General features: G+C 56.0%; 1 protein-coding gene across 1 annotated transcript; it reads right to left on the bottom strand.

The window, feature by feature from the left end:
• Window positions 1–28641: 28641 nt before the first annotated feature.
• TMEM132E (transmembrane protein 132E) lies at window positions 28642–59552 on the bottom strand. The gene is made up of 9 exons (XM_054394271.1): window positions 59480–59552; window positions 45187–46096; window positions 43748–43888; window positions 39529–39721; window positions 38305–38448; window positions 32489–32694; window positions 31223–31502; window positions 30939–31130; window positions 28642–29670 (listed from the first exon to the last, which is right to left on the bottom strand). Exons 1-9 carry the CDS (start codon window positions 59550–59552, stop codon window positions 28642–28644), a joined length of 3168 nt encoding a protein of 1055 aa, XP_054250246.1.
• Between the last annotated feature and the right edge of the window lie 10167 nt (window positions 59553–69719).

Here is a 69719-nt window from a genome sequence, read left to right as displayed (position 1 = left end):
CCAGCACCAAAGTGTCAACACTAAACCATGTCCCTGACTGTCAGGTCCATGCTGCTTGAACACCTCCAGGGATGGGGACTCCACCACTGTCCTGGGCAGCCTGTTCCAATGTTTGAGAACCCTTTCAGTGCAGAAATATTTCCTAACATCCAGCCTGAACACAGCTTGGAACCATTTCCTCTGGTCCTGTCACTTGCCCCCCAAGGAGAAGAGGCTGCCCCCTCCTCACTCCAACCTACCTGTAGAGAGCAAATGAGGTCTCCCCTAATCCTCCTCTTCTCCAGACTGCACACCCCCAGCTCCCACAAACTGCACCCTCATGCTGTCTGCAGGAAAAAAAGAGCAAACAGATAGATAAAGGAAGAAATCAACCTCAAACCAAAGAAAATTTGCTTGGGGAGGTTAACCCCAGGGGACCAACATCCATCCTTTGACACCCTCCTGCCTCTGTCTGTGAGTGCCAGGGAGGGTAGGAGCTGCCAGCTGGAGCTGCAGGAAGGATGCATCTCGACTCTGCAACAACCAAGAATAAAAGATTAAATGTTTTCTCTCCCTTTTAGTGTTCTTTATGCCTTATTCATGACTCTTGGTGAAGGCAGGGAGCGAGTGCAGGGATGTGGGCAGAATAATGCACTGGCTAAAGGTGGGGGAGAGGAGTTAGGGGTGAGAGTAGCTTCCTTGCAGTGAAGCCAGAGCTCTGCTGGGGTAGAGCAGTGCAAGGCAGGGAGCCATCCTGGCTGGATCCATCCCAGCTCATGGCTCAGGAGGTTTTTTTTGATGAGAAAACAAGGATCCAGTGATGGATGAAGGTTGTGAGGAGGGTGCAGGCTGAGAGCAGGGCAGCAGGGCAGGGCTCTGGGGGCACGAAGTGGCCTTGGCAAGGCTGTGCCTGGGGATGGAAGCATGACTTGGATGTCCTGCCTGGTACTGGGGCACCCAATGAGAAGGTGAAGGATGAGGCCCAATGTGTGCTTACATGGGCAGGAGGACACCTGGTATGGGCTGCTTGGCCCCTACAGAGAGGCTGATAAAGCATCTGGAAGGGAAAATCTCTCCCTGAGCACTTGGGGCTTTGTTTTTCTCAGCCCATCCTCCCTGTCTGGGTTGCAGGGCTGAAGCTGAGCAAACAGAGAAGGGAGATGGTTGGGATGAAGGCACTGAGCTGCTCTTCCCTGCCTGAGGAACCAGCCCTGACCCCAGGGTGCAGCTCCTCTAAGAGCTAGAAGCCATTTCAGAGGGAAAACAAAACAAAAGAAACCAAACCCAAACAAACAAGAACCAAAACCGAAACAAAACAGAAAAAGCCTCAGAACAGAACACTCAAAAGTCTCTCCTCCTTTTGGAGCCCTTCACAGCTTGCAGAAGTTTTGTGCTGCTTCTCCCAACACTGGAAGGCAGGCATGCAAACATGAGCCTCCTCTTTCTAGGGTGTAACCTCCCTCTTGCAGGGAAGGAGAGCAGGGAAATCAAATCACCATCCTCCACAAAACACCAGGATGCCAAACCCAGGCGAGATCCAGCTCAAAAATAGATCTCCAGGGCGTTGGGTGGTTTGCTAGCAGAGTGTCTGTGTGAGGGGGAAGGTGTGGCATGGAAGCTTCGTGTGCAGGAGGCTTTGGATGTGCCCTTGGGAAGGAAGAGTAAACTGCAGCAGGACAGGCAGGGAGGGGATCTGTGGAGAGTAGCCCCAAGGAGAAGGAGCTGGGAGTGCTGGTGGGTAACAAGTTCTGCATGGGACAGCAATGTGCCCTGGGGGCCAAGAAGGCCAATGGGGTCCTGGGGGGCATTCAGAGGAGTGTGGCCAGCAGAGCCAGGGAGGTTCTCCTCCTCCTCTACTCTGTCCTGCTGAGACCTCACCTGGAATATTGCATCTAGTTCTGGGCTCCCCAGTTCAAGAGGCACAGGGATCTGCTGGAGAGAATCCAAGGGAGGATACAAGGATGCTGAAAGGCCTGGGGAGGAGAGGCTGAGAGCCCTGGGGCTGTGCAGTCTGGAGAGGAGAAGACTGAGAGGGGATTTAATAAATGTTTCTAAATACCTGAAGGCTGGGGGTCAAGAGGGAGGGGACAGGCTCTGCTCAGTCACACCCTGGGATAGGACAAGGGACAGTGGATAGAAACTGCAGCACAGGAGGTTTCACCTCCACATGAGGAGGAACTTCTTCAGTGTGAGGCTCACAGAGCACTGGAACAGGCTGCCCAGAGAGGTTGTGGAGTCTCCTTCTCTGGAGCCTTTCCAGCCCCATCTGGATGTGTTCCTGTGTGACCTGTGCTGGATTCTCTGGTCCTGCTCTGGCAGGGGGTTGGACTGGATGATCTTTGGAGGTCCCTTCCAACCCCTGACATCCTGTGAGCCTGGGATCCTGTGACTGTCAGTGAGTGTTGGGCACATAACAAACCCACAGCAGGGAGCACTCCTCACTTGAACATGCCAAGAGGCTGGAAATTGAGAAATGCTGGGAAGTGGGTTCCCAAGGTGCTGTTCCTGCAGCTGCTGTGTGCAGAAGATTTGCAAGTTAAGCTCTCTGCCTCCAAGCAGATGTGGCTCATTCCTCTACACCTACACTCACCTGCTTCACAGATGTCCCTGCTTAATGAACAGCTACTTAGTGCTTCATCCCTGTGTGCTCTGGGTCATCCCAGGTCTGAAGCATTCAAAAATATCCATGGACTATGTAGCCCAGCACAATTCAAAGGTTTGGGTTTTTTTTGCTGTGCCATGTGGCACTGGGAAGCTCTGCTGCGAGGCAATTTCAGGGAGAATTTTAAAGGCCCTTTTATGCCTGGGATGAAGCAGCAGGGCTGATGCATTGGATATCCATCACCCTTCCTCCAGCAAACTCCATCTCTGGGCTTTGGATGCTGCAGCCACAAGGTTAGTGCTGGAATACATCCAGAGAAGGGCCATGAGGATGAGCAGAGGGCTGGAGCTGCTCTGCTGGGAGGACAGACTGAGAGAGTTGGGGTTGTGCAGTCTGCAGAACAGAAGGCTCCAAGGAGACCTTCTTGTGGCCTTCCAGGATCCAAGAAAGCTGGGGAGGGACTTTTTAGGGTGTGAGATAGTGATAGGACTGGGGGGGATGGATCCAGGTTTGAGGAGGGGACATTCAGATTAGACATCAGGAAGAAATTCTTCCCCAGGAGGGTGGTGAGAGGCTGGCACAGGTTGCCCAGGGAGGTGGTGGAAGCCTCATCCCTGGAGGTGTTTGCAGCCAGGCTGGATGTGGCTGTGAGCAACCTGCTGTGGTGTGAGGTGTCCCTGCCCATGGCAGGGGGGTTGGAACTGGCTGAGCCTTGAGGTCCCTTCCAACCCTGACAATTCTCTGGTTCTATGAACAGGCTGCCCAGAGAGATTGTGGAGTCTCCTTCTTTGGAGACTTTCAACCCTAACAATTCTGTGATTCTGTGAAACGATTCACCCACAGTGGTGGAGGATCCATGCAGGAGGTGTTCTGAGAGCCCCCAGACTCCTTGCAGGCAGGTTGCTCCAGTGCCAGCAGCTGGGCTGTTGCAGATGAGGGCCTGGGGGAGGGGACAGGCACCCTCCCCCTGACATCTCCACTGAGCTGTGTGATTGGGTTTGGTGACTGAATAGAAACCTGTTTGGAGGTGACAATGCTGTAAAAATAAGGAGGTAGCAGAGCCAGCGTCGTGCAAACAAGGCAGGAGGACAGAGCTCAGGCAGGATACATAATCCATGGGGAAAGGAGTGTGTGAAGGATGAATGTGCACTGGGGGGGAAAAAAAAAAGTAAAATGCATTGTTGTGGTGAAGATAAGTCTATTAAAGTCTGGCTGCAGAGCCTGTGCTGGGCTGGCTGATGGATTCCTGAGTTCTCTGCCTCCAGGAGCAGCTCTGTCATGTGCTCAGCCCCTGGCCAAGAATCCATCCAGCACAGGCTTGCCTGACACCCCTGACTCTCCTGGGACCTTCTTGGCCCCTTTTCCTGCTTCCCATGAGTGCCCTGAGTGGCTTTTAGCTGAGTTTAGGGAATCACCTCCCAGGACAGGAGCTGGGTGAGCTGGGAGCACTAGACCTCAGTCCTAGACCATTAGACCTCAGTCCTAGACCATTAGACCTCAGCCCCAGAGCATTAGACCTCAGTCCTAGACCATTAGACCTCAGTCCTAGACCATTAGACCTCAGCCCCAGAGCATTAGACCTCAGTCCTAGACCATTAGACCTCAGCCCCAGACCATTAGACCTCAGTCCTAGACCATTAGACCTCAGCCCCAGAGCATTAGACCTCAGTCCTAGACCATTAGACCTCAGTCCTAGACCATTAGACCTCAGCCCCAGAGCATTAGACCTCAGCCCCAGACCATTAGACCTCAGTCCTAGACCATTAGACCTCAGCCCCAGACCATTAGACCTCAGTCCTAGACCATTAGACCTCAGCCCCAGAGCATTAGACCTCAGCCCCAGAGCATTAGACCTCAGCCCCAGAGCATTAGACCTCAGTCCTAGACCATTAGACCTCAGCCCCAGAGCATTAGACCTCAGCCCTAGACCATTAGACCTCAGCCCCAGGGCATGAGACCTCAGCCCTAGACCATTAGACCTCAGCCCCAGAGCGTTAGACCTCAGCCCTAGACCATGAGACCTCAGCCCCAGGGCATTAGGCCTCAGCCCCCTCCAGTGCAGCAGGGCTCAGTCCCTGAGTGTTGGTGGCTTTACCCCCACCCCTGCTCAGCCTCCTGCCGTGAGCACACTGCTGTGCCAGGTTTCCTTTCTGCTTGCCCAGTCCAGCTGTGGGAAGCAATGGGATAACATCCCCATGAGCTCTTTTTTCCTCCCTTCACACCTTTTGCACATTTGCTCTGAGATGCCCTCAGGCCAGTGAGAGGAGGTGATGAGACCTGGGGCAGGGGGGTGTTGATGCCTTCATCACCTTCCTCCACATCTGGGCAGGGAGTCCCCAGGGTAGGCACTTGTGTGCTGTGGGATGCCCACATCTGGCTCATGCACTGCCCCACCTGGAGCCCCTCTTGCAGACAGCCCCTGGTGTTTTCATGCCCCTGTGTGTGCTGGCAAGAGAGAGGGACAGGGCTGTCCCTCCTGCTCAGGCAGAGCCCTGCTGTCACTGCTGCTCTGGAGGATAAATGCTACCCCTCCACCTCCCTCCACCCCCTCTCTGGGCTCTCCTCGAACTCCAAAACCACCCAAGCTGAGCAGCTGAGGTGACCTGGGTAGCAAATGCCATTTCTCCTCTCCACCAAACCCAAGCACCAAGGCCAGAGTGTGCCAGGACCCCCTGGAGGGCACATGTGGGCAGGGTGGGATTCCCACACCAGGGCAGGCTGGCAGCCTGCAGTGACCTGAGCTCAGCTTTGCAGCCCAGCTGGGCTACCTTAATTAACACTGCCCTAATTAACTGATGTGGAGCTTAGCTGGGAGGGGGGAGGGGGTCAGGGCTCTCCCTGTGTGTTTGTCCTCTCCAAGCCTTTCTTCTCAGCACTCAACTCATTCCCTGCAAGAAATCTGTGCAAGAGTTTTCCCAGTGCTCCTTGCTCCTGCCAGGAACAGGTGTGAGCCCTCCCAGCATGACCTCACCTTAGCTCCACTCTGCAGGAGAGCCAAGGCAGATGCCAGAGGACAAAGTGCTGCTTGATGATGCCAGGGCAGATGCAAGAGGGCAGACTGCTGCATGATGATTGCCCATTAGCCAAGCTCCTGCCTTGTGCTAGATCAAGAGGAGTGGCTTCCAGGTCTCTTTCCCCACAGGTCAGTCTGGAGCCATGACAGCTCAGGCTGCAGCTGCACATCTGTCCCTGCAAACAGGGCAGGAGTCAGGAGGTTTTGTGCCCTCAGCTGAGGATCAGTCCTGGCTGTGAAGGGGAGGGTGGGAGGACCACAGTGCTGATGCTCCAGCAAGGAGCCACAGGGCTGTGCTAGGCAGGGTTGCTGCAGTGGAGGGTGCATGCAGATGTGCATGGGGAGCTGCTGCAGAGGTGTCTGCTTTGATGGTGCCAGGTAGGAGCAGAGAAACCTGCCCCATGGCAGGAGAGGGAAATCTTTCCAGCTGGGCTGTGTAGCTAGCTGAAAGTTACATCCCCATACATCCTTCCTGGCCTCCTCCAGACACACATCCATCTGCCTGTCCATCCAGCCACTCCCATGGCAGTGGGGCTGGGGTGACACTGAGCAGAGGTGTGATCTCTGCCTGATTCTGGCACTGGCACTCTCCTGCAGCACTGTGTAGGGGGAACCTGCACCAACACCATTAGCAATCTGCTGAAACAAAGAGAGGTCTGCTTTGGGATGCTCATGGAACCTTCAGCAAAGGGCCAGATAGACCTTGCTGGGCAAGTGAGCCCTGCTGAGCATCATCTCCTCACTCAGCTCTGCATCAAAGGAGCCCAGAGATGTTGTTTGAGAGCTCTCTGGAGCATCACACCCAAGCACAGCACTCGGTGCTGGTGCTGTGCCCAGAGGGGAGCCCAGGTCTGCTCTACCCCAGGGTGATGCTCACAGTCTTGATGGCAGAGCTGCAGCTCTTCCCTCTCCTCCATGAGCTGCCATTTCTAGGGGAGGCACTTGGAAGGTTTCTGCAGCAGAGAGGAAGCAGCAGCCCCGGGTTGGAGGTTGAAGAATGAGTTTGATGCACATTGTGTGATTTGGGGAATTGCAGGAGGGAGGCAGGGGGGAGGGTGGTGGAGGAAGTAGCAGCTGGGAATATTTGGGGTAAAATAACATCAATAAGGAAAAGAGAGCAAGAAGGAAATCAGCCATGGCTGCCTGTCAGCTTGCTGATTTAAGATTCACTTTGAAAGCCTCTTCCCTTCCAGGGGAAGCATGTTCCTGCCCCACTGGCAGCCAGCCCCTGCAGGCTGCTCCCAGAGCAGCAGCACTTGGGCAGGGCAGGAGGTGAGTTCTGGAGCTGCTGATGTCTTTTCAACCAGACAGGGTTGGGTTTGTAGTGCCAAATTGCTCGGGGAGAAGAGCTGGGCTGCTGATTCCCACTCCCCACCACACCTCAACAAATGCAGTGCAGGGCTGTGGCTGCTCAGGGTCCTGTGCTGGGTGCTGGGAGGGTGCCCAGGGCCTGGGCTCAGGGTGGTCACAGGGCAAGGTGCTGCAGCAGGTCCTGGGGAAAGGATCAGCCTTGGCGTGGGCATCCAGGCAAATCCTCCTGGACAGAGCTTCAAAGGCTCTCCCTCCTTAAATACCTCTCGTCCTTATAGCCTCTGCTTTACATTTTCATTTGTGAAACACCTCCTAATCACACTAATTAATACATTCTGGGAGCCTTCTTCCCAGCTGCCAGCAAATTTCAATCAGCATTTATTAGCATATTGCCATGTCTGTGGCTGTTTGCTGGAGTCCAGCAGAACCTTGTGCTTCATTACAAAGCCAGGAACCATTTCCAAAACGAGCTGCAGCACCAGAGAGCAGAGAGCTGCCACCAGGACTCCTGCCTTGCTTTTCCCCCCAAGACCATCACAGCCCTTCTGGGTACCACAGCAGCCTCTTGCTGGCACCATGGCCACCAGGAAGTTCAGCTGCAGTTAGACAATTCATGGCCCATATTTCCCCCCCCCCCAGGCACCTAGGCAAAGCTGAAATCACAGTGGTGAGGCCAGCAGAGCCTCCTCCATCTGGTTAACCCCCATCAGTGCTCCCTGGGGCTGCTTCATGTTGTCTCCCTAAGCACAAGTGGCTCACAGTCTTATCCCACCCAGCTCCAGGCTCCCCCACCCCAGCCACTTCCTTCTCCTTGGAAGCTGACACCATGATGTAAGCAGAAACTGTTTTAAATCCCTCCTTGATGCCAACAGAGGTCATTTTGCCCTCTGCCCTGCCTGCCCTTGCTCTCTTCTTGCCTTCCCTTCCCTTCTGCCAGCAGGAGGGATGGTGCAAGCTGGGGATGGGACAGGAGGGGACAGGATGAGAAGGAGCTTGGTGGCTTTCACTCCCCAAGCCTCTCTGTCAGAGCCAGGCACAAAGCAGCTCCAACACCATCTGTCCTTTGAAGGCTTGGGGAAATGGAGGGTCTTGAGGAGTCAAGATTGTGTCAAGCTCTGCCTGGGGAAAGGGCTTGGAGTGTGAGTCCCTTGAACATGGGATGTGAAGCTGCATCCTGCTCCTGCCATCTGCCACCCCTTGGAAGGGGAAAGTGGATGTTTAAGGCCTTTGACAGCCAGATTCCAGTGGCCGGGGGGTGGGGGGTGTGTGAGAAGGTTTGGGGGGCTGTACTGACACAAATCAATCAAGATTTTGGCGTCGAAGTTGGCAGTCAAAAGCCTCCACCCCTGCCCCATCTCCTCCCTCCCCCCCTTTGGCAAGCCCGGAGAAGGTGCAACGCAGTTAACTGAAGAGGTTTAAGGATCTTTTCGGCACATCTCCTCGGTTCCCCCGGGGGAAAATTCCTCCCCGCAGAGCAAAGCTATCCCTCCCTCTGCTCCCTGCGCTCTCTCTTTCCTGCTGCTGGCCACGGGCAGTGCCGCAGCCGCCGTGATGGATCCTCGGTGTCAGCGCCGAGCTCCGCACGCCGGCGCAGGTCAGGCACCCGCGGCCCCAAGCGCCGGTCGGGGCCCGCAGTCGCAGTCAGCCAGATAACCCTCAGGGCCATTCATCATAATTAGAGGTGCCAGGGAGGGTCGGAGCAAACGCAGCCGATCTCATCTTGGCTGTCAAGCCGAGGTCCTGCGGGGCTGAGACCCTCCGCGCTCCGGGGCGGGATGCGACGCCACAGGCTGGGGCTTGGGGGGGGGTCCGATGTAGCCTCCAGGGAAGGGGCAGAGAGAAGGCAGGAGGAGGTGTGTGGGGAGAGAGGGGCGATGGGGAGGGGGTGTGCAGAAGTCTTTTTTTGTTTAAAGATAATACATACACTGGAGCCGTGCCCTTGGTGGGGTAGTCGCTCTCTCCCTCTCCCTTTCCCTCTCCCTCTCCCTTTCCCTCTCCCTCTCCCTCTCCCCCTCCTTCTCCCTCTCCTTTTCCCTCTCTTTCTCCCTCTCCCCCTCCCTCTTTCTCCCTCTTCCCCTCCCTCTGCCTTCCTCTCCCTCTCTCTCTCCCTTTCCCTCTCCCTTCCTCTCCCTCTCTCTCTCCCTCTCCCTCTCCCCCTCCCCCTCCCCTCCTCCTCTCTCTTCCCCTCTCTCTCCCTCTCCCTTTCCCTCTCCCATTCCCTCTTCCTTCCTGTCCCAACAGCAGCAGCTCCAGGACCACCACTGCTTCTCACAACCTGATGCAGAATCCTCTCGACATGACCAGAAGACAGCAGAGCCTGCACCTCTACCACACCAAGATTAACACTACCCCTATTATTTTTTTTTTCCAGGATGGCAAGATCTCAGAGACTTCTGCCTCTGGCTATTGTGTTCCTCCCCATCACTGCCCCTTCTCTTCCTGAAAACCCTTCCAAAATATTTGTGGGGCTTTTTTTTTCTTTTTCTTTCTTTCCCCAGCTGTCTGTCCAGTTAGGAGGGCAAGAAGTGATCAAACTCCTCTGCTTGCTCAGTGCAGGAGTGGTCTGCTGCAGCTTTAGCTGTATCAGCTCAGAAAATGCATCCATCAATCAGTTTAAGCCCCTAGGCTTGATGTAATTTCACTGCTGCCTGCTCTCTGAGGTACTTTTAGAGCTGCTATCTCCAAGTATTTACAGATGGGGAGAGCAGCAAAGTGAGATGAGGCTGCTGCTCACTTTGTCCCCAACACAGGCAGCAGCCTGAGGGTTGGCAGAGGGGGCTGTTCCCCTCCTGATTCAGAGGTACCCACTGTGGGATCCATCCTGCTCACTGTGCTTGCCTCAACCCCAGCAAAACACAACAGCTTTGCTAGGAACTGTGGCATCTTCTGGTCCTTATGTCTTCTCATCCCAGATCTTCTTCTGGGGTGGGAACTGAGTTTGCTGGGGGTGCAGCTCCTCACAAGGATGCTGTCTAATCTCCACTACCCCTTCTGTCCCTCCTGTCTCCTCTTTAAGGTCCCTCAAGAGGAAAACCATCCTGGAGATGAGGGAAACTGCAAACTGAGTTGTGATACTTGTCCCAGTTGAAGAGGGACAGGGATCTGCTGGAGAGAGTCCACCAGAGAGCTACCAGGATGCTGAAGGGACTGGAGCACTGCCTGGTGAGGAGAGGCTGAGAGCCCTGGGGCTGTGCAGTCTGGAGAAGACTGAGAGGGATCTGATCAATGTCTATCAATATCTAAGGGCTGGGTGTCCAGAGGAAGGGGACAGGATCTGCTCAGTTGCACCCTGGGATAGGACAAGGGGCAATGGATGGAAACTGCAGCACAGGAGGTTCCACCTCAACATGAGGAGGAACTTCTTCACTGTGAGGCTCACAGAGCACTGGAACAGGCTGCCCAGAGAGGTTGTGGAGTCTCCTTCTCTGGAGACTTTCAAGATGTGTTCCTGTGTGAGCTGTGCTGGATTCTCTGGTCCTGCTCTGGCAAGGGGATTGGACTGGATGATCTTCAGAGGTCCCTTCCAACCCCTGACATCCTATGATCCTATGACACTGCAGGAGGTGGCACATGCAATGCCCACACTGAGACCTTCATGTGCTGCCACCTCAGGAAAACCACACAGCTGATGGTTTTCTAAGGCCAGTTTATAATTGAGTTAGATTTTTGCCTCTGAGTCTGTCCATAAGAATTATTCCTGGCCAGGTCTTTGAGGCTCAAGCTGTCAGAAAGGCTACCTTACATTTTTAGGTAAATCAGTCAATAAATCAAGAGCAGAATAAGCAGCAGAGTGAGGTGGATGCTTAATGTGGAGTCAGTGAGGCAAAAAGACCTGCTTGAAGTTAAGCATGTGCTTAACTCCTCTCTTCAGGGTGGGCCAAGATTGCTGAATCCAGCCCTGCAGAGAGCTTCTCAAACACAGCTAATTACACATTGCCTCTAAAAAGAATCAACAATTAATGATTAAGAATGTGGTGCTCAGTGGTGGTGCTGCTCCAGCTGTATTTGAAGGCTGGTGGCAGTTTGCTTGCTGTCTGTAATGAATGGTTTGTTACAACAGGGGCTGTGCTTCAGACACTTCCTTTGAGTGGGGCTGTGCCATCTCCCACTGGGGTTGTGCTGGAGTGGGACCCACATGGCAGCCAGAATTCCATGGGGAGCAAAGGAGGGAGGGGAGAAGTGGTAGAAACCCTCTCCATGAGCATTGCTGGCCTGCAGCTCTCCTCCTTTATCCTGCACCCTGCAAAAGAAGGGGAGTCAGGGTGGGGTTCTGCACCATTTCTGCTTGCCTGCTGCTTCTCCCAGTTCGTGGGCAGGGGCAGTCCTGATGTCCTTGCTCTGCACACACTCTGAGAGAATCATAGAATGAGACCTCCAAAGGTCATCCAGTCCAACCCTCCTGCAGACAGCAGGGACATCCCCAAGTGGATCAAGCTGCCCAGAGCCCTGTCAAGCCTCACTTTGAATATCTCCAGGGATGGGGCACCAAACAACTCCCTGGGCAACCTGTAGATAGAATAGAATAGAATAGAATAGAATAGAATAGAATAGAATAGAATAGAATAGAATAGAATAGAATAGAATAGAATAGAATAGAATAGAATAGAATAGAATAGAATAGAATAGAATAGAATAGAATAGAATAGAATAGAATAGAATAGGAGTAGAATCGAATCGAATCGAATCGAATAGAATAGAATAGAATCGAATCACCCAGGTTGGAAGAGACCTCCAAGATCCTCCAGTCCAACCTATCCCCAGCCCTATCCAATCAACCAGACCATGGCACTAAGTGCCTCATCCAGGCTTCTCTTGAACATCTCCAGGGACAGTGACTCCACCACCTCCCTGGGCAGCACATCCCAATGGCAAATCTCTCTCTGTGAAGAACTTCCTCCTAACATCCAGCCTAGACCTCCCCTGGCACAGCTTGAGACTGTGTCCCCTCCTTCTGCTGCTGGGTGCCTGGGAGAAGAGCCCAACCCCCACCTGGCTACAGCCTCCCTTCAGGTAGTTGTAGACAGCAATGAGGTCTGCCCTGAGCCTCCTCTTCTCCAGGCTGAACACCCCCAGCTCCCTCAGCCTCTCCTCACAGGGTTTGTGCTCCAGACCCCTCCCCAGATTTGTTGCCCTTCTCTGGACACCTTCCAGCACCTCAACATCTCTCTTGAATTGAGGAGCCCAGAACTGGACACAGGACTCAAGGTGTGGCCTGAGCAGTGCTGAGCACAGGGCAGAATAACCTCCCTTGTCCTGCTGGCTACACTGTTCCTGATCCAGGCCAGGATGCCAGCAGCAGAAGCATCATCATCATCATCTCTCTCCTCCATCACTTCTCATGGTCTCCTGGGCTGCTCAGCAATGACCTGTGTCCAAGGGCAGTCCTGCAGTGTGGTCTGGAGGTGCTCAAGCACCTGGGGGCTGCAGTTACAGCTCAGCCTTGGGTCCTGGGTGCCTTCATCTCCACTCTTTTTCAACCTGAAACCCACAGGACAGCTCTCCCCAGAGCCAAGGTTCTTCAACTCCATCCAGCTTCTCTTTCCTTGAATGAAATCCATCCCAACTCCACTCCATGCCCGTGCAAGACTCTCTAAATGCCTTTTTCAACCCACTTCTTATCCCATCCCACAGCTAATGGGATTGAATTTACCCACATGGTCTCAGAACTACCACAACCATCTCCAGAGCCTGCTCTTGGGTTCTGGCATTGCCTCACCCAACTCTCCCTCTCCCAGACATTTCACAGCAGCTTTGGATGGACTGCAATGCTCCAGATTTGGGTTGCAAAGATAGGAAATCACTGCAAAGAGCAGCAGAAAACTTGTCCTGTGATGCTGGAGGACTCTTTTCAGCCCATCCCTGAAAGGCATGTGGGATTCCCATCAAACTGATTTGTATCCTGCCAGGCAGAAGATTGTGAGCAGCACCCTGCCAACTAAAAGCCCATCTCTACTACCCTCTCTCCCATCCCTCCATCCATTGCATCTCTATCCACTTGGCCTGCAGTGATGCAGGGACCATTTCCTTGCCTTGACTGTTGTTAATGCAGGAAATGAATTTCATTAATCAAGGAGGAGGGGAAAAACCTGAAGGGAAGAGGATTCATTCATCCTCTTAGTGACATGTCTGGGGGTGCTTTTGTTTGTCTGCATCTTCATTTTGTCTTGCCTTGCAGACACACACACACAGAGACACACACACACAGAGAGATATTTCAGGCCTGAGCCAAGTTGGAAACCCCAGCAGAAGACAAAAATCCTCTCCCTTCACCACCTCCCTTCTCAGCCTCCAGTCTGGGGAGGTTGCTAAGTGACAGCATTTCTGCTCACTGGGAGAACCTGAGCACTCCAAAGCAGCAAACAAAAAAAAAAAAAAATTGGCTATTTAAGGACCTGCTAACTCATGTACCTCAGTAGAGACCACCAAGCTGCTTGCTCTGGGAGCACCTGGGGGGAGGATTTTCACCCAGAAATGAAGTTTGGAAGGGATGAGGAATGGCTTGGGTAGGAACTTGACCTTGTCTGCACCTTCTCTGCAGACACAATGTGGGACATGAATCATGCACAGGGACCCTCATGGATATGTGGGGAGATTTTAGTTCCATTTATGGCCACAGAGCTCAATGGGGTAAGAAGTTCTGCATGGGACAGAGCAATGTGCCCTGGGGGCCAAGAAGGCCAAGGGGGTCCTGGGGTGTATTAGGAGGAGTGTGGCCAGCAGAGCCAGGGAGGTTCTCCTCCCCCTCTGCTCTGCCCTGGTGAGACCTCACCTGGAATATTGCAGCCAGTTTTGGGCTTTCTAGGTCAGGAGGGACAGGGATCTGCTGGGGAGAGGGTCCAGCTGGAGGCTGCAAGGATGCTGAAGGGCCTGGAGCACTGCCTGGTGAGGAGAGGCTGAGAGCCCTGGGGCTGTGCAGGCTGCAGAGGAGAAGACTGAGAGGGGATTTAATAAATGATTCTAAATATCTGAGGTCTGGGGGTCAAGGGGAGGGGACAGGCTCTGCTCACTTGCACCCTGTGATAGGCCAAGGGACAATGGAGAGAAACTCCAGCACAGGAGGTTCCAGCTCAACATGAGGAGGAACTTCTTCACTGTGAGGCTCACAGAGCACTGGAACAGGCTGCCCAGAGAGGTTGTGGAGTCTCCTTCTCTGGAGCCTTTCCAGCCCCATCTGGATGTGTTCCTGTGTGACCTGTGCTGGATTCTATGGTCCTGCTCTGGCAGGGAGCTGGACTCAAAGATCTGCAGAGGTCCCTTCCAAAGCCTGACATCCTGTGAGCCTGTGATCCTGTGGGCAGAGCTTGGGAAGCACATGCCCTTGTGCCTCAGTTTCCCTGCCCTGTACAAGAAAGCTCAGGACCTTGCTGTAGGACCTTCCATGAGCCACAAGTGGAAGTTCAACATTGTGGATCCTGTCCCAGGCACGGTGCTGAAGAGCTGCTCCAAATTTTACTTGAGGCACCCAAGACAAAGGAGCAAGAGGAGCTCACTCAGACCCCTGCAAGCTCACCCCTCCCTTGGCTCCACCCAGGAAGGTTTCCAGGTGGGTCAGACAGATCCTGGCTCCCATATGCCATGCTGGCAACTCCAGTGCCCACACTGGCAGCAGAGACTGAACCATAGAACTGTTAGGGTTGGAAGGGACCTCAAGGCTCAGCCAGTTCCAACCCCTCTGCCACGGGTAGGGACACCTCACACTACAGCAGGTTGCTCACAGCCACATCCAGCACCCAGCCTGGCTGCATTGCCTCCCTCTGCTGCCAGCCCACTCCATTTATTGCTTCTGTTCTACTCTTGCTGGGATTGCTGCTCTGTGATCCCATTTAGAACCATTGATTTACCACAGAGCCCTCAATAAGCAATTTGAAGGAGCTGAAGCTGTTACCTTGCTGTAGCTCACATGGTGCTGGGGGTCAGGGGGGAAAGGGGTAGGAAAGAAAGAAAATAAGAAAGGAAAACAGCTGGAGCTCCCCACAGCCAGTCTGGATCTGTTCCACGCTGCATCAAACATCTCTCAGAGGGCAGAGGTGGTTTGTGTGCTAGGGGCCAGCAAGAGGAAGAGCATCTTTGCTCCCTCTGTTGGGATTTAACCCAACTGGCCCAGCAGGAAGACCCTGAGCTCAGGCTGGGCCCCAGGGGTTTTGCAAGGTGGGCAGGCATGGCATCTGAAGAACCTGCAAGGCAAAAGAGACCCCAGCTGGGTCCTGAGGGCCAGAAATGAGGAAGGGGTTGGATTTCTCCACCCCTGATGGACAATCACAGACATGGGCACTTTTGGAAAGTCTCTCACAGCCCCCAGGCACCAGCAATGGTATTTCTCTAGCCCTTTGTGTTCAGAAGTTTCTCTCTGCTCTGGGGGAAGGTTTGTAGCCTGGGATAGAATCATAGAATCATAGAATCATAGAATCATAGAATCAGTCAGGGTTGGAAGGGACCACAAGGCTCAGCCAGTTCCAACCCCCCTGCCATGCCCAGGGACACCTCACACTACAGCAGGCTGGCCACAGCCTCATCCAGCCTGGCTGCAAACACCTCCAGGGATGGAGCCTCAACCACCTCCCTGCACAAGCCATTCCAGGCTCTCACCACTCTCATGGGGAAGAACTTCTTCCTCACATCCAGCCTGAATCTCCCCACTTCCAGCTTTATTCCATTCCCCCCAGTCCTGTCACTCCCTGAGAGCCTCAAAAGTCCCTCCCCAGCTTTCTTGTAGCCCCCTTCAGATCCTGGAAGGCCACAAGAAGGTCACCTCAGAGCCTTCTCTTCTCCAGACTGAACAGCCCCAACTCTCTCAGTCTGTTCTCACAGCAGAGCAGCTCCAGCCCTCTGCTCATCCTCCTGGCCCTTCTCTGGACACCTTCCCCCATGTCCAGATCCCTCTTGTAACAGAGGCTCCAGAACTGGATGCAGTACTCCAGGTGTGGTCTCAGCAGAGAGGAGCAGAGGGGGAGAATCCCCTCCCTGGCCCTGCTGGCCACACTTCTCCTGCTGCAGCCCAGGCTCTGCTTGGCTCTCTGGGCTGCAAGTGCTCACTGCTGGCTCCTGTTGAGCTTCTCATCCCCCAGCACCCCCAAGTCCCTCTCCTCAGGGCTGCTCTCCAGCCTGTCTGCTGCACCACACAGCTTGGTGACCTTCTTGTGGCCTTCCAGTATCTGAAGGGGGCTCCAAGAAAGCTGGGGAGGGACTTTTGAGGCTATCAGGGAGTGACAGGACTGGGGGGAATGGAACCAAGCTGGAAGTGGGGAGATTCAGACTGGATGTGAGGAAGAAGTTCTTCCCCATGAGAGTGGTGAGAGCCTGGAATGGGTTGTGCAGGGAGGTGGTTGAGGCTCCATCCCTGGAGGTTTTTAAGGCCATGCTGGATGAGGCTGTGTCCAGCCTGCTGTAGTGTGAGGTGTCCCTGCCCATGGCAGGGGGGTTGGAACTGGCTGAGCCTTGAGGTCCCTTCCAACCCTGACTGATTCTATGATACTATGGTAAGATCTCCTTCTCAGCTGTGCCAGCAACAGGTGTGCTTGGGGGGTTGTTTCTTTCCAGTTTTGGAGTGGTTCAGGGAGAAAAAAATAAAATGAAATAAAATAAAAATCCCTTTCCAGAGACATCATCTGTGCTCTTGCTGTGTTCCAGTCAAACCAAAAGGGTTTGGGTTGATTTCCAGCTTTTTAAGGCAAGAAAGAAATAAATGGAATCAAAGGACATGTCACGGGAGGGGGAAGAAACTTCAGATGAAAAGATGGAAGCAGGCTTATTGCAAGCCAAGTAAACATGTCAAAAGGAAGTATTTTGAGGGCTGAATGTGGTGTTTGGGGTTTTTTTTCCCTGACCTTTTTCTCCTGAATTGTTTGGTGTTTCCTCCATGAGCAGTCAGATGAAGCAGGGACAAATCCAAGAGCCTGAGAGCAAACTCCTGGGATGAGATGCTCCTGGAGCAGCCAGAGGGATGCCATCCCCAGCCCCCAGCTGTGTCTCTGCCCCCAGCCAGCCATGCCTATGGGTCTGACCACCAGGTGTGTCCTGTGGGGCTGGAATCACCCAGCAGGCTGGGCACAGACTGATTTGGGCAGGGCATGCTCAGCCTCCAGCCCCTGCAGTCAGCCTGGGACACTCAGGGTGACACCACCATGGTCCTCGAAGCCCCTCACCCCTTTTCCCCTCTGGGGAGTCCTCATTTGGGCAGCTTTCAGCTCCTCACATCTCCAGACTTTGGCCACCAGGGCACATTGCAGCCTCATAGGGAATTTCTTGTCCCCCAGCACTCCCAGCTCCTTCTCCTTGGAGCTGCTTCCTCCTCCCCTGTCCTGCTGCAGGAGGTTGTTCCTCCCCAGGGGCAGGACCCTGCACTTGCCCTTGGTGAACTCCATGAGGTTCCCTCTGCCCAGCTCTGCAGCCTGGCCAGGTCACAGCAGAAGGCAGCCCAGCCTGAGGGGGTGTCAGCCAGCCCTCCCAGACTGGTGCTATGATCAAACTGGCTGAGGGGAGACCCCATCCCTTCATCCAGCTCGTTGAAGAATATGCTGAAGAAGAGGAACAGCCCTGAGCAGCCACTAAGAGAGTCACAGTGGCACTCAGACCTTGCCCACAGACCTTGCAGAGGCAAGGATGAGTGCACTCACTGGGTGCTTGTCTGTGTTTCCCAGCTCAGATCCCCTCTCTTGAGCTCCCCAGAGGGCTCCACAAGCTGGTGGCTGGATCACCCTGATCTGGGAGCAGCATTTTCCCCCCTCCTCTGCAGCCAGAGCTCAGAGCATCCCCCTCACTCCAAACCAAACTCCTCCTCCAGGTGTCCCTGCCCATGGCAGGGGGGTTGGAACTGGATGATCCTTGTGGTCCCTTCCAACCCTGACTGATTCTATGACTCCTATGGTTTAACTTCTGTGCACCAGGGTGGTGTCTCCCCATGCCCCCCACCCAACCCCCAAGCTGCAGTGATGTTTCTTGATCTGCTCACCAAGCTCCTGCCAGGAGAAAAGCATTTTTGCTGCTGAAACAGAAAGCAAGGGGCTCCCTTGGCATGGCATTGATCAGGACAGAGCTTTTGCTGGCTCAGCACTTTGAACCCTTGGCTTTCATCAGTGGAGTGCTTAACCCTTGGCTAATTGGATTTGGTGCTGTGATCTATGCTGCCTCCAATTACTCCTTGTGTGCCCCCCAGCTGGGCTCCCACCACTTTCAACTGGGACAGGGACCCCTGCAAGGTCAGGGCAGGCAAATGTGACAGGTTGGAAGGGACACCAAGGATCACCTGGTCCAACCTTCCTAGGATAATAGAAGAGCTGAAATGAGACCCTGTCCTGGTGTGTTGGGATATCAGGTGCCTGGTAAAGAGTGCTGACAAAACTGGAGCTGGAGCTGGGAGGCACATTTGGGCTGAGGAAGGATTTTAGTGTAGCTCTAAGTGTCCTGCACAGCATCTGGGGAAGGAATTAGAGCCTTTAAATCCAGGCAGGAGGACAGAGAGGGTGGGAAATTGACTGTGATTAATTACTCAGCAGTGAATTATTGCTTCATTAGTTAGGCTGCATCTGAGATCCCAGCCCTGCATAGTCCCAGGCTGCCCAGGAGGGGGAGGACAGAGCAGGTAAAGTGAGGCACAGAGAGGTGAAGCCATTTCACAGGGCCACTCAGGGAGGCTTTGAGGGACAGGAGTTCTGCAGCCTGTCCCCACCGTGCAGAATCATGCCAGAGATGCTGTTTCCATCCCTAGTTTGGCATTCCCAGCTGCATCCCAGTTTAAGGCATTTTTCCCTCCTGGCTGAGGTGGTCTCTCCCACCATGGAGGTTCACATCCCAGGGAGCACTTCCTCCTTTGGATTCCCAGTGAAGAAGCAGAGTGGCACCAAAAGAAAGCCATGAAACAACTGACCTGCAAGGAGCCAGGATCTGTGCTTTGCTTTTCTGCATGGCCAAAAGGCTTCATTTCCCCTGGGGCTGCACCAAAACCCACACAGTGTCTTGGCCCCAGAAGCTAAATGTCTGGGAGGACTTTTGTCCCATGGCAGGCAGCTTCCTGGGGTGGGGGGAAAACCAAGGGACCAGCCACACCAGGTCCTCACAGCCTGGTTTTCAATCATGCTCCAGAGAGACTCTTTTAATCAGCCCTGATGCAGAGCCTCAGCAGAGGGGTGGTTGGGTGCCAGTGGCTGAGCTGTGTCACAGGAGGGCAGACAAGATGCTCTTGGGTGACCTTTAAATCCAGGAACTGATAAAATTGGGGCCTTTCTCTGGCCACCCTGCTGGAAGCAGCAGCAGCAGCATCTGCTGCGTGGGCAGGAGGAGCTGCACTTAGCAAAGGACCAGGCTGCACCCCTCTGCAGGCAGCCACCCCCTCCAGGGCTGCAGGCAAGGGCTCCTGACCTGCCCCAGCCCCAGGTCAGCCCCCTCACTGTCACTGGGAAAACTCAACCTGAGCCAGCAAGGGTCCCTGGCAGCCCAGCAGGCAGCTGTGGGCTGGGCTGCATCAGAAGAAGTGTGACCAGAAGATGAGGGAGGGGATTCTGCCCCTCTGCTCTGTCCTGGTGAGACCCCCACCTGCAGCACTGCAACCAGTTCTGGGGCCCCAGCACAAGAAAGAAATGGAACTGTTGGAGCAGGTCCAGAGGAGGCCATGGAGATGATCAGAGGCTGGAGAACCCAGGGGGGACAGGCTGGGAGAGTTGAGGCTGTTCAGCCTGGAGAAGAGAAGGCTGCAGGGAGACCTTAGAGCAACCTTCCAGTACCTGAAGGGGCTCCAGGAGAGCTGGGGAGGGACTTTGGACAAGGGCTGGGAGTGACAGGATGAGGGACAATGGCTTTGAGCTGGGAGAGGGGAGACTGAGACTGGAGAGGAGGAAGAAATTCTTTGCAGTGATGGTGGGGAGAGACTGGCACAGGTTGCCCAGGGAGGCTGTGGCTGTCCCCTCCCTGGAGGTGTTCAAGGCCAGGCTGGATGAGGCCTTGAGCAACCTGGGCTGGTGTGAGGTGTCCCTGCCCATGGCAGGGGGTTGGAACTGGATGATCTTTAAGGTTCCTTCCAGCCCAAACCATTCTCTGATTCCCTGTGGCATCACTGGGCACAGTGGTCCCACTCAGCTCTGCCAGTGGTGCCTGTGGCATTGGCTGGAGGCAGAGCACCACGAGAACACATGGAACACCCTAGCAGTGCTGCCCTGTGCCAGGCATGAGCTCACTGGCAGGGCAGGAGTGAAGTGTGGGAGATTATCCCCCCAGTGCCAAGCTGGTGACATGGAAATGAGCATTGTGCCTGGTGGGAAGCAGAGAAGCTGGAATATTGTGTCCAGTTCTGGGGCCCTCTGTTCAAGAAGGACCTCAGGGAACTGCTTGACAGAGTCCAGCACAGAGCCACAAAGATGATGAAGGCAGTGGAAGATCTTCCTCATGAGGAGAGCCTGAAGGAGCTGAGGGCTCTGGAGCTTGGAGAGGAGGAGCCTGAGGGTGACCTCATTGCTGGTGATAAAGATGTGCAGGATGAGTGCCCAGAGGCTGGAGCCAGGCTCTGCTGGGTGATGCCCAATGCCAGCACAAGGGGCAGTGGTGGAAGCTGAGGCATAGGAAGTTCCATGGAAACAGGAGGAGGAATTTTTTCCCTGTGAGGGTGACAGAACCCTGGAACAGGCTGCCCAGGGGGGTTGTGGAGTCTCCCTCTCTGGAGATATTCCAACCCCACCTGGCTGTGTTCCTGTGTGACCTGCTCTGGGTGACCCTGCTCTGGCAGGGGGGTTGGACTGGATGAGTTCTTGAGGTCCCTTCCAGCCCCTCACCTTCTGTGATTCCATGAAGCTTATTTCAAGTGCAGTGGTGGTTCAAAGGGATCTGCCTCTCCTAATGCCCCACCTGAATGAGGGCTCACAGCAGGTTCTGCTCCAGCCACAGGAGCTGGCAGCATGGCTCTCTCTGCAAAATGTGGGGCCTGGTGCCCCACAACCTGGGGCCACGCTGGAGCATCCCACTGCTGCCATGGGCTCCATCTTCCCATCACCCAGGGATGTTTGATTGCATCTTCAAGGAATTTCTGGACATGCAGTGATTGTAGGATGCCAGCTGAGGCAAAGCATCCCAGAGCTGCTCACTGGCACCCTTCAAGAGGTGGTCCATGCCTTTTGACCTCAGACAGCTGGGGAAACTGAGTCACACCTGGAGAATCAAACCTTCTTTCTCTCTTTCTTGTGGCCTGGGTGCTGCATGTTTCAAATAGCTACTGATTCACTAAAGCTGTTATCCCAGGTGTGCAGCCAAGGGCTTATAAATCCCCTCTGGATCTGGGAACCTATGAGAAGCTAATGGAAATTCCTGGAAAAGGCAGAGAAACCCTGGAAAGGCCCTGGAGTTTTGCAGAGCAGCAAAAAAAAGAAATCCCAGCAAGTCCTGAAAACCTCCAAGATGGGCTCCAGTCCCACCATTCTTGGAAAGTGCTGGGGAATTCCTAGAAATCAGGGTGAGATTCATAGCAGGCTCCAAAAAACCTTAGGGAGAGTCCCCAGTGCTCCAAATTGATTCAGGAACCAGCAGCCTGCTCCTCTCCAGAGCAGGATCCAGCTCAAGCTCCTCTCCCTGCACAGGCAGCCCTTGCCCAGGGCAGTATTTTGGCATCACAGGAGCCACAGATGGCAGGAGGGGAACAGCTTCCCAGCACACAGGAGGAGCCCCAGAGCCTTGGGACAGGATGGGCTTTCCTATTCCTGCTCCCTGAGGCCACCCAGGAAGCACATCCTCAGCTCTCCTGGAGAAGACAGGGCCCCTCCTCTTTTCACAGGATGATCTCTTTGCTGAGTCAAGCAAAAAAAAAAAAAAAGCTGCCAAGAGCCCCCAGAAGTGAGGGTGCAATTACCAAAGTCCTTATCCTGGCTGCTGTGCAGGTCCTGCCCAGTTCATGCCAACAGTGAGGGGGACAGTGCTGGCCCTGCCTCAGCCAAACCTTCCCTGGCAGGTCAGAGGAGGTGGCTGCAGAGAGACTCTCATTCTATTCCCAGCAAATAGACCTCTCCTGCTGTTGGGAATATCCTTCCACCCACGTGGTGTGGGGCAGCTCCACGCTCAGGACCCTGGTGGTGGAGGCTGTGGCTTGGGGCCAGAGCAGGGCTGGGAAAGGGATCAGATCCTTCAGGGCCCCCTGGGGATTGTGCTCCCTGCCCCTCTCTGAGAAGCCCCAGCACAGGGACAGAGCTGCCTGTGGAGGGGACGTGGCTGGAGGCATCTTAAGGGCATCATAAGAGGCATGTGGCATGAGGCATTTCACTCTGAAATGGGTCAAGAACTGGCTGGGGGGCCAGGCACAGAGAGTGGTGGTGCATGGTGCCACATCCAGTTGGTGGCCAGGCACTGGTGGTATCCCCCAGGGATCAGTGCTGGGCCCCATCCTGTTCAATATCTTTATTGATGATCTGGATGAGGGGATTGAGTCCATCATCAGTAAATTTGCAGATGACACCAAGTGAGGAGCAGGAGTTGATCTGTTGGAGGGCAGGAGGGCCCTGCAGAGGGACCTTGCCAGGCTGGCTGGGTGGGCAGAGGCCAATGGGATGAGATTGAACAAGGCTAAGGGCAGGGTTCTACACTTTGGCCGCAACAACCCCAAGCAGTGCTACAGGCTGGGGACAGAGTGGCTGAGAGCAGCCAGGCAGAGAGGGACCTGGGGGTGCTGGGTGATAGGAGGCTGAACAGGAGCCAGCAGTGTGCCCAGGTGCCCAGGAGAGCCAATGGCATCCTGGCATGGATCAGGAACAGTGTGGCCAGCAGGACAAGGGAGGTTATTCTGCCCTGTGCTCAGCACTGCTCAGGCCACACCTTGAGTCCTGTGTCCAGTTCTGGGCTCCTCAATTCAAGAGAGATGTTGAGGTGCTGGAAGGTGTCCAGAGAAGGGCAACAAAGCTGGGGAGGGGTCTGGAACACAAACCCTCTGAGGAGAGGCTGAGGGAGCTGGGGGTGTTCAGCCTGGAGAAGAGGAGGCTCAGGGCAGACCTCATTGCTGTCTACAACTACCTGAGGGGAGGTTGTAGCCAGGTGGGGGTTGGGCTCTTCTCCCAGGTGGAGCAAGGCTTGGTTGATTCACCACAGTGTCCAGAGACCTCCTGGCACTGTGCATGTACCAACTAAGAAGGAATATTTGGTATGAAAGAAAATGAGTAGGATGAAGGTAGGAGCAGGGCAAATATCTTCCCAAATCCTTCCTTCTATGTGGCACCTGTGGGAGAGCCAGGACTTCACTCAGGAGATGCTAATCCCTGACCTCAGAGGATATTCCTTCTAAAATCTTCCTATTCTGACTTCCCTGAAGTTGTTCCTCCTCCCAGGCACCCAGCAGCAGAAGGAGGGGACACAGCCTCAAGCTGTGCCAGGGGAGGTCTAGGCTGGATGGTAGGAGGAAGTTCTTCACAGAGAGAGATTTGCCATTGGGATGTGCTGCCCAGGGAGGTGGTGGAGTCACCATCCCTGGAGATGTTCAGGAGAAGCCTGGATGAGGCACTTGGTGCCATGGTCTGGTTGATTGGATAGGGCTGGGGATAGGTTGGACTGGAGGATCTTGGAGGTCTCTTCCAACCTGGGTGATTCTATGACTCTATGATTCTATGGAGGTGTGGCACCAGGGAAAAGGAGCCCTTAGAGCTGTTGGCCAGTGGAGAGGAATCCAAAGGCCCAGGGAAATGATGGAGGAGATGTTAGTGGGGGGTGGATGAAGGAGAAGGGGATGGAGAGGCTGACCTCAGTGGAGGAAAATTCCTGGGTTTCACCTTCCTTTGCTCCCTGCTCTCTCCCTGCCATAGGAATGAGTTGGATGCTTTAGAGGTCAGTTGGTTTGTGGATCACTGTTTTGAGGCAGGATCAGGGGGGATAAGGCATCCCTCTGGGAGGTGAGAGGCACTGGGATGGAGGGGCTGTCCATCCCTACCTCTGCCTCCTCCTCACAGCTGGTTTTGTGCAGCCTCCCAAAACACATTAAGATGCAAATTGGTCCCTGTCTGCCAGGAGCAGATAGGAGAACCAACCTCAAAGGGAGAAAGGCAGTGGGGAGTAAAGAGAGGGCAGCAGGAGAGGCTTCTTGTAATTATTTTGTCTTGTTGGGGTTTATTCTCCTTCTGGGTGATTTGGTGTTTGAGGGGCTGGGGGGTCCTGTGTGATGGGCTCTGAAGCACCAAGGTGGGGAAGGTGCTGGTTTGGGACTAGGTGGATGCCAGGTCACAGGTGGCTTGTCCCAGCTCCCAGCACAAGGGTGGGCTGCAGCTCCAGCTGCACCATCAGACTGAGAGCCCTGGGGCTGTTTAGTCTGGAGAAGAGAAGGCTGAGAGGGATCTGATCAATGTCTATCAATAGCTGAGGGCTGGGTGTCAAGGGGAGGGGGCCAGGCTCTTTTGGGTGGGACACAGTGATAAGCCAAGGAACAATGAGTTCAAACTGGAACACAGAAGATTTCAGCTCAACATGAGGAGAAACTTCTTTACAGTGAGGGTGACAGAGCCCTGGAGCAGGCTGCCCAGGGGGGTTGTGGTGTCTCCTTCTCTGGTGGCTTTCCAAACCCACCTGGATGCATTCCTGTGCAGACTCCCCTGGGTGATGCTGCTCTGGCAGGGGGGTTGGACCTGATGACCTCTGGAGGTCCCTTCCAACCTCTCATGTACACTGTGAGACTGTGAGACTGTGATCTTCATCTGCTCTCTAGGGTCTCTTTTTTTTTTTCATTTCCATGTCCCAGCAGATCCTTCCTGATGAGGACAAATCAAATCAAGTGGCAGGAGTGCAGAGGCCCAGCTGGGGAAGGGACCAGGCACTGCTAGCCTCCCACCAGAGCCTTGCAGTGTCCTCAGCATTTTGCCCACTGCCTTCTGCTGACTTTGCTGCCAGGCTTCAAGAGCATCATGAGCCCCAAAAAATGCTTGGCTGAGCTGCTTCCCTTCTGCTCCTCCTCCTTCCCTTCCTCTGTAGATTCTTTTTCAAGATCAAGTGCCAAGTGCTGCACTTGGGCCACAAGAACCCCATGCAGTGTTACAGGCTTGGGGAAGAGTAGCTGTAGAGCTGCTTGGTGGAGAAGGAGCTGGCGTTGTTGACTGATGGTTGGCTGAACATGAGCCAGCAGTGTGCTCAGGTGGCCAAGAAGGCCAATGGCATCTTGGCCTGGAGCAGGAATAGTGTGGCCAGCAGGTCTGGGGATGTGCTTGTCCCCCTGCACTGGGCACTGGTGAGGCCACACCTCCAATCACTCACTCCAGGAAGGACATTGAGAGGCTGGAGAAGGTCCAGAGAAAAGCAACAAAGCTGGAGAAAGGTCTGGAGAACAGGGCTGGGGAGGAGCAGCTGAGGGAACTGGGGGTGTTCAGCCTGGAGGAGAGGAGGCTGAGGGGAAACCTCATCACCCTCAACATGCAAGAAGTGAAAGGAAAAGAGGAAACAGCCAAGGGAGGTTCAGGTTGGATATTAGGAAAAACTTCTTCCCAGAAAGGGTTCTGAGGCACTGGCCCAGGCTGCCCAGGGAGGTGGTAGAGTCCCCATCCCTGGAGGGGTTTAGAAGACTCATGGCCATGGTGCTGAGAGCAGCAGTGGTTGGATTGTGAACTGCAGCTGAGCAGTTGGATCTCAAAGGTTTCTCCCAACCCCAACAATTCTGTGATTCTACAACTCTAACACCCAGGACCTTCTGAGGGCTTGGATGGTGGTTGATGCTCAGGGGCCAGCATTTGTGGGTGTCTGTGCATGCACACAACCTGAGCAAAGCCCTTGGCATCCAGCCATGCAGGGATCACACACACGCAGCCTGTATAGATCTGGATAAAAGAAAAATAAATGTCTCTGTGCACTCCCAGCTCACATCTGCACACATCCATGTGTGGAACCTACCCAGATACACAAATGCCTGAACTACAAACATGTATCAACAGAGAGAGAGAGCTACACAGCTACAGAGATGGGCTTGAGCTCTTCAAACCCATCTATGGGTTTGAGCTGTCCAAGCAAATCCAACCCAGAGCAGGTCTCTTGCCCTCCCTGCTTCATCCCTCTCCAGTGCTGGACCATTCACAGCACCTGTGGGCAGGCAGCAGAGCTGGCAGGGGTAAAGCACCTGGATGGGGGAACTGGGTAGCAAGAGCCACTGGTAGGACAGGAGCTGTGGGGAGTGTGGGCTTGAGAGCATCATCAGCCCCACAAACAGCTCAGGCTTCCCTGGTCCAGGGCTGCTGCCTTCTCAAGGGCTCTTGGAGACCTGATCCAGATCCACCAGCCAGAACTGGGAGTGATGGGCTGGAAAACTGCTGCTGGTGCTGGGGGTCAGACCCTGTGCCAGAATACAGCCACCCAGTGCCGGGAGGAGGTGGTGGGCAAGCAGCCAGCACTGCTCAGGGGGCTGGCAGACAGCAGCCAGGAGGAGGAGAGCAAAACCTGGGAGAGTCTCAGCCGTGGGGACACATCACACTGAGCCTGACCAAGCTCCCTGACTCCCACAGCTCTGTGTCCCTTCCACCCTGGCAGCCCTTGGGACATGCTCAGGGACCAGGAGTCAGCTGCTGCTGAGTCTTATCACAATTAGACAATTTTATTAGACACTTCTCTTACCTTTCCTCCTCCTTATTTTCCCCCCCCTTTTTCTCAACAAATATTCATGTATGCTAATTCCCCACACAGCTTTGGCAGTTCCAAGCAGGGAAGCCATCTGTATCAATTTTCCTGCTCCCAGCCTGCTCAGTGGCTCCTTCAGCCAGACCTGAGCCCTCCAGATAACAGGGCACAATAAAACCTAACCACCCTCCCCACTCCCTTTCCCCATCCTCTGCCTGGCCTCTGAGCACATCTCAGTTCCCCCCACCCCCCCCTCCCAACCCCTCCAGCTATAGATATATGTTTGTATAAAACCAGCATGGAGCTCTCAGGTAAGTTTTAAGGCCACTCAGGGGAGAAATGTTCATAGCCACAAACTGAACAACTCTTTCAAGAGGCTTTTGAACACCACCACAGGCTGCTGCCACTAGGGAAAAGCAGGTAGGGGGAGGCCAGTGAGGGGAGGGGGCTGGCATTGCTCCACCCCTGCCCACCAGCCCTTGAGCAGGCTGCTCAAGAAGGGAGGATTTTGCAGGGGGAAGCCCCAAATCCACAGCTTTGAGCCCAAAGTGCTCAGAGCTTAGGTGGGGCCCAAAGCTGAGCTGTGCCTCCAGGACCCCGGGGGGGCAGTGTGTGTAGCCCCCAGCAGACCCCATGGCTCACCAGGACTGACCCCCAAACCCCTGGGAGCACCCACCCTCGGCACCAAAGCATCTCACAGCCTTTTGGCTTCAGCTTTTTGTCTCCTTTTATCTCTTCTGGTCTTTTATTTAAGAAAAAGAAAAAAAAAAAAAACAACAAAAAAAAGAAAATTAAAGAAAAAAAGAAGAAAAAAAAAAAAGAGAGACACAGTGGTGGGTAACTTCTGATCCAGAAATTATCTGTTGCCAGCCTCCACCTCCCCCCTTCACTGGCTGGTGCCAGGGGGATCCATCCCCACACGCTCAGTGCCCATGGGTATGATGGCACAGCCCAGGACCCCCCAGCCCTCCAGCCCTGGCACTCCATCCTCTGCCCTGGGCTGGGAGAGGGGGTGGCCCCAGGGCAGGAGATCTCTCAGGCAGGTTAGAGTGTCCAGGAGCTGCTGCCAGCATGAGGTGACCAGGGAAGCATTGGGTTATGGCAGGCAGAAGGCACCACGGAGGCTGAGCCTGGCTCCGGGCATCCGCTGGGCTGGCACTGGGAGCCTGGAGCCAGGGTGGGTGCTGGGGGGGGGGGGGGGGGGTCCCCACCCAGGCTTAGCTCCAAAGCTGTGGGAAGCCCCTGCCCCAACCCCAGTCCTAGAGCCACATCCCAGCACAGAGGGCTCAGAAACCAGAGGCCTGCCCTGGGCAGGGGGGGCTCAGCCCAACACTGGCCCCACAGCTGGGAGCAGAGGGGCAGGCAAGGGCAAGGCTTACAGGCTGCTGGCCACCCCTCAGCCTGGGGGGCAGAGGCAGCCCCAGGGGATGCTCCTGTGGCAAACATTGGTGTCACCACCCCACAGTGCCCACCCCAGGGGGAGCAGAGCAGTCCCAATGCTGGGGGCTGGGACACAGCAGGTCATGAGGACATTGGTGCCCCAGACTGATGGCCACGGGGGTCCAGCTCCCCAGCAGCCTCCTGCCCCACCCAGCGTGACCTCCAGTGTGGGGGCAGTGGGCTCTGGGTGGGGGAGCCCCAAAGCCCCCATGGGGTGGCAAATCCCTGAACCAGCAACCAGCACCCACCTCCAAAATTGTGCAACCGAGTGTAGCAAAGGCTAGGGGGGGTGAGCACCTTTGGGAAATCCCCACCCACCTCCTCCCCCCTGGGCTCCTGGAGGGGTTGGGACATCTCCCTTCTTCCATCCCCTGCACGGCAGGACCTGCAGCACCCTCCTGCCCCCTTCACCACCGGACAGGCAGTGCACACACCAAGCTCTTGACCCCATCCATCTCTGCCCCCCAACTCCTGCCAGGGAGCTGGGGGCAGGGCTGGGGGAGGAGGTGGGGATGGGCACAGGTGTGCTGATGCCTCCCCTGGGAACACCTGGCAGCGAAGGGCAAGGAAAGGCCCCCAGGGGGGTGCCTTCTGACGGGGTGCAGACGTGAGGTGTGCAGAAGAGGGGATGTGCAAGATAAGAGCCAAACATGGGTCTCCAGCCCCAGGGAAGCAGCCCTGGCGTGGCGTGGCGTGGTGTGGCATGGCGTGGCATGGCGTGGCACGGCCTGGCAGCCCCCTCCCTCCCGCCCCGGCGCTAAGCGATCTCCTTGATCCTGCAGATGTAGTTGTGAAGCTCCTCGGGGTCCTGCAGCCCCATGTCCTGGCAGACCCACTCCAGGTCCTCCTCGTCGGCGATGGGGATGGAGTTGTAGGCCAGCTCGTCGGAGGGCAGGGTGGCGAAGGTGGTGAACTTCACCCGCTTCCGTTTGGAGGTGGGCGAGTTGAGGGGGTCCTCGCTCTGGTCCCGCGTGGAGCCCCCCGAGGAGCCGTCCCCGCGGCCATGCACCTGGCTCTGCACGCTGGTCTGCGAGCTCCCGCTGCTGTGGTGGTCCCCGTGGCAGCAGGTCTGGACGTTCTCCAGGGGGTTCCCGGGGCTCTCGGGCTGGGGGGAGAGGTCATTGTGAGCCCGCAAGGGCTGCCCGTTGCCCAGGAAGACCCAGTGGTGGGAATGGTCCATGTTGGTCTGACCCTCGGGCGGGATGCGCTTGTGCCGGTACTTCAGCACAAAGACGATGCAGTTGATGAGGAAGACCAAGATGGCCAGGCAGAAGACGCCCAGCAGGGCGTACATCCCGATCTCCAGGTCCGTCAGCCCCCTGGTCACCTGCACAAAGCCGGTGGGGATGGTGGGGAAGTCCTGGGTGGGGTGGGAGGCGCCGGGAATCCCACCCCCCTCGCTCGGCTCCGCTTTCCTCTCCACCTCTGCCCGCAGGGTGGTGCTCGCCCCGGCCTCCGCCAGCCCTGGCTTGCTGGGCACGTGGTCATAGTCATAGGTGGGGTCCTCCTCGGAGCCAAAGTGGACCCTGACGCTGGCCAAGGCCGTGAAGAGCACACTCTTGCGCTTGGTCTTCTGGCAGCTCTCACAGATGATCAGCTCCGCCCGCAGCAGCTCCCCCACGCCCTCGCTCTCCGCCACCACCAAGGGGAAGGCCCGGTCCTGGGTCACCGACACCACCTTCTCGTCCAGGCTGCTCACCACCAGGTTGTAGTCCTTGGGGTCGTAGAGGGAGAGGGGAGCGGTGGTGCCATCGCTGTAGGAAATCCACAGGCTCAGGATCGCTTCCTGCAGGACCAACACAGGCACCCAGTTGCCCAGCATGATGCCAGTCTCACCTGCACCCATCTGTCCGTCCCTCCATCCATCCCTCCCTTCATCCCTCCCTCCCTCCCTCCATCCCTCCTTCCCTTTCTCCCTCCATCCATCCCTCCCTCCCTTTCTCCCTCCATCCATCCTTCCATCCCTCCCTCCTTCCATCCCTCCCTCCCTCCTCCTCTCCATCCAGTTCACCCTTTATCCCTCCATGATCCATCCCCGGTTCAAGAGGGACAGGGATCTACTTGAGAGAATCCAACAGAGGGCTACCAGGATGCTGAAGGGACTGCCCTGTGAGGAGAGGCTGAGAGCCCTGGGGCTGTGCAGGCTGGAGAAGAGAAGACTGAGAGGGGATCTGATCAATGTCTATCAATAGCTGAGGGGTGGGGATCAGGAGGGAGAGGAGAGGCTCTGCTCAGCTGCACCCTGGGATAGGACAAGGAGCAATGGATAGAAACTGCAGCACAGGAGGTTCCACCTCAACATGAGGAGGAACTTCTTCACTGTGAGGCTCACAGAGCACTGGAACAGACTGCCCAGAGAGGTTGTGGAGTCTCCTTCTCTGGAGACTTTCCAGCCCCATCTGGATGTGTTCCTGTGTGACCTGTGCTGGATTCTATGGTCCTGCTCTGGCAGGGGGATTGGACTCAATGATCTCCAGAGATGAGATGATCTCCCTTTCAACCCCTAACATTCTGGGATCCTATGATCCTATGACACTGCAGGAGGTGGCACATGCAATGCCCACACGGAGACCTTCATGTGCTGCCACCTCAGGAAAACCACACAGCTAATGGCTTTCTAAGGCCAGTTTATAATTGAGTTAGATTTTTGCCTCTGAATCTGTCTTGTGAGCCTGGGATCTTGCTCTTTCCAGCCACCACTTAGCTTTTCCCTTTCTGCTGTTCTTCCCTCAGTATTCCCCATGCTCGCCCAGGCTCCAGAGGTGCCAGATGTGGCTGCCAGAACTGGCAACTGAGAGAATTTCTTCCAGAACCCTTTGTCCCTGTGGTCATGGTCCTGTCCCCAGGCTGGGCAGGGCTGGTTCATAGGTCTGTGTGTATGTTTCTGGGGTGCTTTGGCATCACCAGGGTGTCTGAAGGGCAGCAGGTGCCATGGTGGGCTGGAGTGACTGGGGGCAGGATTTGGGAGGGGAGCACTGCAGACAGAGCCCTCCCCCTCTCCCTACGTTCCCCACTGGTCCCCCCAAAAGCCTGAATGCAGCCCCCTGGCCTCACCTGCTTGAAGAAGCTGAGGGTCTGCTGCACAGATGTCCGGGCAATGATGGTGTGGCTATTGCCAGGGCTGGGGTGGAGGGACAGGGAGAGGCTGGAGACCACCTGAGCCTTCAGGTCTGTGATGCTGACCTTCTCCTCTGCCACTGTCACCAGCGTCTCCCCCAGCACCGCCTCCACGAGGGGGGACACGACCTGCAGGGCACAAGGGCTTCCGTCACCGCCTGCCACCGCCTGCCACCCCCAGCCAAGCGGGCAGAGAGGGCAAAAAGGCAAGCAGGGGGTACCTTGAAGAGGGTGGTGCCCGGCTCCCTCCCTGCCAGCGTGAAGCTGTCCACCAGGTGTGCCACCCGCGGGTCGTCCACGCGCATGAAGTCGCTGACCAGGTCAGTGACCTCCACCAGCCAGTCAGGCCCCAGCATGGTGACCACCTGCCCTGTGCCCTCTGCTGCCGTGGTGTGGAACTGGGTGAAGACCTGCAGGGTGGCATGCTGGTACTGCAGGGCACAGCCCCGGTTCTGCTTCCGCTCCTCTTCGTCCTCCTCATGCTCACTGTCCCGCACCGACCTGTGGGATGGGGCAGTGGGTGGACAGTGCTAACAACTGCCCTCCCCCTCCCATCCTGTGCCATGGCTCTTCAGACCCCACAGGAAAGGAGAGGGGTGACTGGGCAGGGAGAAACTCAAGGTCACCCCAAAACAGTGGCTCCTTGCCAAGAGGTTGACCACAAGGTCTCTGGGGGGCTTTAGCAGCATGTGGTAATAGGGTCACCTCTGCCCCCTAACTGGGTAGGACAAAGTACCTCTGGTTGCAGGAGGCACCTGGAGATCTCCAGACCTCAAAGCAAGGCCACCTTGCTTGCTTACTTGCAGCTTGGCTGCCCCTGGCCTCATCCAGGGAAGTTTTGACCACTGCAAAGAGTGGATGTTTCCCACCAGCTCCAGCATTTGACTAACCCCCTTATGAAACCCCCTACAGTCTGAAGAAGAGAAGGCTTCGAGGTGACCTTCTTGTGGCCTTCCAGGATCTGAAGGGGGCTCCAAGAAAGCTGGGGAGGGACTTTTTAGGCTATCAGGTAGTGATAGGACTGGGGGAATGGAACAAAGCTGGAAGTGGGGAGATTCAGACTGGATGTGAGGAAGAAGTTCTTCCCCATGAGAGTGGTGAGAGCCTGGAATGGGTTGTGCAGGGAGGTGGTTGAGGCTCCATCCCTGGAGGTGTTTGCAGCCAGGCTGGATGAGGCTGTGGCCAGCCTGCTGTAGTGTGAGGTGTCCCTGCCCATGGCAGGGGGGTTGGAACTGGCTGAGCCTTGTGGTCCCTTCCAACCCTGACTGATTCTACAATTCTATGAAATCTCCCTCATTCCATACCCAAACATGCAACCTGTGCCCAAGATCCCTCTCACCTTTTCACCGAGGACCCCTGAGGCTGCACCATCCCTAAAACTCCCTCATTAAATATCTGCAGAAGGCCAATTGGACCACAACCACCACCTCCACCCTGCCTTCTCCAGGCTGGACAGACCTCAGGTGCAGTGGCTCCAAGGCACTCACCTCCTGTCCGGCAGGATGGGCACCCTCCAGCCCTTCACTTGGCTCAAGCGGGCATCTGAGAGCTCGATGTGCAGTGGCAGCTTGGGCACCCAGACTGTCATCTCCAGGGGGGCAGAGAGGTGCTCGTAGGTGAAGGTGACTCTGGCACTCATGGAGCCCTGCGACTCCTTCCCACTGACGAAGACATAGTCACAGCTGCTGGAGACCTGGGGGAGGATGGAGGGATTGCAGCACTCCCACAGACACACTCACAGACCCTGGCAGGAGGCTGTCCAGAGGATGGGAAAGGCCAGGGAAGCAGCTGTTGGTCTAAATGTGGTTCAGGAGCTGGGATGTTCTCCCCTCCCCGAGGTGTCTGCTCAGAGGTGTGGACCCCACCATGGCCATACCAGGTATCTCCCTGGGATCCAGCTCCTCTGCCAGCCCTTTGTTTGGTGCTTCCTTGGGCCCTGCAAGGACTCACACCTTGCTGCACCTTGTTACTGCACTTGAGAGGCACCCATGGGTACTTCAGAGAGGCTGCAAATTGCTCCTCCTGGACAGCTGCCCCCAAAATATCTATTCACGGCCAGAGGGCACAAGCACCAAGCACAGACCAGCCTGGTGCCTTGTGTCCATCCCTCCTGCTAACCCCAGGAACAGCTTCCCAGAGCCCACCTGAACCCTCCCATTCACCTTCTGGCTCTCCTTTCATTCCCATTTACACAAATGCCACTCATTAAATTCACAGAATCACAGAAACATTCAGCTTGGAAAAAACCCTCAGGATCACCAAGTCCGACCCAGAACCCTACTCTACAAGGCTCACCCCTAAACCATATCCCCAAGCACCACATCCAAACCACCTTTAAACACACCCAGGGCTGGTGACTCAACCACCTCCCCCGGGCAGCACATTCCAATGCCTGACCACTCTGAATTCTCTGTAAAACAAACACACATCCTGAGGGGTCACTCATCCCCAACCCATGGGATGCAGCACAGCCCCTGTTTCCCCTTGGGCTGTGAGAGTCAGCAGCACCTTCTCCTTCCCAGCAAGAGTGGGAAGAGACAACCAGGCTGGGGAGGCTTTAATCTCTTGCTGATTTCTAGCAAGCTGCTCTCCCATGTGGATTCTCTTCTGGCTGATAAGGAGTCAAGTCCATGCTGCACAGTAGCTGACAGTGGAGGTGAGAGCATCACTGTCTCTCTCCCCATCTTATCTTTGACCACCTGTGGTCATTCAGCTCCAGAAACTTTGTATTTCTGAACCCAGGAGCAGGACCTGAGAAGGCTGAGGGAGCTGGAGGTGTTCAGCCTGGAAAAGAAAAGGCTCCAGGGAGACCCAATGGAGACCTGCCAGTACTGAAGGGGGCTACAAGGATGGAAAGAGACTGTTTGCAAGGACCTGCAGTGACAGGACGAGGGGCAAAGGCTTCAAACTAGAGAAGAGCAGATTTAGATTGGATGTTAGGCACAAGGTCTGCACCATGAAAGTGGTGGAACACTGGAACAGGTTGCCCAGGGAGGTAGCTGAGGCCCCATCCCTGGAGATACTCAAAGTGAGGCTCAACAGGGCTCTGGGCAGCCTGATCTAGTTGAGGATGTCCCTGCTGACTGCAGAAGGGTCTGGACTGGATGACCTTTGGAGGACCCTTCCAACCCAGACCATTCTCTAATTCTACATGAGTGCTGTATTTCAGCTGCAGGAAACCACCACGAGGCATTTGTGGTCCCTGGGGCCAGTGGAGGAGGCAGAGCCCAAGACCTGAGCTCCTTGGGAAGTCTCTGATCCCCAGGCACGGGAGGGAAGTGTAACACAGGCGGGTTTGTTCCTTGTCTTCCTATCAGAGATACCAGCTCAGCAAGTCTGAAAGGACAATATCTCATCTCTGGCAGGGTGGTGTCTGAATAAAGATGAGCTGCTGGGTGAGTCCTCCAGCTCAGGAGTGCTGTGGATATTGTGCCATTTATCACAATAAATATGATGGGCTGCTGCTTGCATTACCATCACTCCCCCTTGGCATCTTCTTCTGGGGACCTCTTGCTTTGCAGCTGGGGGAGGGGAGGGGGTTGAAACTACCACCACAACAACAACAAAAAAAAAAAATCCCAGCACATCAGGCCTGCCCTGATGATGGAGTGACTGCAGATCAGCTTTTAAAATGAAGTGCATCCTTGTCTGGAGAGCCTTCCTGCATTTCAGCAAGGTGGCAGGAAGCGAGAGGCTGAGGTCTGCCTGGGCTCCCAGCCAAGCTCCACCAGCTCCATTCCTGCAGCCAGGAGCTCCCCACTTGGCACAGCCTCAAGCATGGGCTCAAAGGGACACATCTTTTCCAAGGCCCCAGGGAGAGGCAAGAGTCACCATTGCCAGTGGCACCCCATGACAGCCAGCCAGAGCTTGTGAAGGTGGCTGTGGGTGACCAAAGTCTCTGAGGCTCAGTCATGGTGAACTGAGACTTGCCCCTGGAGGGTCCTCAGGGAGGTGTGGATGGTAGGCTCATAAGAAAGGTTCACACAGCAGGTGAGGTTGAGCATCTCCCCTATTACACATTGCCCCTATTACAAGAGGGATCTGGACATGCTGGAAGGTGTCCAGAGAAGGGCCACCAGGATGAGCAGAGGGCTGGAGCTGCTCTGCTATGGGGACAGACTGAGAGAGTTGGGGCTGTTCAGTCTGGAGAAGAGAAGGCTCTGAGGTGACCTTCTTGTGGCCTTTCAGTATCTGAAGGGGCTACAAGAAAGCTGGGGAGGGACTTTTGAGGCTCTCAGGGAGTGACAGGACTGGGGGGAATGGAATAAAGCTGGAAGTGGGGAGATTCAGACTGGATGTGAGGAAGAAGTTCTTCCATGAGAGTGGTGAGAGCCTGGAATGGGTTGTCCAGGGAGGTGGTTGAGGCTCCATCCCTGGAGGTGTTTAAGGCCAGGCTGGATGAGGCTGTGGCCAGCCTGATGTAGTGTGAGGTGTCCCTACCCATGGCAGGTTGCTCATGTCCTTGATCATCTCCAGGGAGGGCACATCCACAACTTCCCTGGGCAACCTGCTCCAGTGTCTCCTCACCCTTCAGAAGCAGCTCAGCAGCCTCCTCCCTTCCAGCACCACACTCCCAGCACCACAGCACACCCCGCTTGTGAGCTCTGATTTATGGCACAGGTTTATAGCCCTCACACCACAACCAGCCTCTCCCCAACCTCAGCAGGTAACCAAGAGCTCCCTCAGAAGCAGAGCTCCAGCACAAACACAAAATAACTCAGCAAGAGGCTGCAGGGGCTCCGAGGGGTGAGCAGGAGGCAGCTGGGGCTGGAGGGCTGCTCCATGCATTATTCATCCCTGCTCATGTGCCTGTGCCTGCTCCATCCCCCCCCCAGGTCTGGGGACAGCCTGTAAATAGATTTATGAGTAGAAAGGCAGCACATTAAACAGTTTAAGTGTCTTGGAGTCCATCCTGAAGTGTATTATTGCTCCAGTGTTTTATCACACTGTGGAGGACTGGTGTCCATAAATAAGAGCTGGTGCTGTGAATTGCACCCATCCCACTTCTAGTCAAGAACTTGGGCAGATGGTTTGTGACACTGGCTGTCACCCACCCACACACCCAGGGGCTGCCAGGCAGAGCCAGTCCCAGCTGGGCCAGGCCTCTGTCCACCATCCCTGGGTGGCTGGGAGAGCAGTCAGTGGTGGCTAGCAAAGAAGGGCAGAAGGGAGATGTCCCAGCCTGGGGGACATGGGAGAGCCCAGACCCCTGGCATGGCTCTTGGCCTCTGCTTGGTGAGTGGAGGCATGGATGGGGTGGATTGGATGAGGGCATGAAGAGAGAGGGGCAGGAGGTGCTTGGGAGAAGGCAACGATGTCCAGGGATGGATGGATGGAACAGGTGATAGAATAAAATGGGCAGGGGGACAGATGGGGAGGTAGCAGTGATGGGGAAAAGGGTTTGGATGAGTGGGGCTGAGGATGGCAACAGCAGGGCTGGATGTGAGCAGGGACCACTGCCTCAGCAGCTGGGGTGGATCCAGGGGGAGTGGCTGCTGCTGCTGCTGCTGCTGCCTCAGACCTCCTTTCCTTCCCATTGTCCCCAGCTGCCCAGCTCATCTCCCCACGCTTTGGGACCCGACCCCAGCCCAGACAGGGCACAAACATCAGCCAGAGGCACACACACAGAGCTGCTGATGGGAAGGTGCAGCTCACCCTGCACAGGGACAAGGCTTTACCTCACCAGCACCAAGTTACTGCTGCTGCCTGGTGCCAGCCTGCACCGCCCTGCAGCATCCTGTGGCTCAGCTGGGAGAGCACTCAGTGGTGGCTAGCAAAGAAGGGCAGAAGGGGGAGGTCCCAGCCTGGGGAAAATGGGAGAGCCCAGACCCCTGGCATGGCTCTTGGCCTCTGTCTGGTGAGTGGAGGCATGGATGGGGGGGTGCCAGCCTGCACCACCCTGCAGCATCCTGTGGCCTCTCCAGAGACTGTGGCAAAGAGGACTCCAGAGACTCCTCCTGACAGATCCCAGGGAGAGGCACATGTGAGCTGAAGCCACTGAGGGGATGGTGCTTGGGATGAGCAGGGTAGATTTAGATTGGTGTGGCAAGTTTTAGGCTGTGCCTTTAAAATTTTTTTCACAGCTCTGGAAGAGAAAGAGGTAGAATGTAAATAAATCACTCCTGGGTGTAAAAAAGGAAAATAATGATAAGTTCTAAACCACCCATTGGAGAGACAATGGACTTAAACTAGTGGCACAAAAACATTCTCTCCTTGCTTTCTCAGGCTGGGAGATACTCACTCACTTCTGCCTGACCTTGGCTGCACTGCTTTGTTGTGCCTGGTATTAACAAAACAATTTCTCAGCTCTTTTTCTCTTGTCCCTTTGTGTACAGGGCTGGGTAAGGAGGGGGCAGGGAAGGAGAAGCTATTAGCTTCCCTGATTTTTTGGTCGGGGGCGGGGGGGGGGGGGTGGTTCTTGTGCTGTTTATCGATTGCAAATACTGTGCATTTTGTACATATTCACAGAATCACACAATCAGCCAGGTTGGAAAAGACCTCAGAGATCATCAAGTCCAACCTATTACCTAATCTCTAACACATCCTGACAACTAAACCATGGCTCCAAGTGCCACATCCAAGTTTGTTTTTTTTTTTAACAGCTCCAGGGAGAGTGACTCCACCACCTCCCTGGGCAGCACATTCTTTCTGTGAAGAAGAGTAATATGCTGCCCAGGGAGGTGGTGGAGTCACCATCCCTGGAAGTGTCTGAAAAAAGGCTGGATGAGGCACTCAGTGCCATGGGTTGGTTGATTAGATGGTGTTGGGTGATAGGTTGGACTGGATGATCTTGAAGGTCGTTTCCAAGCTGGTTCATTCTGTGATCCTGTGGGAGAGTGGCATCTCATTGTGGATTGTAGTTTTGCTTGTAAATACAGCTCCATTTGCTTCCAGCTGAGCTGCTCTGGCAAAGTGAATGTTGGGAGGAATCTTCAACCCACCACAACTGGGACATTAGGAAGAAATCCTTTACCACGGGGGTGGTGAGATGCTGGAACAGGTTGCCCAGAGAAGTTGTGGACACCTCATCCCTGGAAGCACTCAGGACCAGGCTGGATGAGGCTTTGAGCAACCTGATCTAGGGGGAGGTGTCCTTGCCCATGGCAGGGGAGTGGAACTAGATGATCTTTAAGGTCCCTTCCAACTCAAGCCTCTATGATGGGGTGGAACCTGTGTGGCACATCAGCTCAACCAGCAGCCCCCAGCCCATGCAGCTCCACCCTACACCACTGCTGGGAGCCAGCTGCCCTGGGGGAAGCTCAGCCCTGCACTAGGGCCACAGGACCTCCCTCCCTTCACTTACCTTGATGATGTCTTCATTGTTGGACTTGCACTCAACCATAGTTGAGACATCCACCACGCCGCCGCTCAGCTCAATGGCGATGACCTTCACGGGAATGGCCACCGTCCGCCCTGTCAGGATGGCTGTGTTGATGATTTCTGTGTCCTGGGAACAAGGTGCAAAGGGGACCAACACCTTAGAGGGCAGCCTGTCCCCATGGGGTCAGATTCAGGCTGGCCCCTCTCGGGCTGCAGCCCTGGGGAAAAGCAGGACCTGCGTGTCGGAGGTGGGTGGGATGCATGGATCTAGAGGAGCTGTGGGGCAGATCACAGGATCCCAGGATGTCAGGGGTTGGAAAGGGACCTCTGAAGGTCATCCAGTCCAACCCTCCTGCCAGAGCAGGACCAGAAAATCCAGCACAGGTCACACAGGAACACATCCAGATGGGGCTGGAAAGTCTCCAGAGAAGGAGACTCCACAACCTCTCTGGGCAGCCTATTCCAGGGCTCTGGGAGCCTCACAGTGAAGAAGTTCCTCCTCATGTTGAGGTGGAACCTCCTGTGCTGGAGTTTATCTCCATTGTCCCTTGTCCTATCCCAGGGTGCAACTGAGCACAGTCTGTCCTCTCCCTCTTGACCCCCAGCCCTCAGATATTGATAAACATTGATCAGATCCCCTCTCAGTCTTCTCCTCTCCAGACTAACCAGCCCCAGGGCTCTCAGCCTGTCCTTATCAGGCAGTGCTCCAGGCTCTCAGTCATCCTTGTAGCTCTCCAGTGGAGTCTCTCCAGAAGATCCCTGTCCCTCTTGAACTGGGTATGGATCATGGAGGGATAAAGGGTGAACTGGATGGAGAGAAGGAGGAGGGATGGATGGAGGGATGGAGGGAGGGATGGAGGGAGAGATGGAGGGAGAGATGGAGGGAGAGATGGAGGGAGAGATGGAGGGAGAGATGGAGGGAGGGATGGAGGGAGGGATGGAGGGAGGGATGGAGGGAGGGATGGAGGGAGGGATGGAGAGAGGGGTGGAGGGAGGGGTGGAGGGAGGGGTGCAGGTGAGACTGGCATCATGCTGGGCAACTAAGCAGAGCCTGTCCCCTCCCCTCTTGACCCCCAGCCCTCAGATATGGATAAACATTTATTAAATCCCCTTCTCTTCTCCAGATGGGGCTGGTGGGAGCTCCGTCAGGGGGGGACCCAACTCAACTCTGCCCTAACAGCAGAGCAGAGGGCAGGAAGCTGCTCACCATGGCCAGGGGCACGATGGCCCTGATGTCCCTCTGGATGACTGTCAGCTCTGTCACCACCTTCTCCAGGTCGGGCGGGGGGTTGCGGCCCCGGTAGTCAATGTGCCACATGATACGGCGTGTCACAGACTGGCTGGTGAAGTTTTCCATCTCAAAATCCAGCTGCATGATCTCAGAGGAGAAGTCCTCATCCCTGGGCAGAGAGGACAGGAGAGGGAGATGAAGAGCTGGGTGCCTCCAGGCCCCTCAGACAGCCCCCACCTCCCTGCAGGATCGGTGCCGAAGAGGGTCCCAGAGCACTCAGCAGGAGAGAGAAACACATCTCAGTGTCTCTTGCTGGGGTGGTTTGAGGCTGTGTACCTTCCAAATTTTCCACACACCTTGAACAGAAAGTGGTAGAATGGAAATAAATCACTACTGGGTGGAAAAAGGAAAAGAATCACAGAATTAGCCAGGTTGGAAAAGACCTTTGAGATCATCAAGTCCAACCTATCACCCAGCAACAATCCTAGAATCAGTCAGGGTTGGAAGGGACCACAAGGCTCAGCCAGTTCCAACCCCCCTGCCATGGGCAGGGACACCTCACACTACAGCAGGCTGGCCACAGCCTCATCCAGCCTGGCTGCAAACACCTCCAGGGATGGGGCCTCAACCACCTCCCTGCACAACCCATTCCAGGCTCTCACCACTCTCATGGGGAAGAACTTCTTCCTCACATCCAGTCTGAATCTCCCCACTTCCAGCTTGGTTCCATTTCCCCCAGTCCTGTCACTCCCTGACACCCTAAAAAGTCCCTCCCCAGCTTTCTTGGAGCCCCCTTCAGATCCTGGAAGGCCACAAGAAGGTCACCTCAGAGCCTTCTCTTCTCCAGACTGAACAACCCCAACTCTCTTAGTCTGTCCTCATAGCAGAGCAGCTCCAGCCCTCTGCTCATCCTCCTGGCCCTTCTCTGGACACCTTCCCCCATGTCCATAGCCCTCTTGTAACAGAGGCTCCAGAACTGGATGCAGTACTCCAGGAGTGGTCTCAGCAGAGTGGAGCAGAGGGGGAGAATCACCTCCCTGGCCCTGCTGGCCACACTTCTCCTGCTGCAGCCCAGGCTCTGCTTGGCTCTCTGGGCTGCAAGTGCTCACTGACAGCTCCTGGTGAGCTTCTCATCCCCCAGCACCCCCAAGTCCCTCTCCTCAGGGCTGCTTTCCAAATTGCCCTCACCTTTCCCACAGTACAGCCAGATTGACCACCCCAGGGCTGCTCCTGCCTTTGTCTCCTGCAGGTCAGACCCTGAGTGTCCCACACCCAGGAGAGCAGCATGCCAGAGGGATGGCAAGTAAGTCCCAGGACAAACTTTACAGCCCCTTCCAAGGGAATGACACAGAGAAAGAGGCTCAAACACGGACAGCAGATGGGACAACACTGAGCTGGGACTCAGCTGGGAGGCAGACAGGACCAACAAGGGATGACAGCCCCCAGACTATTAGCTCATCAAAACCCCACACCTTTCATGTCAGTGCTGAGGACAGCATGACCCAGAGCTAACAGGCAGGGAGCAAACCCTGTGGCATTAGTGGGGCAGGACAGGAGGCTGTGCACTGCCAAACCTGGCACCTGGTGTTGGGTCTAAGGGGACAATGGAACTTGGCAGGTGGTGTCCCTCGTCCTCTGCATCACAGCTTGGACATAGGGACAGCAGCAGTGTAAATCATTATGCCCTACCCCTCTGAGCAAAGCTCTCCAGATGTGATCCTGCCCTCCCACCTCTATGTCCAACCTGCAAATCTCTTGGGAGGACTCAGGTCATACTTCTCCATTGCTCCCAGGACATCCTCAGAGTCCCTGCTACTCACAAAGCCAGCAAAAGGCCCTGCAGAGCAGGAGGAGGAAAGGTGGAACCCCTGCAGAAGGGCACCCCAGGACCAGCTCCACCCTTAGGGCACCTACTGAGAAGGTCCAATCCATCTGGGGGTGCAGGACACAGTTAGGTTTCTCTCTGATAAATATCTCATGAGAGAAAGGGAGCAGAGAAAGAGGAGAGCAAGAAACCAGGGCTGCTCTGGGCTGCAGCAAATCCTGCTCCCAACAGCAGGAACTGCCTTTGCAGCAGAGCTGCTGTGTGCTGTGCGAGGGGGTCCTGCTGGGACTCAGTGCCCCCCAAAACAGCTGTGGGGGTGCAAGGAAAATCACCACTCACTCTGAAGGAGGGCTTTTGGCTGCTCACTGCCTCTTCCAATGCAAAGGATTAAACACAGGCAGAAAGAGCCATGCTCAAAGGTGAACCAGAGCTGTGGCTCCACACCAGAGATGGTTCACTGCTGGGACTCCTCACCATGAGGTGCTTCAAAGCATCCCAGGAGCCCTACCAGGGGCATCTTCTGCCCTCCCTGAGCATCACCAGCTCTCAGCCACAGCACAGACAAGAGCTGGGCTGCCCAGACATGTGGAATAACTTAGGATACAGCTGCTGGGGTGCAGAACATCCTGAAGTGGCCATTAGCACCCCAAAGCTCAGGGTTCTTGCAGCCTTCCTGCACAGCCAGCACTGCCGAAAGCCCCCAGAGCCCTGGCAAAGCAAACTCCTCTAGCTGCACAGCCTGGAGGGCAACACAGCTTTGAGTCATTCATACTTTCCATTCTGTTAATATTTGATGGAGTTGTTTGTCTAAAAGGTGATTGTAATCACTTTAAATTCATCCTCCGTCGCTAACCTTTCCAGGCTGATTTGAAGCGGCGGCAGACGGGGAGAGGGGGAAGGAGAAGAGCATCTCACTGCTGGCAGCTCTGGCACCTGCATGCAGGGCTGCTGGGGTGGCTGTGCAGAGGATGGAGGGGTAGGGGGGGGGCAGGCTGGTGGCCCCAGGGACGTCCCAATGCCAGCCACAGGGCTGAGGGCTCAGATGCTGAGGTTGCGTTTTGTGTCGGGAAGCAATGGTGTGGGGTAAAGGAAAATCAGCCCTCCAGGGAAGCTCTTTGGAGGGGTTTTCTGCAGGCAGCTTTGGAGCTCACAGTCAAAGCAGGCAGAGCTGAGGATCTCCTTCCTGCCAGAGCTCATCCCCAGTTTTGCAGTGGAGGGCAGAGGTGCAGGGAGATCTCCAGCACAGAGGGTTTGACCACATCAATTTGCTTTAACCACATCAACAACCTTTGTCTCCCTCCTTGTAAAGACACAGGGATGGAGATACCAGAGCCCAGGAACACAGGAACACCTCCTTCCCAGCACTGCAGGCTTTCCTTTGGGGGCTTCTGACCCTGTGCCCATCCCCTGCCCCTGCTTGCTGAGTCCTGCCCATGTGGATGCTCCTTGCTCTGGCATCCTCCATGTGCTCCCAGGCCAGTCCCACGTCTCCCCTTCTCCAGACTGTGCAGCCTCTGGGGTTTTCAACTTGGCTTTGTAGGTCCTCACTCCTTAGATCATTCTCATTTCTGTTCCTTTGACTCTCCTCCACCAACCCAAGCCTTTCCTGGAGCCCCAGGTAAGGGCACTATCCTGTTCAGCAGGGCAGAAGTGGCTGTCTCAGGTGCTGCTGTGGTTCATGTTTCACATCCATCACCTTAGGGTCCAGATGGGACCTTTCCTTAGGGACTGCCCTGCCTCCTTCCCAGAGGGGACACCAGCAAAGACCTGCTGCCTTTCATGGTATTAAAACTCCTTTAAAAATTTAAATATTTTCACCCCAAACTTGAGGACCCTCCACAGATTCATAATTCAGCTCTGAAATCCACCACATGTGCCTACCAGCATCTGACACAGCCAGGAGATCCCAGCTCAGAGCAAGGCTCAGCCAGTTCCAACCCCCCTGCCACAGGCAGGTACACTTCACACTAGATCAGGTTGCTCACAGCCACATCCAGCCTGGCCTTAAATACTTCCAGGGATGAGGCTTCCACCACCTCCCTGCCCTTTAGCCAGCTGCACGCTGCCAGCCAAGGTTCAAAACCACACACACAACAAAGCCCCTTCCCATGTCGATGTGGGATCAACCCAACCTCAGATGGACTGAGAGTTTGACCCCACATTTGCTCATTCCCCTTCAGCACCTCCAAGTGCCAAGTCTGTGCCATGCTGTCCCTCCATTCCCCCTACCATCAGCCACATGGCACCGTAGCCAACCCAGGCATCCAGAGCAGGGATGAAGACAGAGCTGCTTTGGGCCAAACCCCAGCAATTTCCCCAACTCCAGCAACTTCTACAACACCCCCCAGGAATTGGGGGGGAGCCCCTTACCTGGGCCCAGCACCATCCACCCTGGCCACATCGATGGTGGCAGTGGAATGCTTGCCGCCCGTCAGCAGCTCCGAGCTCACCAGCCACTGCCCACTCCTCGACTTGGTGCTGAGCAGGTTGACACCCTTCTTGGCCTTCACCCTGTGGAGAGGGACAGTAAGGGCCAGACCTTCACACTCAGGCACCTCTGGGCCCCCCGCCCCAGACTCCCTGCCCCAGACTCGGGGGCACTTTTTGCTCCCAGTCCCTCCCGGCTCTCAGAAGCATCACCCAAGCTGCCTACCACAGCCATGGGACTGAGTCCACCCTTGCCCCTCCTTTTCATGGGACTTTGTCCACCCACCACCCCTCCAGCTGGAGTTTGAGCCCCCAGCCCCAGCATTGACACCCACCCCCCCGAGCCAATAAGATCCCTGTGGGGATGGATGTCCCTAGGGTGAGGGACAGGACAGCCTCAAGTGCTGTGTCCCCCATGCCAGGGGATGGCTGCTGGCCCAGTGGCCAAAGGGACACTCCCAAAGGCCCTTCAAAGGTATGGGGAAGGGGCTTGCCCTCCCTTGTACTTAGGGATATGCAGCAAGGGGAGTCCCCCAGTGCACACCCAGGGACTGAGGTATTGAGCATCTCCTGCTCATTGCCCCATCCTGCTGCCACCCCAGCTCTGGGGCAGGATGAGAGGGATTCAGGGAGGTTGTCCTCACTTGCCCCGTGGCCACATGGCACCTTGACCCCAGTGTCTGGTACCAAACCCACATCTGTAGATGGGGTCCTAATCCCAGTGCAACTGGGAGGGAAAGAGCAACAGTCCACAGTGGCAATGAAGAGATGAAAAAAATGGATGGGCAGCTCTCCCCTCCAAGAATCTCCCACTGCCAAGCCCTAAAGCATTCCAAAACCACGTGCTGGCTACTCCCCTGGCCTTCCTCACCTTCCCAGAGCCCTGCAGACCCAGCCCAGCCCCCAGCAGGTCCCATAAATAGAGTCATAGAATCACAGACTTCTTAGGGTTGGAAGGGACCTCAAGGCTCAGCCAGTTCCAACCCCCCTGCCATGGGCAGGGACACCTCACACTACAGCAGGTTGCTCACAGCCACATCCAGCCTGGCTGCAAAAACCTCCAGGGATGAGGCTTCCACCACCTCCCTGGGCAACCTGTGCCAGTGTCTCACCACCCTCACGGTGAAGACTGTCACACACTCTCCTCATCCTCTCCACTCTGCCCACAGCACCTGTGAAAATTCCCCCCCTACATCGTAGTTTTGCTTGTAACTACAGCTCCATCTGCTTCCAAGTGAGCTGGTCTGGCAAATTTCATGTTGGTGGGGGGGTGAATTTTCAACCTACCACAGCGCCTCGGCACAGCCCAGCCGAAACAACCACCCCTCCCCCCAAAAACCACAGCTGCTCCCGGAGCAGGGGGGGCAGCCCTGGGCCCTTGCCTGAGGGTGAAGTGCTCCACGGTGGAGTTGGACATCAGGTAGAGGAGGATGCTCAGCACCTCCCCGGGCTTGAGGGGCTTATCGGGCAGGCGGATGAAGACGTTGCCGTCCAGGCGGTGCTCCTGCATGGGCTGCCCGGGGGGCGGCTGCAGGAGGCTGACGCTGCCGATGCGCAGCAGCGGGTGCTGCGTGGGACCCTCCGTCCTGGCCGCCCCCGGCCCCCGCCGGGCCACCACCTCCCCCAGGCACTGGCCGGCCCCGTCGGGAGCGTGCAGGGTGTAGTAGAGCTCCGCTTGCTGGCTTTCTCCCGGCGCCTCCAGGCTCTCCTGGCCCTTCCGCCTGCCCGGCGGCGGCGCCGCCACCGGGGGCCCGAACCAGGCGCGGGGCAGCTCGGCTTGCACCAGGCACATGGCCAGGGCGCCCCGCAGGCGGCAGGAGCTCCTGACCTCCCGGGCGTCGCGGAAAGCGTGGAGCCGCACGCAGGGCAGCCTGTCGGCCACGTCGAAGTCGTCCCAGTCCCGGCCGGCCACATAGAAGAGCACTTGGACCACGGGCTGGCTGGCCACCAGCCGCGGCTGGACGATGAAGGCGCGCACCTTCCAGTTCACCGTCAGGCGGTCGGGCACCTCCAGGGTGCTGGAGGGCTGCAGCTGCTCCTTGGGCAGCACCAGCCCCGTGCTGAAGGGCCCCAGGGTGACGTTGAGCACGGGCAGCTCCTTGGTCTGGAAGACGACGAAGGGCTCGGCGCGCTGCAGCGGGGCGCTGCCGTTGCCCACCGGGCTGGCTCCCAGCTCCTTGAGGAAGAAGGCCAAGCGGGTGTTGGACAAGCGGTAGCTCACGGGCAGCGTGATGGCACCGGGGGGCTCAGTGGGCGCAGGGGCGGTGCCCGGGGCTGGTCCCTTGGCGTGGGCTGCAAAGGAAATGGAGAGCGAGGATTAGCGTGGGGCCTCCTGGTACTCAGCTCCCCTGGTGCTCAGCTTCTGTACTCAGCTCCCCTGGTGCTCAGCTTCTGTACTCAGCTCCTGTACTCAGCCCTCCTTGTACTCAGCTCTTGTACTCAGCTCTCCTTGTAGTCAGCTCATTCTCAGCTTCCCTGGTACTCAGCTCTTGTACTCAGCTCCCCTTGTACTCTTGTACTCAGCCCCCCTTGTACTCAGCCCTCCTTGTACTCAGCCCCCCTTGTACTCAGCTCCCCTTGTACTCAGCCCCCCTTGTACTCAGCTCCCCTTGTACTCAGCTCTCCTTGTACTCAGCTCCCCTTGTACTCAGCTCCCCTTGTACTCAGCTCTTGTACTCAGTTCCCCTTGTACTCAGCTCTTGTACTCAGCTCCCCCTGTACTCAGCTCCCCTTGCACTCAGCTCTTGTACTCAGCCCCCCTTGTACTCTTGTACTCAGCTCCCCTTGCACTCAGCTCTTGTACTCAGCTCCACTTTTACTCAGCTCCTGTATCCAACTCCCCTTTTACTCAGCTCCTGTACTCTGCTGCCCTATTTAGCTCTTGCACTCAGCTCCTGTACTCAGCTGCCATACTTCAGCTCTCCTGGTGCTCAGCTCTGGTGAGGCCCCAGCTCCAGTATTGTGTCCAGTTTTGGGCACCTCGATACAGGAGAGATGTGGAGGTGCTGGAGCCAGGGCAGAGGAGGGCAAGGAAGCCTGGAGAGTAAATCTTATGAGGACCAACAGAGGGAGCAGGGGCCGTTCAGTTTGGAAAAGAGGAGGCTGAGGGGAGACCTCATTGCTCTCTACAGCTACCTGAAAGGAGGTTGTGGAGAGGCTCGTGTTGGTCTCTTCTCACAGGTAATTAGTGGTAGAAGAAGAGGGAATGGCCTCAAGCTACAACTGGGTAGGTTTAGACTGGACAGTAGGAAATTTTTTTTCCCAGCAAGAGTGGTCAGGGATTGGAGTGAGCTGCCCAGGGAGGTGCTTGAGTCACCAACCCTGGATGTGTTTAAAGGTGGTTGGGATGTGGTGCTTGGGGATATGGTTTAGAGGTGACCCTTGTAGAGTAGAGTTAATGGTTGGACTTGGTGATCCTGAAGGTCTTTTCCAAGCTGAATGTTTCTGTGATCCTCCTGTGAGCCCCAGGGCAGGGAGAGCAGACCCAGACAGGTGCAGTCCAGCACTGTGGCAGGGAGAAGCTGGTGCTTCAGTCCTAGAATCATAGAATCCTCAGAGTCCTCAGACCCCTCACAAGAACAACAGAAGCCTAGCTGGGTTTCTTGTCTTGCAAACCAAGAATGCAGAAGACCTCCCTGGGACCTCAGGCATTATTGTGCTTCTCAAAGTGGGTCCAGCCTCACCAAAACCACTCTTGGCATGGTGCAGTAAGGAAGGAGGCTTAAGAGGCTGCCTAAGGCTGGGCCAGAGTGTGATGAAGCTGCATTCTACCCTGTGTTGTCCCTGGGGAGCCCAAAGCTCTGGTTACCCAACCCAGCAGCCATGCCAAGGCAGCAACTCAAACAGCATGGAGCTACTTGTAGAAACAGAGCATCAGTGGCTACATCCAGCAGACAGTTTCTCCAGAGGCTCATTATCAAAACTGAGGCCAGTCCAGGCTAATTTTTTGCTGGCAGATCTCCTCAGATATCTACAGTCAGGGCTTTCTCTCCTGTGTTCAGCTCCCAGATCACACTGGAAGTTGACCAAACAGGCTCCTTCACCCCAAAACTGCTCTGTCCTTGCAGGCTGCTTACAAGGAGGATGTCACCCCCAGCCTGTCACCTGTCACCCACCCAGGGGTGCCACCCATGCTGTGCCATCCCTGTGCACCAAAGCTGCCACAGCCTAAATTCTTCCAGGCATGGGCAAGACTTGGTAGAGAAGCAATGGAGGTGATGTTGGTGCCACCTTGTGCACACCCCAGCAGCACTCAGGTCTGACAGCCCTTCAGAGATCCCCTCTGCCCTTCAGAGATCCCTTCTGCCCTTTGTTTTGACTACTTGGCTTTAAAACACAGCATAACCACCACTCAAGCAGAGCAGGCAGCCCCTGGCAGGCAGCATGGAGCTGCCACACACTGCCAGGGCCCCGAGCTGCCCCAGCCCCTCAGAGGGAGCCAGCACCCCACAGCCACAGCCAGCAAGCAGAGGAAAGCCTGGGAAAGCCTCAGTGCTCAGGCAGCCAGTGTGGAGCTGGGCCCATGGCACAGCCTATGCTGGCAAGCCAGGGGAGTCTGGAAGACATCTCAAGGTCTTTGCTTCCACCAGCTGCCAGTGATTCCCAGGAGGCCTGGGCCCCAGCCCCGCTCAGCTCTCTGCCAGCCCCTGGCACTCCCCATGCCTGGCTGATTGCAACTGCTCCCAGGTGGCTCCAGAGCAGGAGAGCCCAAATTAGCCACAGCAAACGGCAGCCAAAGACATGGGTGACAGCTCGGCTCTGGGAACAGCTCAGCCACCCCCACAGCAGCCTGCTGGGACCCCAGGGCTTTCCCTAGGCAGGAAGGGAGCCTCAGCCAGCCCCCCAGGGCTGAAGGGGCAGGGGGATCCCGCAGCCCACCTGGGGAACACTGCTGCAGGGAGGTCAAGCAGCTTACAGGGCTCATAAAGGGATTAGTGTTCATAGGGGAACAGGCAGCACCCACAGCTCCACTGCCTGGGAGGAGCCAGGCAGAGAATTCCCCCAGAGCCAGGCACATGCTGCTGGCACCACCATGGAGGCCACCATGTTGGCACTGCTGTGGGCACAGCTCTGGCACTGACTCACTAACCCTGCTTCCCGCTGCGCCCATCCTGCTCGCCTGCTCTCTTTTCCCACCTCCCACACAGCCAGGAGCTGCAGGAGAGGTGCTGAGCCCCCTGGAGAGAACCTCTTGGTTCTCATGAAGGTTGCTTTCTGCCATGAAACGTGAAGGTTCCTGTCCCCCCCCTGCACAGCCACAGCTGCTCCCACCATCCTCAGGCAGCAGACAAGGAGATCTTTGCCAAGGCATGAGCTTATTTGTGATGAAGGATGTGAAGCCCAGGAGCTTGGGTGAGGGACCAGCAGGCCCATGGAAGGGCTGGGGCAGCCAGGGAAGGAGATGACATTTAACTGATTCATTGGAACAGCAGCAGGTTTGAGCCCTGAAAAACTCTCTGGGGTGTGGGGAAGGATCAGGTCACTTCACAAAGTGCTACCCCAAAGCCACCCAGTTCAATGCCTGGCACAGCCCCGAGTGAAACCCACCCTTAGGATGGTGCAAAGCACCTGGTGTCACCTCCTGTGCCTTGAGGGGGAAGAAGGGAGAGCCTCTGTGCCAGCTTCTGTGCCACCCCAGTGAGCAGCCAGCCTCCTGCTGGCAAGGGGCGCCCACTGCCACCCCGGGCACTGAGAGGGCAGAACCAGTTGGGGTTTTGTCTTCCATCTGGCACCCAGCCCCAGCTCGTGGCAGAGACCCCCAGCTTGAACCCCCCCAGCATCTGGCTCCTTCCTCCTTGCCATGGGGCTTCTCCAATTGCCAAGAAGGATTGTGTGGAGGGCAGGGAAAGTTCCTCTGCCCCTGCAGCCAGGCTGGGACCCTGCTCAGCTCAGGTGAGCCACCACAGCAGCTTGGTGTGGGCAAGCCCTGCTGTGATGGGGGTGGTCCCAGCACCAAGCCCCTGCACAGACCTACACCTTGGCCATGCTGGATGGGAACAGGGCTGAGCTGGGATGGAGACAGTCGTGGTGGTCACAAGAGCAGCACAGGAGGACTGCCAGCAGCCAGAGCAGCTCTTTGCTTCCACAGACAGCATGGATTGGAAATGATGCTGTCATCTGTCACCAGAAGGGGGACAGGACCAGCACCTCCATTCCTTGGCCACAAACTAATCCTGCCCAGAGAGGGTTTAACACAGGGACATCCAGCCCAGGGTGGGGGCCAGGAGGGTGGACCACAGCCCAGTCCAGCCCAAGTCTCTACACCCTGGAGGGACAAAGGGTAGGGAGAGAAGGAGGATGTGTGGCTGCAAGGATGCTGGCTAGGTAGCAAGGAAGAAAGGGTGGCTAAGGATAGAGGAACCAGCAGAGAGGGTGAGTGAATGGATGGACACACACAGGTGAGAAATGCCTGGCCAGGAAGAGAATAGCAGCAGGAAGAGGGAGAAGAGGCAATGGGTGGAAGGAGCACAGTGGCTCAGGAGAAGCCAGACAGGCAGGCCAAGCAGAGATTCTGGTCCACCACCACTGTCCCCAGGCCCTGCCCTGGTTTCTTGGAGCTCCTGGGAGGGAAGGTGGCTCTCATGCCCCCATCTCTGGCTGGGTTTGGGGGGACAGAAGGGTTAAGCCCTGGTCAGTGGCTCTGCTCTGCATCCTGCTGCAGTTAAGGGGATTTGCAGTGCCTGACCTGCATTCCTGGGTTTATTAGGCTGGCGCAGAGGGGACCATATGGTCCTTCCATGCTCCCAGCTCTGCACCGTGAGCAAAAAAGCAGATCTCTGTGCCTGGCCAGGCTCCCACTGTCCCGGGGGCTGCCTGGACCCTCCCAGGCTGAGGAGCCACCCCAGCACCCCAGCAGGATGGGGCAGATCTCCCATGAGTCCCCTCAATCCCACCTCAGCAGCCTGTGGGGAGCCACAGCGACCTGCGTCCCACGGTGGGGAGAGCAGGGGAAGAGATGGAGATGGAAACACACAACTGCCAGCAGCCCCCTCACTGAGCCCCCCACATCTGCCTGGCCAGATGTGCCCCATGCCAGCCACAGCCATGTGGCCAGATGGGCTGAGCTCTCCCCCTGTTGAGAGGGGGCACACAGGGACAGCAGCAGCACCCTCCAGTCCTGCCTTAAAATCAAGATGAGCCCCCCCCCAGATCAAGGGGTCTGGTTGCTTCTGGGGGTCTGCAGCACCAAAAGTCAGTTCCCCCCCCCCTCATTCTCCCCAGACCCAGCCACACATCAGGGTGGCAAGGTGGTGCTCCTACCCCTGAGCTGGGGAGATAAGGGCAGGACATGCCACTGCCTCAGTTTCCCCACATGGGTCACACTGCCCCCTTGTCAAGGCCCCCACCAAAGGGTTTTAGTCACCACCAGCCACACTCCTAGTGGGGAATGCTGAGGTCAGACAGACAGGCACAAAGGAAAATAGGCCAGCAGGGAACATCAGCTCCTTCACCTTCCCTTCTTGCCTTGAATCCCCAGGAAACAGGGCACAGGGGGAAGGCAACGCAGCCTCTGAGCCCACTGCAGCCTCACCCCTGCTCCCAGCTACCATCCCAAGCCTCCTCCTCCTCCTCCTCTAACACCAACAGCCAGCACTGAGCTCCAGCTCAGCCCCAGCCCCAGCTGCCTGCCATAGGGATCGCTTTAGCCACGCTGCAGGGGAGATGCTTATCCCAGCTTATCCCATGGGATGCAGCAGGGGCTCCCAGCACATATATCCCCACTTAACAGGGGAAGAGCAGGGAAAAGCACTAGAAAAGAGGGAGGGGATATTTGAGGTCATGTCAGGAGGGTTAAAATCTCTTGCTGTTAACAGGCAGCACTGCAGGAGGCTTGGTGCTTGGTCAACAGCCCAACCCCAGCTCTGAGGGAGAGACCAAAATCCTGCTGATGTGAGACAGGAGCCCCAGCTCCTGCCAGGCCACCACTATGTGCCATGGCCAAAGCCAGTCCATCACAGCTGGGCTTCTGTGGTGGTCCCATCTAGGAGCAAGTCAGGAAAGTTGTCCATGAAGCAATGGTTTGAGTTGGCATGGTGATGATGATGATGATAAAATCCTCCCTAAATCCATGAGGAGGGGTGGCAGGGGTGTGGCACAGAGCTATGCTATGGTCCCTAGCAGACAGTTTCACACTCACTTGCAAGTCCAGCTCAGGACTCCTTTGCAAGGCTTCCAGTGGTCACTGGCCACCAGGATTCCTGGCTGTGGGATGAAAAGCCCAGGTGGATTTCATGAGTGGTCCAAGACCCTGGACACAGGGGCCCTGCAAACCACAGGGGCACAGCTACCACATCTCCAGTTCTCCACAAACAGAAGCAGGGGCTGCCAGCAACATCCAGACTGCTCCTGCTGCCATTCTGCCCTGATCCAGCCCCAAAGCAGCATGGCAAGGTGATGACCCTGCCCCTGAATCAGGGAGATGAGGGCAGGACATGCCACTGCCTCCATGTGGAAAGCACTCAGATGAGACAACAGGGTGATGGATCTGCTCAGAACACCAGCAGCCAGGAGACCACAGCAAAACCCCACAGCCCCTGGGGAAGAAGCCCAGCCCAGATGTTCCCCACCAGGCCACCAGCAGGGATGCCCTCACCACTGTTTCGTATCAAGCCAGCATAAAGCCAACCCACTCACCCAAGCATCCCACAGACCCTCCTCTGAGGCTTCAGGGCCCCAAAATCTGGTGGTCCAGGTTTTGTCCCCAGAGCCATCAGGGCTAAGCACAAAGAGGAAACCTAGCTGGCAACAGTGCCAAATGCTAGAGATGTGCCACACCTGGAGCTTCCATATCTGGATGCCCCAACAGCTGGATGGTCCAACAAGAGGTGGGAAGGCTCACACAATGTCTCCCCAGACATTGCAGCCATCCCTTTCCCTCCCCACCCCATAGCACTGATCCCTGCCATGGCACACAGCCACCCAAGTGGGGGCAGCACTTCCAAACACCCTAAACACCAAGAAAATGGGGAAACAGAAGCCTCCACATCTCCCCCTCCACCCAAAACTCGATCAGCCCCAATAAGAGCCCCCCTCCACTCTGCACCTCCCTGCAGCTGGGGCAAAACCCACCCAGTAATGAAACACAAGCCAAAAAAAAAAAAAAAAATCAGAAAGCACAAGGAGGTCTCTCCTGGAAACCTCCAAAACATTTCCCAGCAGCCAGAGCCATGAAAACTGGTTTGGGTGACATAAAACACAAGCAGCTCTCCTCTCCCTCCAATGCACTTAGAGCCTTCACCTCCAGTCCTAGCTAACTGGGACTCAATTAAGTGCATAATGATTACAGATGCAGAATTACCTTCCCCCAGCTTGCAACAGGGAGATGGCTGCAGCCACAGGGGAGGGAGAGACACAGGGATACTCCCAGCCCCCAGCTCTGCCAATGGCCACGTTGGTGATGGGGTGACAGGCTTGGGAAGGACTGCAACACTCAGCCTGAGAGGTTAAACTTGGTCCAAGCTTCCCAAGACCAGCCTGGGGTAGGAACTGAGGGAGTGTTGGTCAAAACAACCAAATTGAGCCTTCCTGTGAGCAGCAGTGCTGGCTCCAGAGTGGGTTCTAATTCATGTCTAATATAGGGTTGTGCTTACACCTGGTGGGCACTGCTACATTCTCCTTTCTTCTAGGTCCTTCAGACTTCTCCCACTCCAAAAGGTCCAGCCCAGCTTCAGCAGCAGAAGCAATAAGAAGCAGAGCTGCTAGTGGGCCATGGCCCTGAGCCAGCACACAGCCTGTATTTCAAGGCTGGCAGCAGTAAGCAGAAGGGAACCATCCCAGCACCACCCTAGGCTGTGGTGCTGAGCTCTGCATTTCCTTCAGGAAATTATTAAAAGGGAGGGGGAAAAAAAAAAAAAAGGGGGAAAAAAAAGAAGAAAAGAAAAAGAAAAAGCAGAGAACCTAGAGGAATAAATAAATATGGCCTAAATGGGATGTGCTGTGCAGAGGCACAGCCTGCCATAAATTCCCTGAGCAGGGAAGGCTTTTACACAGCAGCTACTTTAGAGCAATTTCCACAAATCACAGCAAGGGCCAGGCTGGGGACAGGAGAGGCCTTCACAGAGGAAGAAGAAGAAAAACGAAGAAATTAATTAAAAGGGAGGGGAGAAAAGGATGACCAAGTACCTGACCATGAATATCCACAGGGATATAGCCCTTTCCTTTCAGAGGAAAGGCAGTGAGGGAAAGGGGAACAGCCCCAGGGTGAAGACAGCAGCCCCAGCACATGCTGTGGTAGGTCCTGAGCTGGCTTCCCACCCAAGGTGGATTCCTCCCATGCCAGAAGCTGAAAGCAGCCCTCCAGTACTAGGTGGGCAGAGATGGTTTCCCCCAAAAAAAAACAAAACCCTGAACAACCAGAAACAGGAGGAAAAGCCACAGAAAAGAACCCTGAAGGCTGGTCTGGGGAAGCAGGAATAGGGGACAGCAGCTCCCAAGGAAGAAGCTCCTAGCATCATGGTGCTGGGGCAAAGACAATGCAATGACATATCCTGCTGGGATGCCCCCTGTTCCCTCTCTCCATCTCCTCCCACCATGACCAGGAGCAGGAGCATCCTCCCCACGCCCTCCAAATCTGAACACCAAAAGTATCCCCCGGGCTCTGTCTCCCACACTGCCACTGCCAGCCCAGGCTGTGCCAAGTGACAGGTTACAGACTGATCAGATGCTGATTAGTGTCCCCCTCCCCGATGACATGTGTCAGGCTGCATTCAGAGCTGGAGCAGGATTCCATTCCAGAGGCACCAAAGGAGCCACAGATAAAGCCAGACCCCAACAACCAGGACTGGAATCCAGCATCAGCCCCAATCCACAACCCAGCAGCCCCAGACACAGGGCTGGGGACTTCTTCACCAGGCTGGGGACTTTATCCCCCAGCAAAGCAGCTACAGCAGCAACCCCACACAGCTCAGATCCATCCCTGTCTGCTGGTACCGGGGAGGAGGGCATCCAGCAGCCACACCGAGCCAGCAGCAGCAGGCACTGAGCTCTCAGATTGATTTCCAGAGGGAAAACACAGCTTATCCTTAAAGAAAAATACATTTAATATTAATTCCCAGCCTTTGCCAGCCCTGGGGAAGACCCCAGCCCAGTCAAGTTCGTTCCATCAGGGCAAAACCTGCCCCGTTATCTCCTGCAGGGCTCGGGAGGCGTCAGCAACTGCGAGCAAGGGAAAGCCACTCACAGCATCCCCTCGGGCTTTTAGCAGGGCTATTGAAACATCAAGGACGGCAAATATTGCCCAATTGATGAGAAAATGCTCGCCAGGAGGAGACAGAGGCTTCATCAGACCATTGTGAATTGCCTTGATTAGGGCATCCTCCTGGGAGGCCAGCCCAGCACCCAGCCAGCAGGGAGGGATCTGAGCCCCGCGGGGAGCAGCGACAGCTCAGGTAACAGCTTAGGAAAGTGACCAGTCCCCAGCCTCTGCATCACGAACTCAGGGGCGTGTGGAGGAGGACAAAGATGAGCTTCTAGCTCCTCTCCCCTTGGCGAGGAGCACCAGGACCTGCCTGACTTCACACCGCTCAACCACTTCTCTCTCTGGCGTCGCGCATGGACGAGCTCCCCGGGGGCAGGACGCTGTCCCCAAAGGCACCGATGGGGTCCCTAACCCTGTCACAGCCCGTCCCACCCTAGGGGGCTGCTCGTTAGCAGAGCCTTGTATTTAATACTAAAAGACTGATTAGATTAGCAAGAGTGACCTTTTCCAGATGAATGAGAGGCTCCTAGGACGGCAGAGACAGGCACCGACAGCTGGCGGATCCCTCCCCTCCCTCCCCACGCCCATCGGGGGCTATTTTGGCCAGGCAGATGCCAAGAAAATAAACCAGGTTATGCCATGCAAGCACCCTTCCCTCACCCAGCATCTCCTGGAATAAGGCCACCCACCTGCCTACAAGAGCTTGGGGAGCTATGGGAGGGAATGGAGCTGGAACATGCTGGTGCAACACCAGGGATGCTCTGCAGGGACTTGGCTGGGTTGGTTTTTCCTTTCCTCCTCTTTTTTTAGGATGCAGAGAGGTTGGGCAAGGAGGGACCTCAGCAGCCAGAGTAGCACATAAAGAAAAGACCAAAATAGCCAGGTTTCTTGGGGGGGGGGTGGGGGAAATCGCTGAGCAATGCCCAGCCTGGGGGCTGCTGCTGCCTGATGCCCTGCCTTAGTTTCCCCTGGCAATGCAGCAGGGCTGGGCCCGGGGTGTGGCATCGTGCACACACAGACAGGTGCCAGCCCAAAAAGAAGGTCCTGGCCAAGGCTACCGAGTCACCCAAAGCATCTCAAAATCCCCAGGGCCAGACCCTGCGATGGATGCTTGCCAAAATCAGCCCTCAGAGGATTTCCAGCCCACCACTGATAGCTTCCGCCCCCCCCCCCCCCCCTCCCCCCCCCCCTCGGTCTTCTTCTCCATCTCTCCATCCACAACAAGAGGACAAAAGGGGGAGAGGAAAAGGCAATTTCCTGGTGGGGTGTTCAACTTTGCACCCCCACATCCCAGCACAAACACCCTGCTGGGATTTAAAGTATTGAGGTTGGAAGGAAGATGGAGTGAGCCCTGGGGTCACACAAGGACATCCTGGAGTCAAACCCCTTTCTGTTTCCTCTTGCACGACCCCTTTTCTGCAGCACCAAAGGCAAAACTCGTGCCAGGTTTAACCCAGCTCGGGCCAGATCCTGCCCTCTCACTTGCCTGCCAGGGCAAAGAAAGATTCTATTGCCTCTTCTCCACTGCTGGCTGGAGCTGAGGACGCTCGGAGGCTCAGATCCCATCGGCATGGCCGGGGCGGGGGGTGGTTAAACGAGCAAAGCCCGGGTGTAATTCCCGGTTCGGTCGTTAAGTGAGCAAACGCCGGGCGTATGCTGCCGGTTCGCAGCAGGTTACTGCGCATCTCCACCTGCTGGTCTGAAAATCTCCCAGCCAGGAGATGCTCTGAGCTGAAAAAGGGATGCAGGGTGGTCTGTATCCCCACTCTGAAGCGCCCCCCACCAGGCATGGAGCCACGGGCTACAGCACCATCCTTCACCTCCAGCCCCATGCCTGGGACATGCCCATGGAAGGGAACAAGCTGTGGGAGATAGGAGAGTGGCACAGTTCCGCTCCCACCGACAGCAGGATGGAGGTGCTGAGGCTGTAGGATCCAGCACAGGACCCCCAAGCCTGCTTTGCACACCAGGACAGAACCTGAATAGCCCCAGCATCCCTGGATCACTGCCTCTAGACAAGTACCACCTCTGGGAGAGGGAAACTGAGGCACGTTGTGGGGACAAGGCTCAGTGGGCAGAGAGAAGATGCAGGTGTCCAGGCTCAAGCCCGTGGACAGTGCCAGTTCTCTTGCAAGCTGGTGGTTAAATCCCCTCCCCAGTGCCATGTCCGGCAGCTCCCAGCACAACCATGCCAAGCACATGCCACACACACGCACACCGCTGGCACCCTCCACCATGCTACGGCTCCAGGGTCCATCCGTCCCTCCTGCAAGCCCTGGGGACACCCTAGGGCCATCCCACCCTTTCTGGAAGCAGCTGATGCAGGGCTGGCAGCCAAGCGGCTCCCAGGGCTCCCGGAGCCAGCAGGGGAGCGCAGCAGGGTCGAGACTGGCACCGAGGATCGTTCTCAAACAAATAAAAAAGGAAACCACCAAGGGAAAAGAGAATAAAATACCCCAGGCAGGAAAGCAGGGTGCTGCTGCTCCACTGCCAGCTGACCCCTGCTGCCACCCGAGTGGTTTGTAGGGAAGGCTGAGAGCACCAGAGGCTCTCAGACTCCTTTTCCGGCTCCCTCCAAGAGGTTTATTTGTCCAGGAGAGGCCGAAGCGGCAGCAAGGGCAGCTGCACATCCTGAAAGGAGCCTCAAAACTCCTGGCAGAGGCTCCTCTCTCTGCCGGCACAGGAACCCTCCTGCAGCAGCGTGGTGAGCCCCAACCACACCACAGGGCCCCCTCACCCACTTCACACCGGCACGGCCACCACAGGGATCCCCTCCCACCTATCGCACCCCCCAGCCCACAACCTAGATCCCGCCCTGGTGCAAAGCAGAGGCCTGACCCATGGGGCTGCTGGTGCCCCTGCAGCAACACAGGGGCTTAAAAAACGCCCCGATGAGGATAGGGAGGAGGGGGCTGTACCCAGCCACTGCATCAGCAGCAGTTCCTGGTGGATCACTTGCACAGGGATATTTCCCAGCCTCTCTGCCAGCAAAGCTGCCGTGCAGCCCGAGATGGATGAATCTCACCCAGGCAAGCTGAGGAGCAGGAGGAGATTGCTCTACACCACCGGCGGCCAGAGCCCTGCCTGCAAACCCACCGCTCCGCTGCTCCCAGAGAGGAGCTGTGCTCACCAAGCCCTGCCAGGGCAGTACCCCAGGAAACAGGCAGTCCTGGGGGGCAGGGTGGCAGTCTCTGTCGCCCCAAAGGATGCTACGTTAGGTTGTGGGGCTCGCCAGCCTGGAGCATGTCTGCTCCAGCTCCTCTGGTGGGGTCAGAGGGTTTTAGAGGGTGGAATCCCCTTGCCAGATCCCCGCAATGCTCCCATCCCCCCTCCTCATTTCACCACTGTGGGTGAGCAGCTCCCCAAAGAACCTCGGGGGGACTGCAGATGCCCAGGAAAGCCCTGTCCGAGCTCCAGGAGCACCTGGATCAGGAGCTGCTAGTGCCAAGCGGAGCTGGGCAGGGATCAGAGACCACTCCAGTTTCTGGGGGGGGGGGGGGGTGGTCATTTGAGCTGGACAGCACAGCTCTCAGCCCTTGGGACACTACGAGGCTGCGAGCAGAGCTGAGCTGAAGGAGGGGTCCGAATGCTGCCCCCCTCGTCTCCCCCGCGCCGACTGAGGGCAGCCCCCCGCTTCCTGCTCGGCTGCCGGGGAAAGCCGCTTTAACTGGAGCATCTGGAGGGGGCTTGTTTTACATGAAACCACTCGGAAAAAAAACATCCAAGGAAAACAGTCCCGTGCCCCACAGGATGCATGACCCCTCTCCGGCCTCGTTCGCAGAAAAAAAAAATGCCCCCAGCAGCAGGTGCCACTGTCCCCAGGGCTGTCAGCACGCATCGCACGGCAGCGATTTGGATGCGACTCGGTGCAGGGCAGCGGGGACCCCCCCGCCCAGGCCTCAGCTAGCAAAGGCATCGCTGCCACCCCCAAACCATGGTGGAGGGGATCATTAAAGAAGCGGAGGGACGAGAGGCGGCACCCCCACACCCCCCAAAAATGATGCCACCTGGGTAGCGCTTGCCCTGTAAACTCAGCACAGGCTGGGAAAGTGCCCGGACGCAGGTCTGAGGAATAAGCGAGGAGATAATAGCGGATAAAGCTCCTGATCCTCCCGCCGAAGCAGCTCTGCAGCACGGAGACAAGGGCCGGGGAAGCCGGCGGGGGGGGGAACCGGATCGCCCCCTCGCCTCATGTGCCCCCCTGGCACCTCGCTCGCTGCCCAGCGACAAGCTCGCCGCAGGCGCTGGTGGCACAAGCTGGCATCTCACTGAGCCAGGAATGAACTCCAACCTGCACCCATTTCGCTGGGGGCGAGGGTAGGGGGGCACAGACGACCCGGGGAGGTGGCGGCCGGGGGAGCCGGGCGGTGTCCCAGCCGGGCACAGAGCGGTAGGAAGCTGCTCCTGGGGATGGGCTGCTGGGGCTAGACGGTGGTGCAGACAGACAGATCGCATACAAACCCCCGGCCCGCACTTACCGGAGAGCAGCAGGGAGCAGAGGCAGCAGAGCAGCGCGGCCGGCCCAGGGCGCATCTTCTCCGGAGAGGCCATGGCAAGGTGGGGGGTAGCCAGAAAGCCGAGTGGGGAGGGGGGGCTCGGAGCCACCCCCGTGGCAAAAAAAATTTAAATAAATAAAAGTAATCCAAACAGAGGACCAAAAAAAAAAAAAAAAAAAAAAAACCAAAAAACCAAAACCAGCAAAAATCCCCTAAATCCAACCACGTGCGAGCCGGGACCCGCAGCCAACGAAGGAATTTGGGAATGGGGGGTGCTCAGCTCCAGGTTGCGGGGGTGGGGGGCAAAGCCGAGCCCCCCGCCCCAGTTCAGCGAGCAGGGCACCCCATCTCCGGCCCCCCCACCCCTCCCCACCCCACACCCCAAACCTGCCGCAACAACCCCCCCCCCCCCTCCCCGGTGCCTGCAGGGCGACCGGGGAGCGCCCAGCCAGCGGGGGCGGGTCCCCCTCCTCTTCCTCCTCCTCTTCCTCCTCAGGAATCGGGGAGGGAAGACCACGTGTAACCCCCTCCCGGAAAGAAAAAAAAGCAAAGAAAAGCTGTGCTGATGATGGATGCTGCTGCAGGGCTAGCAGGTTGCCAAACCCCCCCCCCCCCCTACCCTCCCCAGTACACAAGAATGAAAACAAGATTTCCAAGCGTCGTCTTCAGAAGGAAAAAAAGGAAGGAAAAAAAATTAAAAAAAAAAACAACCAACCAAACCCACAAAAAACAAAAACACACCAAAACCCAGCTGAATTAAAGCGCTCCCCCCAAGAAAGAGAAAACCAAACCAAACCAAAACAAAAAAAACAACCCAACTGTAACAAACCCACAGCCCAGAGCAGGCGGGTGAATAATTAATCCCAGGCAGATGCAATTAATCAGCGGCTGGAGCAGCTCGGCGGAGGGGTCTCCGCATCCGAAGGCAAAGTTTGGGGGGAGCGGGGCCGGGGCTCACCCGCTGCATCCCGGCGGGGCTGGAAGCAGGGGGATTCGGCCATGGGCGTGCAAAAGAGAGGGATCTCCGCCTTCTCTCCGGCCCCCCTCTCCTCGGATTAAAGAGGCGGGGATGCCCCCTGCTCCTGCTGGCAGATAAAATTAAAGGAGGGGTGCAGGAGCTTCGGGAAAAGCGGCAGATTTGGGGGGTTGTGCCTCTTGCCCCCCACCTCCCCCTGCCCGCCGCCGGGCGCTCCCGCGGCCGCTCGCCCGGCCGGAGCCGCATCGGGCTCCGGTGGGGGCCAGCGAGGGGCGGGCGGCAGGGGGAGGTGTCTTTCTCCTCCTCCTCTTCCTCCTCTTCGGGCGGGGAGGGAGAGGTCGCGATGGGGTAGCAGCGATGCCGGGGGGTGCAATGCAAGGCAGCCCTTACCCGCCCCGCCCCGCTTCTCGCCCCCCTTCAGCAGGTTCCCAGCAAACACCCAGCGCCCCGAGGTGCGGCAGGGAGGCTGCGCAGCCCTGCTCCCCCCTGCCTGCCATGCACCCCGCTGCTGCAAGGCAAGGGGATAAAAAACAAATGGGACTTGAGGACCCCCCGGGACGGGGGCAGGGTGGGAGCAAGGAGGTGCCGACCGCAGGCAGTACATGCCCTGCCACCCCCGGGATGGAGAGGGCCAGCTGCAGGGGTTGGGTCCCTTCCCCAGATTTGCTGTAGTCTGGGGGACCTCTGCCTCCCCCTTCCCCTCTGCTAGTGCCACCTGGGTGGGGGGCCGGGGGGGTCTCAACCTTGTTACTCCATCCCTGCAGCACCGTGCACACAGGCAGGACCTGGTTGCAGCCCCCACACATGGCTGCAGGTGGCTGGGGACCCCCTGTGCTCCCCTGGGATTGGGGGATCAAGCACTGCCTCACGCCTGTCCCTCGTGGGCTGCCTGGTCCCCTCCACACCACACAGGATCTGTCCCACAGGACTCAGAGATGCCCTCAGTAAGGCTGGAAGGGATTCCTGTTGCCTTGGCCTGCCACTGCCTGTACAGAGCCGTGGGAGAGGTGGGTTTGGGGGAGCATTGCCACCCTCATGCCCCGGGAATGCCATGCTCCCCTCAGCCACATGGTGCCCAGCAGGGATGCTGATGTCTGGGAACCAAGGTCCCATCGCAGCCATTCCCTCCATGGTTCACACCTTCCCTCCCTGAGAGCAATGCCTCACATCTGGCACAGCTGCCCCAGCCCCAGGCTGGCTTTCCCTGCCTCCAGCAGCCCACAAGCACCCCATGTGCCTTCTTCTTCCCTGCTCTGCTGCCATATATTTCCCTGTCTGCCTTCAGCAGGAAATATTGGCCGGTGTGTTCATCCTGGCAGCCTCATTTACAGTGGAAGTGCATAAGACATCTCCATTAGTGCCAAAATAATTCACAGCAATTAATGGGATTGACCTTGAGCAGTGACAGAAGCTGAAGATGCCCCCAAGAAGCAGCAGCAGCCCAGCAGTGCCGAGGTGGAAGGAGAGTCTCCAGGCCAAGCCCCTGCACACCTCTGGCTCCTCTGGGTGCTGCTGGGAGGTCTTTGCAAATGATGCTGGGAGATGGCAGAGGGACCAGGGTCAAGAAAAGGAGGGAGATGGGGTCTGCCCCAAACCCCACCACCCAGAGCCCTGCAGGAACAGCAGAGCATCATTTTTGGTGACTGGAAATGGCCTGGCTGCGGTGGTGAATGGCCCCACACCACTGCCCAGGAGACTGCTGCTTGTTTTCATAAAAATCCCATGATTTATAGGCCAATTTCCAGATTGCTTTGGGGTGGGGAGGGCTGACTCACGGACCTGAATCCCCAGGGATGGCAAAGCAGCAGAGTGTGAAGCGGTGGCCAGGCCATGATTCATCCTTCCCCAGCTTGCCTGGAGGGCAATGGGGCAGAGCCTCAGTTTCCCCTCTCTCAGACAGGCCTGGGCACTGGGACACTGGGGTTGGTGATGGGACCACACTGCTTCATGGCCCATCTCAGGAGCCTTTTCCCACTGATGGAAGAAGGCTTTTAAAGCAGAGTGTTTGGGTGTCGCTCCTCCTGCCTTCCCACAGCACCTCTGGCAGGATCTTGGCACCACCACTGGGATATTTTTCAGCTGTTACAGAAGTGAGTATCTTAACCCTAGCTGGGTTTTATTTATGGCTCCAGCTTTGGCAGGCAGAGGGGCTGGGGTGGGCTGTGAGCTCTCTTTCCCAAGTGAGGGCTGAAGCTGCTGTGCTGGAAGGTTGCTGCTTGTACCAGGGAGATGTTAGGGGTAAATCCTGTTACTTGAGCAGGAGTCAAGGCAAGGAAGGCCAAAATCCAACACAGCACAGGCTTCTGTCTGTCTTCATGGGGACCCACCTGAGCATCTCCTGCTTTTTTGGACATATGAAGCACTGGAAAGCTCAAGGATGGATTTCCCAAGGAGTTACCCCAAAAAAACATTGAGGGATGACCAGGCAGCACTGGGTCTGGCTTCCCACATGATCCCCAGGCAGCCTGGGGACACTACTGGGCACTGGCGACCTCCCACCACATGTCCCACTCACCCTGGTGGCGTTGGCTTCATTCCCTATGGCACTGTATCTGCTCTGACTGTGACAGCTCCTTGATCCTCTAGGCAGGGAAGAATTTTGGGATACAAACCCTCCAGGCTGGAGGCACTTTGGAGCTGCTGCCTTCCACGGGGATAAACCCTGACTGTGGGAACAAGCCCCAGCCAGAGTGCCTGTGAAGCAGTACACCTCGCAGTGCCAGCACAGCCCAGCCTCTCCTGGTAATCCCTGGCCTGCATTTCACCTGCCTGTAATCCTGGGACAGCACTAATGCTGGGATAACAGCTGGGATAACAGTGCCCGGGAGGCACTAATCACCAAATCCTGCCCTAATCCCTGTGGGAGCTGTGCTGGAGGTGTTGTAGCAGAGCCAAGCTGCTGAGGCAGGTGGGCAATGGGCACAGGGGCTGCTGAGGACAAGCCATAGGTGGTGGGCAAGGGGTCCAGGAGGGATTCCCCTTTCTGTTTGCATGAGGAAACTGAAACAGGCACAGGGACGATGTCCCCCAGGGCACATCCGAGCTGCCTGCAGCCATGCTGCCTGTCTCCAGGGGTAATAGGAGGAGTTTGCTGGGATGAAAAGATGGAGCCAGGAACAGCAGAGGGGGCTTGTGGGTGCAACCCCCACTCTGGATGCGTTGGCATGGGGAAACACAGCACCAACTCCTACCTTTTGTGGGGCCTTTAAGCAGCAAACCAAGAGCCAGGGCTGGGAGTTTGCACTCTTGAGTTGTTATTTTTCACACTGGGATCCCAAGGATCCTCCAAAGAAGGTAAATCACCTATAAACCAGGAAGAAAGCACCCTAGGAGAGTGAAACCCTCAGCTCAAGCCTCCAATTTTCCCACTATTTTCCCAAAAAGATGAATCCTCACCCACCAGCAGCTCTCTCTGCCAGCAGCTGGAGCTGTTGGCACCCCAGCCCCAGCCAGCTCCATGCAGGAGTCAAGTGGCTGATCCTGGAACATGATTAGAAATATCTATCAATTCTCTCCCCTTCAAAGCAGTGCCTGAAACACATTCATACCCTCTGCCTTCCCTTGTGTAGTTCTGGTACTCACATCAATATAGAAATCCCTTCATTGCTATAAATTCATTTAATGTTCTTATTTCAAAGGCAAGGGGGGGGGGGGGGGGAAAGCCCTTTGTAATTAATTGTCCAACTGGTTTCCTTCAGGGGTTCATGGCTTGTGATGTGGAGCACTGTGTGCAGGTCTGGAGCCCTCAGTGTAGGAAGGACATGGACCTGATGGAGAGGGTCCAGAGGAGGGCCATGAAAATCATTAGGGAGTTGGAGCACCTCTGCTACCAAGACAGCCTGAGGGAGCTGGGGGTGTTCAGCCTGGAGAAGAGGAGGCTCTGTGAAGACCTAATAGCAGCCTGCCAGTACCTGAAGGGAGCCAAGAGGAAAGATGGAAAGAGACTGTTTGCAAAGGCCTGCAGTGACAGGACAAGGGACAATGGCTTATAGCTGGAGAAGAGCAGATTTAGATTGGATATCAGGAAGTTGTTCTTCACTATGAGGGTGGTGGAACACTGGAACAGGTTGCCCAGGGAGGTGGTTGAGGTCCTATCCCTGGAGATATTCAAGGTGAGGCTTGACAAGCCCCTGGGCAACCTGATCTAGTTGGGGATGTCCCTGCTGACTGCAGGGAGGTCAGACTGGGTGAGCTTTGGAGGTCCCTTCCACCCTGGACCATTCTGTGATTCTATGTGAGTCCATGGTTCTGTCCTGCTCTTCTATCCAGTCTCTGTTGCCATTAGATAGAATCCTGGAATCAGTCAGGGTTGGAAGGGACCACAAGGATCAGCCAGTTCCAACCCCCCTGCCATGGGCAGGGACACCTCACACTACATCAGGCTGGCCACAGCCTGGCTGCAAACACCTCCAGGGATGGAGCCTCAACCACCTCCCTGGACAACCCATTCCAGGCTCTCACCACTCTCATGGAGAAGAACTTCTTCCTCACATCCAGTCTGAATCTCCCCACTTCCAGCTTTATTCCATTCCCCCCAGTCCTATCACTCCCTGATCGCCTGAAAAGTTCCTCCCCAGCTTTCTTGGAGCCCCCTTCAGATCCTGGAAGGCCACAAGAAGGTCACCTCAGAGCCTTCTCTTCTCCAGACTGAACAGCCCCAACTCTTTCAGTCTCTCCTCATAGGAGAGCAGCTCCAGCCCTCTGCTCATCCTGGTGGCCCTTCTCTGGACACCTTCCCCCATGTCCACATCCCTCTTGTAACAGAGGCTCCAGAACTGGATGCAGTACTCCAGGTGTGGTCTCAGCAGAGTGGAGCAGAGGAGGAGAATCACCTCCCTTGCCCTGCTGGCCACACTTCTCCTGATGCAGCCCAGGCTCTGCTTGGCTCTCTGGGCTGCAAGTGCTCACTGCTGGCTCCTGGTGAGCTTCTCCTCCCCCAGCACCCCCAAGTCCCTCTCCTCAGGGCTGCTCTCCAGCCAGTCCCTGCCCAATCATTGTTTCCCAACCCATGGCTCAGTCTTCTTCTTCCCAGGGTGATGCTGGCAGAGGAAAATGAGTAGGAGAAGCAAGAGCCAGGCTGAGATGCGGCGTTCCCGAGATGCTGCAGGCCCTGGGCACGCCCCTGTGGTACCCACTAGCAGCAATTTGTTTTGACTTTCGGGTGCCCCACGCAGCATAAAAGGCACATTAGATATTGGATGCAATATTTATTATATTAAGATGAATATTTTAACAGGAGACAAAAGGAAGGGAAGGGCAGATCCAAGAGTTGGCACCAAGCCCTTTCCGCCTGGCGACATCGAATTGTTTAATTTCAGTTTTGCTGTTTGGATTTGTCTTTGCCTCCACTTTTACATGCTGTTGAAATATTCATTTGGGGCCGGTATCTGAGGCTTTTAATATTTGATCTGATCTGAGAAGTCGACGTTATCAAAGTTGCTGGGGACTGGAGCAGAGGAACGTGGGGAGTGGAATGGCCTCCGGAGGAGAAAGCCCTGAGGGCTTGGTGCTTCACAGAGGAACATCTCCACAGGCCAGCAGTGATGTTTTCCCCTGTTTTCCCCTCTTCCTTTTAAAAACTTTTACCCCAAGGGGAAATTTTTGCATTTCCCCTTTTTTTTTTTATGGCTGTATTTCTGAGCACACATACACACCAAAAAAAAAAAAAAGGAGACAAAAAAAAAAAAAGAAAGAAAGGAAAGAAAAGAATGGAAAGGAAAGAAAGCAAAAGAAATGAAAAGAAAGGAAAAGAAAAGAAAATGAAAGAAAAAAGAAAAGAAAAAGAAAAGAAAAAGAAAAGAAAAAAGAAAAGAGAAGAAAAGAGAAGAAAGAAGAAAAGAGAAAAGAAAAGAAAGAAAAGGAAAGAAAAGAAAAGAAAAGAAAAAAAAAGAAAAGAAAAGAAAAGAAAAGAAAGAAAAGAAAAGAAAAGAAAAGAAAAGAAAAGAAAAGAAAAGAAAAGAAAAGAAAAGAAAAGAAAAGAAAAGAAAAGAAAAAAGAAAAGAAAAGAAAAGAGAAAAGAAAAGAAAAGAAAAGAAAAGAAAAGAAAAGAAAAGAAAAGAAAAGAAAAGAAAAAAAAAAAGAAAAAAGAAAAAAAAGAAAAAAGAAAGGGGGAAGGGGGGGGGAAGGGGAGAGAAAGGGGAAAATGTGTGCCAAAAAGAAGGAAAAAGGTGAAAAGTGAGGAGAAAAGAGGGAAAAGGGGGGAACAGGGAAAAGGGGGGAACAGGGAAAAGGGGGGAAAAAAGAAAAAATAGGGGAAAAGTAGTGGAAAGCGGAGAAAAGGGGGGAAAGGGGGGAAAAGGGAGGAAAGGGGATAAAAGGGTAAAAAAGGGGGGGAAACTGGAAAAAAACAGTGGGGGCAAAAAGGGGGTGAAGGGAAGAAAGTGGGGAAAAAGAAAACAAGGTGAAACATGGTGGCAAAAAGGGGGAAAAGGAGGGAAGGGAAAAAAGGAAAAAATGGGGGGGAAGATGGAAAAGAGGGGGAGGGGGGAAAAGGGGGTAAATTGTGGGAAAAGGGGAGAAAAGTGAAAAATTGGGAAAATAAAGGGAAAAGGGGGGGGAAGAAAATAGGGAGGACAAAAAAGGAAAAAAAGGGGGGGAAGGGAAAAAAAAAGGGGCAGGGGGAAAGGAGGTGGGGGAAGCCAAATGCCAAAGCTTGAGTTTCCCTATCAGGGCAGAAGCAGTGAGATAAATCCCTGTGGCTGGACCTGGGCTGTGCTTTGGGTGCACCTGAGGAGCCTCTGCTGCCTGTGGAACCACCTGAAGTGGGAGCAGAGCATCCCCACAGCAATCCCATGCTTCTGCAGGGCTGGGGACCTGAGCTACCTAATTACAGCAGCTCCTTAGCAGGGGGTGGTTATCTTGGCAGCCAGGGAGGCCAGAAACAGCATTTCTTTTCTTGCTTTGTGTTTGCTGCTTTTCCCAACCACCCTCCCCTCCCCAAATAAAAACAACAGTGGAAATTCGGGGGAGGATGGAGCCACTTGGATGAGTTCCAAAGCAGCTCCTCTGAAAGCAGCAAGGTGCTGAAGGCAGCACTGAGGCCATGAGCACCTAGTGCTGGGTGCTGTGGGAAGTAGCAGGGTGAGGAGCAGCTCCTGTTGTTGTGTTGTGATTTTGGAGGTGGGGAGAGGGACCTGGACAGGCTGGAGAGGTGAGCACAAGCCAACCTCATGAGGTTCAACAAGACCAAGGGCAGGGTCCTGCAGCTGGGTCGAGGCAATCCCAAGCACAAACACAGGCTGGGCAGGGACTGGCTGGAGAGCAGCCCTGAGGAGAGGGACTTGGGGGTGCTGGGGGAGGAGAAGCTCACCAGGAGCCAGCAGTGAGCACTTGGAGCCCAGAGAGCCAAGCAGAGCCTGGGCTGCATCAGGAGAAGTGTGGCCAGCAGGGCCAGGGAGGTGATTCTCCCCCTCTGCTCCTCTCTGCTGAGACCCCACCTGGAGTACTGCATCCAGTTCTGGAGCCTCTGTTACAAGAGGGATATGGACATGCTGGAAGGTGTCCAGAGAAGGGCCAGGAGGATGAGCAGAGGGCTGGAGCTGCTCTGCTATGAGCAGACAGACTGAAAGAGTTGGGGCTGTTGAGTCTGGAGAAGAGAAGGCTCTGAGGTGACCTTCTTGTGGCCTTCCAGGATCTGAAGGGGGCTCCAAGAAAGCTGGGGAGGGACTTTTTAGGCTCTCAGGGAGTGATAGGACTGGGGGGAATGGAATAAAGCTGGAAGTGGGGAGATTCAGACTGGACATGAGGAAGAAGTTCTTCCCCATGAGAGTGGTGAGAGCCTGGAATGGGTTGTGCAGGGAGATGGTTGAGGCTCCATCCCTGGAGGTGTTTGCAGCCAGGCTGGATGAGGCTGTGGCCAGCCTGCTGTAGTGTGAGGTGTCCCTGCCCATGGCAGGGGGGTTGGAACTGGCTGAGCCTTGTGGTCCCTTCCAACCCTGACTGAGTCTATGATTCTATGTGAGGGTATCTGCAGCACCTAAATCAACACACCAAGCCCTCAGATGAGGGAGACATCAGCAGATATTGGAGGAAAAAAAGGCAGCAGTGTCAGCCTTGAGCAGAAGCAGGTTTTGCACCCTGACCTCAGCAGTTTGGTGATGGCCTGAGCCAGACCTGCAGTGCCTGTGGGTGCAGGAGGGCTGATGGGAAAAACTCAGCAGATTTAGTGCCCAAGACACAGACTCTTTGGCCACTATGATGGAGATAAACCTGCCAGGAGCAGGACTTGGAAGCACAGAGTTGTTTTGGTTGGAAAGGACCTCTAAGGTCGTTGAGTCCAACCATTACCCAACAGCACCATGGCCATTAAACCCTGTCCTCCAGTGCCAGGGCCACACATTGTTTGAACACCTCCAGGGATGGGGACTCCACCACCTCCCTGGGCAGCCTGTACCAATCCCTGACCACTCTTGCAGCAAAGAAAATTTTCTTCATCTCCAACCTAAACCCTGACACAATTTCAGGACATTTCCCCTCGTTCTATCACCTGATACTAGGCAGAAAACACCAACCCCACCTCACTCCAACCTCCTTTCATGGAGCTGTAGAGAGGAATGAGGTCTCTCCTCATCTTCCTCTTCTCCAGACTAAACACCCCCAGTTCCCTCAGCTGCTCCTCCCCAGCCCTGCTCTCCAGACCCTTCCCCAGCTTCATTGCCATTCTCTGGACCTGCTCCAGCCCTTCAATGTCTTTCTTGGAGTGAGGAGCCCAAAACTGAACTCAGGATTCAAGGTGTGGCCTCACCAGTGCTGAGTACAGGGCTAAGAGCCATTCCCTGCTCCTGCTGGCCACACTGTTGCTGATCCAGGCCAGGATGCTGTTGGCCTTACTCATATCAGGGCAGGCAGAGCTGCCAGGCAGGGCCAGGCAGGATCAGCCTTGCCCCTGGCCCTGCTCCCTCCCATGGGGCTGACGAGTTTGCAGCTGATTTCTCTTATGAGCCCCAAGGGATGGTCAGGGCCTCCTGGAGGCAAGGAGGGACATTCATCATCTCTGTACAGCTCTGGAGCTCCAACCATTTATTTCTAGACCTTAGGCAGGCTGGACAGCAGAGAGGAGGCAAGGAAGAGGCAGGGCAGGTGTCTCCAAGCTGCCTGGGGGGGATGTGAGAAGCCAGACTCAGCCCTGCCTGGACATCCCTCAATGTTTTATTAGGGTAACTTCATAGTAAATCCATAATTTGGCTTTCCAGTGCATCATATGCCCAAAAAAAAGAGGAGATGCTCAGGTGGATCCTCACAAAGATG

Source organism: Indicator indicator, chromosome 30, assembly GCF_027791375.1.
Source record: "Indicator indicator isolate 239-I01 chromosome 30, UM_Iind_1.1, whole genome shotgun sequence".
NCBI lineage: Eukaryota > Metazoa > Chordata > Aves > Piciformes > Indicatoridae > Indicator > Indicator indicator.
The sequence above is the reverse complement of the archived record's forward strand: the minus strand, read 5'-3'. Positions and strand labels throughout refer to the sequence as shown.

Coding starts and splice junctions, on each gene's coding strand:
- TMEM132E (XM_054394271.1), bottom strand. CDS start 59,552: ATGGCCTCTCCGGAGAAGATGCGCCCTGGGCCGGCCGCGCTGCTCTGC. Junction 43,889..45,186: donor GTGGAGCACTTCACCCTCAG/GCAAGGGCCCAG, acceptor CCCTCTCCACAG/GGTGAAGGCCAAGAAGGGTG. Junction 31,503..32,488: donor CCCATCCTGCCGGACAGGAG/GTGAGTGCCTTG, acceptor CCCATCCCACAG/GTCGGTGCGGGACAGTGAGC.